The sequence below is a fragment of the Micromys minutus genome, assembly GCF_963924665.1.
Source record: "Micromys minutus genome assembly, chromosome: 31".
NCBI lineage: Eukaryota > Metazoa > Chordata > Mammalia > Rodentia > Muridae > Micromys > Micromys minutus.
In genome coordinates, this window is record NC_137966.1 from 14,677,830 (window position 1) to 14,748,913 (window position 71,084).

The window sequence follows — 71,084 nt, forward strand, 5'->3', positions numbered from 1 at the left end:
ACTTCCCAGGAGCAGCCCCTGGTCTGTGCTGTCATAGCAGTGGGCTCCTGTGCAGATGTCCTGGACCCTGCATAGTGCTCTTGCTGACAGAACTTGTGGGGCTCAGAGTACCCCCAGACAGGAAGGTGAGTCCTCACCAAGGCTTAGGGAAAGCCCAGAGCTGGTTGGAGATGGAGCTGTGGCTCTGCAGCCCATTTGGACAGGACAGTGGCTGAGTCTCCTGGGACAGCTGTCCTGAATAACATCTACAGGGGGCTCCAAACAGCAGATGTTTCTGTTTCCTCGCCCCGAAGACTGGAGGCCTGGAATCGTGAAGCTTGGGGCTATACGCTCACCCGTAGGATCTCTACCTCCCACAACTGCGAGGTGTCCTTGGCTTGTGGTTGTGTCACTCCATCTTCTGCCTCTGTCCTCACTCAAGCCGTGTTCCCCTCTTACAAGCATGCTGACCAGATACAGGGCTACTCACCCCTCCCCCAAGATGCCTTCCTTTCGCACTTATCTCAATAAAAGTGCAAAAGCTGATTTCCAGAGGGCCCATACGTGAGTCCTGGCCAGCGTGTACACAGAGGTTTTTGACATCCTCTATTCTCCTTACCATGTGGCCTCTACCCTCTCGTTCTTTAAAACCCCCCCCGCCCCGGTCCTAGTTGTACCCACAGGCCGACACAGGTAGAAGAAGGTGGTCCGAGCCCTCTTAGTGAGTTCTCCCCCCAGAGGTGGGAAATGGGCATTAGTGTACTCCCCAGCTTGTCCACAGCCTCACTCCCCACGATCAGGCTCCATCTTGCAGGCACATGGGCACCATGCTCTGCCACCTGGGTACCTTTGCTGCCTGCCACCAGGGTATCTTCTCAGCTTGGTAGTGGGTCCCTGTTGTGGCATCAGAGGAAGGACCGGGGCTGCTGTCCTACACTGGTAGCACTGGGCACTGGCTGCAGGTCTTTGGACCCTTCCCACTTGTACATGACAGCTGGGACTCAGGCTGGGTCTCTTGAGCATGCTGCCATCTATGTCTAGGAGGATCATGCAGCCTGTGCCACCAGCAGGTCTGTGTCCCTGGTTCTGGCCAGCAGCCAGGAAAGCACAGATCTACGTTCCAGTCACAGGCGGGGCCTGGTCTTTGGCGTGTCCCACCAGAGTTTGGGCACAGGTTGTTGTTGCACAGCTGTGGTGACAGGGCCAGGCTGATGATGTCCCACCAGGCTCAGAACCACCTCTGTCACCATGAGTTTAACTCTCACCTGATAGTGCCCCTGCTGCAGAGGGGGCAGCCTGGTGTCTCTGGATCCTGATGACTGCACCCGCTTCTCTCATGTTGGACTGCTCTCTCCCACCTGGAGATGAAGCTCTCTCAGACCTTGCTTCCGTGAGTTATTCTGGGGAGTGGCCAGAGCCCTCAGGCCCATGAAGGCAGATTCTGTGTGTGCAGTATCCTCTCTTGGTGAAGGTGGGTTTCATCATCCATGTAGATGGTCCCTCTCTCTGTCTCTCTGTCTCTGTCTCTCTGTCTTGCTCTCTCTCACCATTAGGAGGTATCAAGGCTGTCAAGTGAAGGTTAGAACTCCTCTGCAGCCCTAGAAAGCCGAGGGTCAGGAGTTGCCACCTGGAGGCCCTCCGGGGTTGCCTTCCTATGAAGCCTTTCTTCCTGCCTCAACATCCCAGTGCTCAGAGAAGACAGCTATAAATCCTACCTACCAGCTAGAAGCCCAAGACCTGCATGCCCTGGCCCGGCTGTAACTATCCAGCCCTGGGGTTTTACTTAGGTCTTATGGGAGCAGCAAGTGGGCTGCCTGCTGTGACCTGTGTATAAAATAGGTGTAATAGGGTTGGGGTACTGGAGCCCTGGACAGTGGCCTGGGGCCCTGCTCTTCTGAGGCCTAGTGGATACTGGACATCCTTATGGGTTGGTACAGCATAGCTGAGGGGCTAACTGGACCCCACAAGGGTGGCAAGATGCCCTTGGGAAGTGTTGCATGATCCTTGGAAAAGTCATGTCTGTCCTTACAAGGCCGTGGTCACATGTTTGTTGGATGCTGATGAGGCACCCAGAGAAGAAAGTTCTTTCTCTCACTGAGGCACTTAGCATCTGGCAGCTTTTTGCAGGGATCCTGGGCAAGCCTAGAAAGGCAGGCAGCTACAAAGAAAACAGCCTGAATGGGCCGGAGAGACAGCTCAGAGGTTAGGAGTACTGACTGTTCTTCCAGAGGTCCTGAGTTCAATTCTCAGCAACCACATGGTGGCTCACAACCATCTGTAATGGGATCTGATGCCCTCTTCTGGTGTGTCTGACAGCTACAGTGTACTCATATACATAAAATAAATACATCTTTAAAAAAAGGAAACAGCCTGAAGAGCATGCTTTGTATAGATGCCAGATATGACCACGGCTGTGGCGTGGCTACCTTTGTGGGGTCACAAATAGCCACACGATGGACACCTCAGGCCTGAGAGCCTTTCCTGTATCCAGATGTCTTGGCAGTCAGTAGGAAACATGCACAACTGCAAGCTTACATGTGTCTAGTATGTCTAGCTTGAGTTCATATGTGTTTGTGAGAGCCTGTCTTAGGGTTACTACTGAGAGCAAACACCGTGACCAAAGCAATGCAGGAAGAAAAGGGTTAATTCGGTTTAAGCTTCCCACATCACTCTTCATCATAAAGGGCAGGATGGAAGTCAGGACAGGAGCTAATTCGAAGGCCATGATCAGTGCTGCTTACTGGCTTGCTCTTCATGGCTTCCTCAGCCTGCTTGCTTATAGAACGCAGGACCACCAGCCCAGGGATGGCCCCACCCATTATTGGGCTGGGCCCTTTCCCTTTCCGTTCACCACTTACAGGTTTGTCTATAGCCCAGTCTTGCAGAGGCATTTTTCTCAACTGAGGCTCCCTCTGATGACTGTCAAGCAGACATAAAACCAGCCAGCACAGCGCCTGTGCTCTGGCGTCCCATCCTGTTCCTTGTCCCCTTCATTTATCTCTCCCTGGTTGCCGTCATGTCTCTCTCCTGGGCAGGGCCTATGCCATCTTCCTATCATTTCTGTTTCCTCCTGCATTTTGAAGCAGATGGGGCAGGTGAGGTCTGGGAGAGAGGCTGGCCGGACTTGGGGTTGAGAGCTCCATCCTGGCTGTCTGCTCTCCTGCTGGCTGGGAGGGTACCCCTGAAGCCACTCCGGGCCATAACCAGATTCCCACTCTGCCTGGACGTATTCATCTCCTGGGGCTCTGACAAAGGACCACACATGGGTCTTATTCAAATGGCGGCTTATTCTCCTACAGTCTGGAGGCCAAAGGTCCAAAACAAAGTGTGGGCCATCCTGTCTCCAGGGACTCAGAGGCTCTGGCTCAGTGCCCCCAGCTCCTGGGACTCTGCTGTTTTAAGATCCTGTTTCATCTTCAAGCAGCTGTCTTCCCTGATATGCTGATCTCTCCGTCCCTTCACTCCCCTCCCCTCCCCCTCCTCCCTCACAGCTGGGATGAAATCAAGGGCCCCACATCTGGCAGTGGACACTTACCGCTAAGCTACAGGGCAGCCCCTTTGACATTTTTTTAAAATTTTGACTCAGTCTTGCTAAACTGCTCTCCATTTTCCTGCCTCTGCCTCTGCCTCTGGGCAGCTGGGATCATAGGAATGCCAGTAACCCCAGCACCCAAGAAGCAGAGGCAGGAGGATTTCAACAAGTTTGAAGCCATTCCGGCTGCATAATGAAGCCTGTCTCAACTCTGACAAACACACAGACTTGTGAACAAATTAGGGCCATCCTAATCCTGGGCAGCTATACCATATGATCTTTAATTAGATCTGCAAAGACCCAAATTTCAAAGGTCTCATCCTGACATCCTTGGTGGGGATAAATTTTCAGACCCTATTCAACTCTCTACAGTGTCATCTTCCGCAGTGGAGGGACTTTATGGGGGAGGGGGAGATCTACCTAGATGGTCATAGCTGATGACAAGTGGAAGGAGCGTCGTGAGAGATCTGGTGACAACGGGATGTCCGTCCTCACCCTGACCTCTGACCTGAGCTGTCTACCTCTGCCATCAGGGGAACAAAGGGAACTGCACACAGAGATGGAGCTACCTTGCAGCTGTGCAGCCACGGTGTGGGATGGGGCAGTGGTGAGGATACATCTGGTTTGATCACTGTCCCAAGCCATGAGTGGACGCTGTAGCCACTTGATAGCCCCCTCCCCCTCCTACTGGGGAAGGATTTAGGCTTCCCTTCCCCCAGCTGGACAGCTGGCTCCTTAAAGATGAATCCCCATCATTGAGATGCAAATGTTGCTCACCCACAGAAGGCCCAGCTGCAGGGCTGGCACCAGTGCCCCCAGCAGCCCAGGTGCTGGTGGCAGAGCCAGGAGGGGACTCGCGACCTCCGCTAAGGACAGCCACCTCGCTGAGCCTCTGGCCCTGCTGAGTTGGTGGCAAATTTCCTGGATTTCATATGGGCCCCGTAGACAGTCTGGCCTGGCCCTCCCTGCTCAAAGACATGAATTGGCGACAAGGACTCAGCCTAGACTTCAGCAAAGATCAGCACCAGAGGGACCCAAAGGGCTGCACCATTAGGGAAATGACCTAGGAAAGGTCATTGGGCAGATGGGGCTCCAGTTCAGGGCTGATGTATGGATGATGTACGGTAGGTGCTGCATTACAGCATCTCCTCCCTGCCTCCAGTTCCCCAACGAACCCAGAGAAGGACATTTTCAATGAGCAGAGAGGGAAGGTTGGGGAGGAAGACATAGCCAGCAAGGGCAACAGTAACCACCAACCAGCAACATCAGGAACATCATGTGGCACCCAAACCATCATGGAGACCACAGGGAGATTTTCCTCACAGTTCCTAAATGTCCTCATTGGAAAACACCCACCCACCCCCGATGTTCTTTATTTTATGATAAATGCAGACTTAACACTGAATATCTAAAAACGGAAACTTTTTTCTCTGCCTCCTCCCAAGTGCTGGGATTAAAGGCATGAGCCATCGTGACCAGCTGGTTGACACTCTTACAGTGAACTCAAATACATGGAAAACAGTTGGCAAGACAGAGTGTACTGGCTCCACAAAGTGAACCTCCAAACAGCCCCAGGTAAGTGACAACACGTGACCAGAGACCCAGCGGCCTCTGTCTCCAGGTCAGGGTGTCTCCCCTGGAATCTGCATCATCTTCCTGGGTGTTAGCATCTCTTGTTCTCTTGAAGCGGAGTACCTCCCACCTCCCTGGTACCCACAGGCACTACCGGGTATGACAGTATTACCTTGCCTGGTGCCACTGGTGCCCCTTCACAGCACTGGGCACTCTTCCCGGGCATGCAGGGCTGGATGTCTGCTGCTAATGCTCATAAATGCTGAGAGTCACTGCCTGCAGGAAGCTTTGTGGTCCCATTAGTGGTGGGTTAGGCATCGTGGCATAGAAAGCACAAAACACGGGGCAGGTTTGAGAGGTGTGTGTGGGGTCTCCAGTGTTGATTCACCCTTGTGTGTCTTCTGCAACCGGCATCGAGTACTGGCGACCTGTCTTGCTATGTCTTTCTTGCGGCCTGTCAGGAGGGACCTCATGTCCTGTGAAGCTCTGGCTTCGTACTCTGCCTTACCATTTATCACTATGGGGATGCTGCTCTGGGCAGTGTCTGTATGTGGCTCTAACCCATGCATTCAACAAAGGGACGAGGTGCCAATTATGAAGCTTCTGTTTTTAAGAATTCTTCAGTGTTAGCTCTTTGGTTTAGAAGCTTTATTTCATTTCTGTCACCACTACCACATCATCACCATCGTCACCACCACCACCACCACCACCGTCTCCTCCTCCTCGGATAGAAGCCGAGGCTTCATGCATTTCAGACAAGTACTCTGCCTCAGCTCTAGAGCTCACCTTCTTCACTAAAGCAATTTTATGTGTATGAGTGTTTTGAAAGTATCCATGTAAGTACTACCCATGCATCCACGGTGCCTGAGGCCAGGAGAGGTTACTGGATGGTACTGGATCCCCTGGTTCTTGAGCTTCCATGTGGGTGCTGGGAACTGAATCACAGTTCCCTGCAAGAGCAGCAAGTGCTGCTAACCACTGAGCCATCTCCAGCCCTGGAGTCCATCCATCCATCCATCCTTCCTTCCTTCCTTCCCTCTCTCTCTCCCTCTCTCCTTCTTTTTCCCCTTGATTGAAGATAGTTTTCCATTGTGGATAAGGGAGTGACACATCTGGAAGAGTTCAGAGCAGAGAGAGAAAGAAGCAGCAAACTGGACATAGTCAGGGCTGGAGCCGATGTCAGCTCTTAAAGCTACATTTTAGAATTTAGTGCGCATGCGTGCATACCTGGGTGTGTGTGTGCGTGCGCATGTGTGCGTGTACATGTGTGCCACAGCGTGCATGTGGGGGTCAGAGGGCAACTGTGGGAGTTGGTCCTTTCCTTCCACCATGTGAATCCTGGGGTTGGTGGCATCTTTACCTGCTCAGCTTCTTGCCAGCCCTATGACTTGAGGTCACCACTCACCACTGTCAGGACCTGCCTACCCTGAGTAGGGCTGGGCCATTCACAGTCAGGGCTGCTAAGTCTCTTTCGTGGGTCCCTAAGGCCACCAGCTAGCACAATAACCAGGGTCCATGGGGCGGTGATGAGACTTGCTGTGTTTACCAAGGGAAGGAACTGGCCACCGATATTGTTCCAGCTTGCTCACTGACACTCCTACTGGACCCTGCTGGCCTGAGGGCCAGTGTCATCAGATGGGCACCTCCCTGTACCCTCCACTCAATGTGGCACTACTGCTGCCCTCCTCCTACTTCCAGAGTGGCTCATGACAGCAGCTACCACATGGGGCTGGCTGCCTGACCTTGGGACATTGTTGATCTGTAAGAATCAAGAATCAGCTGGGGATGGTGGCCCCCATCTTTAACAGCTCAGTTCAAGGTCAGCCTGGTCTACATAGAGAGACCCTGTACCAAAAGAACCAGCTCTTACCTGTCCTCTTACAACCTGACTGGCAGATTCTGTCTCTCTTACAAGAGGCATTCTGGTAGATTCTGGTTGTCCCAGGGCCTGGCTTTCTCCCACAGCTCTTGTCCCCTACACAGGCTCCAACACTGTTTTTAGCTCTGCTGAACCAGCAGCCCCCTCCCTAGGATTCTTGTGAAGGAGGGGCACATGGTTGGACCAATGCCCAGAAGTCTGTATCTAGGGGCCTGAGGCTTTTCCTACTGAGCCCTGAGACTGGTCCTGGCAACTTGGCAAGGGCGTGGAGGGCTCACGGTATGGTCTAGTGTGGGCATCTAGGTGCCACTCTCCTGGGTCACCAGAATACTCAGGCAGCTGCTGTCCCTGCTGAGGGCCCCACTCCACCCCCAGGAAGGGCTGCTCAGGCCGCCAGTCACTCCTGTGGTGGTCATGGCAGACTTGCTGGCTCCAGCCTCATTGCTCTGAGGCTCGTCTGTCCCTGACACACACAGGGTGCCCTGTTTCCTTGGGAGCTGGAACACGGGCTCTCTGTTTGCACCTGGGTTGGCCACCCCCCCAGACAGGCTGAGGGGGTGCTCTGCACAGACTACACTTGTGCCCCCCTCGACTAGCCTCCTCAGCTGAACCTTTTTTGTTATCCCTTCTGGGATTCTCTGCAGTGTGGCCCAGGGGCGGGCAACATGGGCTCCAGACACCACGCTTAGAAAGAAGGGGGATGGGGAAGTATTCCTAGAGTCTTTGCTGTCCCTGTGGCTGGTGAGCCGGGGCAGTTCTGTGCGCTCTGTGAAGTAAAGCCTTTAAGCATTGCTGGCCAAGGTTCCCACTGACATGGCTCTGCTTGGCTCTCCATAGGTCACCCATGTGAGGCTGTACACGAGCTGGTGACAGGGCTTCTAGCCACACTTTTCATATATCCTACACTGGAGCATGCAAGGATTCATCTCTCTCTCTCTCTCTCTCTCTCTCTCTCTCTCTCTCTGTGTGTGTGTGTGTGTGTGTGTGTGTGTGCATGTGTCTGCACGCACATGCACACCTGGGTGATGTGTAAGGGGTCCTGGGGAGGGACCATGCTGAGGGACATCAGTGGTAATGATTTGGTGCTGCCACACTGGACTTGTGATGGAGACCTGGCTGCCGGACTGACTGTGCCCCTAGGTTAGGGAATCTGAGGCCCCCTGGGGTTGCTACTGTAGCCTAGACTAAGAAAGGGTCCCCAAGTGACCATCATCCAGATATGGGCAGTGGCCTCTTCTGACTTGGATACAGGTAGCGGTGTGGTACTGGAGACAGGGTGGGTGGGTGCCTGTGATGGAGAGGATGGTGAGAAACTGCTGTCCTGCAGTTAAAGGGGAGGTCTCCATTGAACTCCACTGTCCTGCAGTTAAAGGGGAGGTCTCCATTGAACTCCACTGTCCTGCAGTTAAAGGGGAGGTCTCCATTGAACTCCACTGTGTGGTCATGGGGGTGACTGTGTCTTTTCTCCATGACAGGAAAGGGATAGCAAGGTGACGGGGACAGACAGAGGCAGGAGGCTGACAGCTAGGAAGCACAACCTTTTTCAAATCTCTTCTTGGCAGGACCGGTCACTGTGTGGGTCCCGTGGCCACAGCACAAAGTACGGGTAGAAGTGCAGTTAGTCTCTGGTCTTTATTTCAGGGTGTGTCTCGATGGGGGTTTTGGCAGTGGCCACTCCCGAGTCTTAAAGTAGTCCTTCAAATCCTCAAGGCGGAGTGGGGGGAAGTAAGGACCGATTCGCTTGCGTATCCACCACTTGCCCTGGGCAGCATGCTGGCCACCGGGGAGGCTGAACTTGTATCGGTAGTGTTCTCCTCGAATCCACCTGTAGAGCACAAAGTGTCAGCCTGCTGTCTGGTTCCCCCAGGCTCCTCTACATCCCAGAAGGCAGGCCTAGGCCCCTGTGATCCGTGGGTGGAGCCCCATCAGCTTCAGGATCAAAACATTCCCAGGCCTGTTACAGATCTGGGATGTAAACCACGTACATTTGGGCTCCATACTGTATCTTAGGACTTGAGGGATGCCCTGTGTCCATGAGCTACCCTCTCCAACTTGTCCTACCAGGGTGTGTGCAGGATGCAGCAAGCCTCGTGCCTCTAGGGAGGGACATGCTTTGTCCTTTTGGGGCATGGGAGGGACATGCTCTGTCCTTTCGGGCATGGGAGGGACATGCTCTGTCCTTTTGGAGCATGGGAGGGACATGCTCTGTCCTTTTGGGGCATGGGAGGGACATGCTCTGTCCTTTTGGGGCATGGGAGGAACATGCTCTGTCCTTTTGGGGCATGGGTCTTGAGGCATCACTGGTTGTGGGTGGAGCTGCCATCTTTCCTTCTTTTGGTGTGCAAACCTGAGTGTGTAAGGGCCCCTGAGGGAGGGTGAGGTTGGGGGGTCATGGGCAGAGCCATGCTGGACCTGACAGGTGGGCACTGATAGAGTAAGTAAGGCTGTGCCTTGGGAAATTGCTACAGATTCCTTCCTCTCCTGAATCTGGGGTCCTGACCCTTACATTTCCCAAGGCTGGGGAGGGCAGGGATGCAGGGCCTCTGGGAAGGCCCCTGTAGAGTGATCACTCCATCTTTTCTTGCTTTCATTTTCTTCTCAAAATATGGTTGAAGGCCTAGGGCTGCAGGGCCTGGACACTGCTTTAGCTAAATTGTGTGTGGTGGTGGTGGTGGTGGTGTCCTGGTCAGGTGCCCAGTGTTGGGCCTGGGAGGTTGGGAAAGAGCCAGGGCCTGGTGCTTTCACTGTCAGGTCTGAGACAGTACTTAGGAAGACTGACACCACCCCTGGAAAGTTCTAGAACCTGGCTGTGCTGGTTAGTTTCTATCAGTGTGACACAAAGTAGTGTCACCTGGGAAGATGGAGCATCAACCTGTAAATAGCTTGTATCAGACTGTCTATAGGTGTGTCTGTGGGGCATTTTCTTGACTAATGACAGGTGTGGGAGCTCAGCACACTGTGTGAGGCGCTGCTCCCAAGCACACTGTCCTGGGTCGTAGGAGCAAGCAAGCTGAGAAAGCCACGGGGAGCAAGCCCATGGGTCTCCGTGTTCCTCTGTGGTCTCTGCTTCAGCTTCTGCCTCCACTTCTGAAGCTCCTGCCATGGCCTTCCCTCAGTGATGGCCTGTAAGCTGGGTCATGGGACTCATCAGTGACAGAAAGCAGGAAAGGACACCGAGTGGTGTTTCAGATCAGACTCAATTGCCAACATCTTCCAAAACAATACTGGCTATGCCAACTAGGACCTGACAGACACGCCCAGCAGCTAGGACCTGATAGACACGCCCAGCAGGACATCCGGTCTCATCACCCCTCCCTTACCATCTGTATTCTTGTCACCTCAAGAATGTTAAGAAAATGGAACTGTTGGACATGTGGCCCTCGGGACTGGCTTCTTCCACTCAGCACGGCCTTCGAGATGCTTGCTGCTGACACAGACCTTGTGCTGCTGGGCAGTAAGCAGTACCCAAGGCAAGAACACCTTGAGGCAGACATGTCCTATGGTCTGGGAGCTGAGCCTCCAGGGGAAGGGCAGTTGAGCCGCCGTAGGCTCTTGGCTGTCAGAGCTGCTGTGACTCTGTGCGTTTTATAGTGATGGGTCTCATACTGGGTTAAATGGCTGCCCTGTGGCTGGGCTCAGCTGGGCTTTTGTTTTCGAGGGCCTGCTGAGTAGAGTCCTCCGGGGAGGCTGTGGAGCCCTCCTCAGCAATCCCGACAGTGCTCTGCTGGCTTTAAGGTGTTCACGCAGTCAGTTCTCATCGTTTCAGCCACAAGGAGAGGGGGGGTGGTTCCTCTCCTTCTAGTCGAATGGCATCTGTCTCTCTGATGGAACCTCCTGCTTCTCCCTGTTCAGATCCTTCCTACACACCCTGCTGGTCTCACATGGGTGTCACATCCTAGGTGACCGACTAGTCCTGCTGCTTGGCAGTGCCATGTTCCGTCCGGGTGCCTGATGTTCCACACTGTGTGTGAGGGAAGTGAGTGCTCCCGCTGTGGGCTCACAGCAGCTGCTTCCAACTCTACCATTTTCTCGCCATATTTCAGTGTTGTCATGGTGAACATCCTTTAGTAAGGGTGCTCCAGTCCATGCCTCTGGCGATCTGCATGGAAGTCATTCTTACGGTTAGCGTGGCTTTTTCTGTCGGTTCACTTCTGACTGGTCCGTATCGGTTTGAGGTGAGCCTGCATGTATGCGTGTGTACCACACGTGTGCCTGACGCCAGTGGAGGTCAGGAGGGTGTTGGGTCCTTTGGAACTGGAGTTCCAGATGATGGTGAGGCACAAGTGGGCATTGGGACTCAAACCTGGGTCCTCTGCAAGATTAGCAAGTGCTCTGAACCGCTGAGCCATTTTTCCAGCCCCCCCTTTTCTCTTTTAGCCCCTCTTATTTTTTGAAGGCTGGTGACATAGATCAGTAGGTATAGTGTTTAAGTTTGATCTCCAGAACACACATATGTACGCACGCACACATGTACGTACGTACGTATGTATGTATAGTGGTACACACTTGTAGTGTTGGGGAGGTAGGAAAACGGAGATCCCTAGTGTCCTCTGGTCATTCAGCCTTGCTGAACAGCTGAGATCTGGATCTGACTGGCCTTTGGCCCTCAGTGGTGAGCTGGCGGCTCTGGCTGCTCAGCCCCTTCACTGTCTAAAGTTTCTAGATGTTTCCTGTGCCTTGGTGTGCATTTCTCCACAATTTGCCATCTGGGGGTCCCTTTCTGACCTCTCAGGTCGGGGGGCTTCCACAACCTTTGGGACATTTTCACTAGTGGCCTCAGCTGGGACTCTCCCTTAGGGACTCTGCAGACGCCCAGTCTGGATCCTGTGTCTGTTCTAACTCTACACTCTGCTGTGGAGCTCAGCTGGGTGCTTAGGCAGCCATTGCTGCCTTCTTCACGCCCCAGCTTCCCCACTACCCACCCAACGGTTTACCCCAGGGACTACGCTGCTCGCTTCTGAGAGCCAACTCCTTCGGTTCTCTGTCTTCTGTTCTTTTTTTTTTTCTCATGAGTCGTGTTCATAATCACCCCGTCATTGCTGCGGGGAGAATCAGCCATCGACAGTCTTTTCCCAATCAGCTCAGTGTCTTCCTGGGTCTTGGTGTTTCTCTTAGCAGTTTGGGTGTTCAAGTGGTAGCTGAACCTTCAGTTGTGTGGTTTCTCCTAACCCCATGCTAGAAGCCCAGACTCTCTATCTGGCACCCTGGCACTACCAGGTAAAGATGGCAGTCTAAGGTCCCCACTGATTACATGAAGCCAGGCTGGCACTGCTTGCTGGGGTGTCTGAGCCACCACAGGGCCTTCCAGTGACTGGCTTCTCTCCCTCTCCCTCTCTCTCTCTCTCTCTCTCTCTCTCTCGCTCTCTCTCTCTCTCTCTCTCTCTCTCAGAGTGAAGTCCACGTGCTCCTTGCTCTTCCTGCTGAGTGGGGCCATTTGCTTCGTGGCTTTGACAGGATTACACTTGTTGCTGCTGTCTCTCCAGCGGCTCCTTTCTGGGCATTTGCTGTTTCATCTCCACAGACAGGAAGCAAGGCAGCAAGAAAATTTGGTGCTACTGAAGGTTGAGGCCGGGGGCCCTGGGGGCCCTCGCTAGGCCCCTCTCCCCGCTGTTCAAAGCTCCTGTGTTTATTTTATGGGCAGCACCTCAGGCTCAGGGCAGGGTAGGGAGGCGTCTGACCCATCCTCCCATGTGGAGAGACTCCAGAGTAACCAGTCATTTGACAAAAGTCACAGCTGGCAGTGGGGGCAGGCTGAGGTCATGTTCAGCTCTGCAACCAGGCAGAGTGTGGCGTTGGCCCTGCTGCTGGGCTGTGCTCTGTAGCACTGAGTGTATTTCGACTGCCCTGCATATATACCAATAGGAAGCACCAATTCTGTACTGAGTCACACAAAAGGCAGCTGGGTCTGTATCGTCACACTTGCAGTATCTGCCTGCAGGCTGTTTCCACAAGGTACACCTGACCACACCCACAGAGCCTCTGGCTCAATCAGGTGACCTCATCCTAAGCCCAGGCTTTCCACTTATTCCTGGCAGGTGGGACACAGACCCAAGACAACAGCCAAGCGGCTGGCCAGTGAAAACTCTCCTGAGTCTGGAAGGACACAGAGCTGTGTCAGAGATGTTTGGTTACTAGCAAACCTAGGAATGTGTGTCCATTTCCGCGTGTGGCTAGTGCAGATCTCTGGTGGCTGCAGGGTACTGGACAGAGGGGAGGGAGAAAAGGAGTGAGGCTGGTGGTCCTTGGGGAGGGATGTCCCTACATCCTCAGTGCCACAGTAGGCAGTGTGAGGAGACACTTGGCTGCATCCCTTGCCTGGGCTGCCACACTTGCAGCTGCTCGCTGCCCCTTGGCGCCCCTTCTGTCAGCCCCGACAGCTGTGGGCAGCTCCAGGTGCAGCTGTCCCGAGGCTTCTCCAGGGAGAGACAGGACCGTGTTTTTTGTCAGCATCAATGGTGGGCAGGGCATAGGGGAGGGACGGGGCCAGTTCAGGACTGCTCAGTCTAGTCTCTGGCTACTGAATGCCCACATCATGTATCAGGGTGCCCAGCCCAGACCCTAGTGGATACTGACCACTGATCACAGACTAAAGTGAATAAGGACTCTTACCTGGGGGGAGCCTTGCCCTCAAAGGGGTTAAGGGCGAGCAGGGACAGGGCCTCAGCGTCATCAGCTAGGAGCTTACCGGTCAGGTGAATGATCCACTCGTTTTGTTCATAAGTCTGGAAGGACAGTGCTTGTGAGGTTGGGTTCGGGGACAGCTACTCCCCAGTAAGCTGGTACCCACCATGGTGTGGCCCCTGACTCTACACACCACCTCCTCTCCTGTGATCCACAGCCTGGCTGGAGTATGACATGATCATCGGTGTCAGGGTTGGGGTCCTCTGAGGGCCCTCACCTTCCAGGAGCTGCCTACTTCCAGGTCTTTTTGGGGGTGTCTCACTTGAGGGTCACTCACTCATGAACCGGGCCCAGAAGTGCTTCCTACCTGGCTACTACCTTAGCCTTAGGTGTGACTGTGAGAGGGATAAAGACAGAGGCATTGGATCTCACACGACAACGGCACAGGCCCGGGCCTCAGGAGACCCGAGCCATCTCAGGAACCTTTTCCAGGCAGGTCTAGGTCAAGGCAGGGTCTGTTCAGTGCCTTGGGTGGGATGCAACTCTAAGGAAAGGTTCCCCCCCCCATTCTGTGACCCTCTTGGCGGGAGTCTGAGCACCCTTTGCAAAGAGCATGGATGCAGAGCAGGGCTTGTCTGCCTGAAGAGGCGCGTGGCAGGTACCTGGAAAGCTGCGAACCACATTAGCCAGTCCAGGCGGTAGTGGTACGGAGAGATGAGGCATGGCCGCCTCCAGGGGTCCCCTGGTTTGCACTTGAACTCATAGTCCTTCCACACTGCATCGGGTGCACTGGCGTTGGGGCTCGATGTGCCCTGCAGGATCACCTCAGTCCGTTCTTTGGTGATACTAGGGGAGATGAAGAAGGTCAGTGAGTCCACAGTCCCCACCTTCCCCCAGGCGGAGAGGGTGCTGCCTCTAGCCCATGCTTCCCCAGAAGGGCATCGGGATGGACGGCAGGGTAGAGCCCAGTGCCCAGCCAGGATGCCTGGCCCATACCTTCCGAAGGCCCCGTAGGTGTTGACGATCCTGAGTGGGTTGAAGGAGGTGTTCATGACCTGCCTGGAGCTTAGTAGGTTGATAACCACGGGTACGCTGAGCCAGGCCACCAGGATGCCCAGGGAGATGTTGACCACTTGCCGAACCAGGGAGCCTAGTCCGAGGGTAGGGGTGGGGGGATTGGGTCTCATTAGCCAGGCTCCTGATCCCAGGGCAAAGCTGCACTATCCCTTCAGAAAACCGTGGCTGCTATTCTGCTATTCCAGGCTCAGAAAGACCTACAGACACACCCAGCTGGCCATGTGAGCTGCTGCCTCCCAACCCATGGGCTGGGGAAGGTGCCTTGAGCCACAACCTGTTATGCCAGAGATAAGAGCATCTCCTGAAGCCAGTGTGAAGAATGAAGTGTGACTGTCTAAGCAGAGGACCCAGAGAGTGAGTGTCTAAGGGGACAACTGACCTTATCCCTGGCCTGATAAAGGATCCTAGATAGTAGATGCTCCCTCCCTCAGCCGATGGTACCCACCCTTCTCTTCTGAGTGCTGTGACCTTCTGGCTACCCTACCTTCCTGCACATTCACGAGGCAGGAGGGTCATGGGGCTGGTGGGGGGTAGGGCAATGCGTTGCTGGTTTACCTAAGTATCTTGGCTTGGGATGGACCCTTTGTGTATCTTCCCTCTGCATCTCCAGGACTTGCTTCTTTAGGCCTCGAGGTCCTGAGGGAAACAGGAATCCCAAAGCTGCATCGTCGAAGCAGGCAAGGCTGGGCACGATGGTGAGCCAGTTCAGGAAGCTCAGGTTCCCACTGATGATGAGGATTACCTGTGGGTGCAGGCTCACACTGTGATATGCTTGGGACCCAGGGCTGTCTCCCTCTATGTCTCTGTGCTGGGTGCCCACGCCTTAGTAGCCCAGCAAATGCTCCACAGAGGCTCTCTGCCACTCTCTCGGCTCTGGTCTCCAGTCCTCCCTGAATGTGTAGGTCCCACCGAGACCCCAGGTGCAGAGCCTGCTACAGGCGGATGAAGAACACACACAGGGATTGCCAAGTCCAGGAAAGAGTGGGGAGGCTTTGACTTGATCTAGCCATGTGGTAGCCTGAGCATCCTAGTCTCCCTGGGACATAGCATGGTGGTAGCTCTGGGATAAGGCAGGCCTGTGGGAAGGGCTTAAGGAACAGACCTTGCCTAGAGGTGGGGCATGAGAACCCAGAGGGACCTGGAGTTCACAAAAAGCAAAACAGGAACAGGAGACAACACAGTGACTGAGGGCTGAGCCCTGGAAGGTGGTGGCAGCTAGCCAGGAGTCACAAACGAGAGGGACAGAGGCTGGGAAGCCTGGCTTCAGCCTAGACCTTTAAACAGATGAATGGATACATTGATCACATGGCAAAACACACCTGCACTGTGTGCAGCTGAGTGGCTTCCAGTGAGGCTCACACCACGTGGTTACATTCAGCAGACACCCTCTACTCTGAGACACTCTGTGGAGCCTGAAGGCAGTGAGCACCCCTCACACTCCGATGATACTGGGCTTTCTCGAGCTTCACAGAATGGGAGCTACAGGGTGGCTTCTGGGATACTGTGGAGGGTTATCCTGAAGCGCATGCGCTGAGCCATGAGGAAGGCCTATGGTGGCCCCCTGACTACTATCCAAGATGGCAGCCACGGGGTTTCACACTCCAAGTGGGGCTCAACTCTATTAACATATGGTGCTGCCACCTGGCTTACAGCCTCAAGCTGATCGCCCGCACTGATCAAGACCCTGCTGCTCGGAGGTGTCTCACCCTCTTTTGTCCCCCTGGACACTTGGGTGGTTCATTGAGGGAGTATGAAGGTTTCCTAGCAACCCTTGTTGGCTAGGTACACCATGGTCACATGCTTCCCACCTCGTCACTGGGTGGTTGGAAGGTTTGAGATAATGCAGTTTACAACCGAGCTTTCTATACTATCTGAGAAGGCTCTACCCACTCCACAGTGAGACTTCTATGGGTGCAGGGCCAGCTACTTCTCCCCTCCCTTTTTGGTATTCACTGTGGATGAACATGTCATGATAGCTGGGCAGACAGGTTCTGTTTAGGTCTACTATGACCTGGGGAGCAAAGAGTAGGGTGGGGCGAGGGCAGAGGAGGCAGCTCTGACTTCCCAGAATCTAAGGGAGATGTAAGAAGTTGGTTGAACTGTGCCTGGGAATCCGGGGGACAGAGAAAGACTTAGGAGAGCTCCTGACCATGGTCTCAGTAAGACTGCTCCCTCATACCAAGCAATGCAGGCCCTGGTTCCATGGGGTGCTGTGGAGGATATCTGGGCATCCCCCTCTGTTCCTAGAAGCTCTACCAGCCTGCCTGTTACCTTCTGTGACTGTCCCGGTCTGCAGTATAAAACCTCACCGGACAGCTGGGCATTATTTTCATATGGGTCCACCTTTTCTTGAGGGCCAGTGAACGAACCCAAGGGGTTCCAACCTTTCTTTCTTTTTCGGCTCTGGACTGACTGGACCGTGAAGTGCACCACTTTCAGGCCAGGTGCAAAACACAGCCAAGGAAGGCAGAGGCCAGGGTCAGTGAGGAAGGAATGTCCTAGCTTTCATCAAAACATGTCTCAATGGCACCAGGGTCCAACACTCTTGGCAAAAAGGGCCTTGCTTTCTCACTTGCTTCTACCTATAAGGAGGCAGTCACAGTGTCAGTGCGGGCTCCCCATACTTCCTCATACCTATAAGGAGGTGCCCACAGTCAGTGTGGACTCCCATACTCCCTAAACCTGCAGGGGCTGCAGCAATTGAAACTTGCGTACAGCATTCGTACTGTGTCCTCCACAGCAGCCCGGGCCAGCCCATGGTTTCCCAGAAAGATGACTGGCTTCTGGTTTCATCTGCACCTGTGGCTTTTTGTGCGTCTGTGACCTGTGCATTTATTGTTGTCCCCAACTAGGGGGACTTGAGGGAGTGGCTTGTTTATGTTCCTCACTCTAGGACCGGACGCGCCTCGTAGCTGCATCTCAATGCTCCGCCTTCTCCTGCTCAGCCTCAGCTCTGTTCCTGAGTGGGGTGGGGGTGGGGCTGTGCCCACCCTCACACATCCATTAAAATGTGTCGCGTTTAAAATGTTACTCATCCACATGACACGGAGTCCTGGAGCAGGGAACACGAAGTCAGTTCCTAGAGTTCAATTAGGGATAACAGTAAGTGTCAGACCACAGAAGCTCGGGAAATCAAGACCAGAACCGGCTGGAAGAAGCCACACAGGCACGGATCCAATTTCCACAACCACTGAGAATGACGCGTCATGTGGAAGAGCAGGGAGAAGAGGGACAGTCAGCCACACGGCTGGAGCGATGTGTGACACAGAACACGGAAAGGACACCCTTCCAAGGGGCCAGAAGAAGCTGTCAAGTAGCTATGTGTGGTGGCGCATGTCCCAGAACTCGGGGAGAGGAGCAGGAGGGCTGGAAGTTCAAAGCTAGCCTCAGCCACACGAGGAAGTTTATCTTAAAAAACAAAAACGAAAACAACAAAGAAGCAAAGCAAAGCAAGACAACAACAAACCCCATAGAAACTGGTGAGCTGGGTGTGGTGGCGCAAGCCTTTAATCCTAGCTCTCAGGAGGCAGAGCTCTGTGAGTTTGAGGTCAGCCTGCTCTACACAGTGAGACCCTGATGTAGCAGAGGATACGCCTTATCGGGCATCAAGAAGAGGACAGGTCCTTGGCCCTGTGAAGGCTCAATATCCCAGTGTAGGGGAATGTCAGGGTGGGGAGATGGGAGGGAGTGGGTAGGTGGGGGAACCCTCTCATAGAGGCAGGGGGAGGGGAAAGGGGGATTCCAGAGGGGAAACCACGAAAGGGGATAACATTTGAAATGTAAGTAAAGAAAATATCCAATTAAAAAAAAAAAGTGAGAGACAAAAAGTGAGAGATGCCCATCTAGTAACCGTAAAGAACAAAATAAAACACTCTTCAGACAGAACCTGATTTCTCTGTAAGCTTGGAGCTGGCCAGTGCACAGGGCTTAAAAGGTGAAACATATTAAAATGTAGGTCTTTGGGGCTCTTGTAAAGGACCCAACTTCTCCAAACGCCCACCTCATGTGCTTTAACCTGCCTGTCATTCCAGCTCCGGGGGATCTGACACCCTGTTCTGGACTCCACAGCATCTGCACTCACACGTGCACAGTCTCCCACCTTGTACACATATTTTAAAAATCTTTGAAGATTTTAAGTCTTTAAAATTCTTTACAGTAATAAAGAATGTACCATGACTGTGATCGCTGAAAACAATGGGTGTAGGAATTAGCCTGTCACACAGACCTCTGTTTTTGAGACAGGGTTTCTAGGCCCAGGTTGTCCTTGAACTCCCAGATCTTCGGTGTCAACTTCCCGAGGGTGAGGCTACAGGTGTGTGCTGCACGCTTGGCTTACTTTGATATGACAGAATTCGCATCATATGTGGAACCTGACTTGGCCGGGCTGTCTATGTCTAACTAGCTGACTGAATGCTTTGGGGGTGTCTATGCAGGTTCAGAAAAGAAGCATTTGAAAACCAGCCAGAATGATGAGACCCTGGGTATCACCTACCCACCAAGGGTCTGGAAAGAACTACCTTTCCTGGAGCTGGATGCCCACCTCTTCCTGCTCAGGCTTGTGGGTGTCCCTGGTCTGTGGATAAAGCCAGCACGAAGCCGACTGGCTTCCATGGTCCTTGGTCCTTCCTTGAGTTTGGACTGGGACCTGACTACCAGCCCACATGTGGCAGATCCTAAGATTTCCCATGGTGCAACAGGCTGGGTTGCTGCTCCCTTCTAATCTGTGCACCCTGTTGGCTTCTCCTCTGTGGACCAAATGCATGAACTGTATTTACACCTGTGGCGCACATTCCTGTGCCAGGATCCTCTCCACTTAGTTTCCAGGGCCACGTGGCAGCCCTTCATTCCTTCTTCCCCCAATCTTGGCTATTTTCATGGTTAGCAAGGCGTAGAAAAGTGTTGTTCAGGCTCTGTGTGTCTGCAGACACTGCTCACTGCTGCCAGAAGTAAGGCCTGAGGTGGCACCCAGTCACTGCACAGTTACCAGAAATCCTATTGGGCTGCAGTCTTAGAACCTGCTGCCTTGAAAGGCATAGTCAGCACCTTCTTGAGGGACAGATGGCTCACAGGACAGTTGGTGATCTGAGCAGGGAGGTTGTAACACCTTGAGGTGAGGCTCTGGCTGACTGCTCTGCTGAGATACCAGGTCTATCTGCTGTAGACTTTTGTCTGTCCCTGCTCTGGTGAGGTTGGGGTAATGTCCTACAGCCATGAGCTGGGGTGGGGGGGGGTCAATATTCCCCATGGGCAGGCTCAGTGAACTGAACTGCTGATGGCCTAGAATCCTGCATTGCACGAGGCCTCCTCAGATGCCTAGGCGACAGCCATGGTTTCATTCCTGGGGAGCAATGAATAACAGACCCCCCCTCAAAGAGCTCATGGCTTTGTTGGTGCGGGCCTCTGGTATGAACCCATTTTCAGAATTCCCCTGCACATAGGTGGGAAATCTCAGAAAACCAAGACCCACAGAGCCCACTTGTATGCACTTATGAAAAAGCCAACAAAAGCAACTTAAGAAGGGAAGGGTTTGGCTCACAGTTTGAGGGCACACGTGCCACCACGGAGGGGAAAGCGTGGCAGAGGGAAACAGGAAGCAGAGAGAGAGAGAGAGAGAGAGAGAGGGAAAGAGGATGCTGGTCCTTAGCTCTCTTTCCATTTCATTCGGTCTGGGACTCTAGCCTGTGGGATGGTGTGACCCATGTTCAGGGTGGTGGGTCTTCCTCAATTAATTCTCTCTGAAACACCCTCACAGACAAGCTCAGACGCATATGTCTCCTGGAGCGAATCTGTCACCTAGAGCCAAGGTGGCGATGCAGGTTAACCGTCACCAGGTGAAATCCTGATTCTAATAAAGCACCGAGGACAGCCTGTGACGCTTTGCCCAGGTGGGCGGATGGTGGCTGCGCTCAGGGCTCAGAGCCCCTCCCCACACAGCCTGTTTGCTTCGTAAGGCTGGAGTTCATCTTGCAGCACAAGGTCCAAAGGGATCTTATCTTTCTTGTTTTCCTCCTAGCGTCACTGCAGCCATCTCCTCGGAGGGAAATGAATCTCGTCACAGCCCATCTGTGTTTACCCCTGGCCGGCAGAGTCCTCAGTGTGCTCTGCAGATGACCGGCTTGGAGCAGGGCCCTCCCTGTGCTGGGGAGCGGGCGAGGCTCGGGGACGGCAGAGGAAGACGAACGTGTGGTGGTGGAATTTAGCCCCAGAGAGGCTACAGCAGATGTTCCAGGCAGATGCAACATGACCCCAAAAGGAAGAGGGGGGGATTCCTGGATGTCCCTGCTGGGCTTGCAGTTACCACAGAGGACACGTTCTTGCAGGCAGGCTTCCATAGGAGAGGCAGGGGCTTGAGAGGACCTTCCGGAGGATATGCATGTGGTCATAAGAACCATCCACAGAGGACATGCATGTAGTCACGGGGACCTTTCACAGAGTTCACGTATGTAGTCACGGGGACCTTTCACAGAGTTCACGTATGTAGTCACAGGGACCTTCCACAAAGTTCACGTATGTAGTCACAGGGACCTTCAACAGAGGACATGCATGTAGTCACAGGGACCTTCCACAGAGGATATGCATGTAGTCACAGGGACCTTTCACAGAGTTCACGTATGTAGTCACAGGGACCTTCCGCAGAGGACATGCATATAGTCACAGGGACCTTTCACAGAGGTCACGTATGTAGTCACAGGGACCTTTCACAGAGGTCACGTATGTAGTCACAGGGACCTTCCACAGAGGACATGCATGTAGTCACAGGGACCTTTCACAGAGGACATGCATGTAGACACAGGGATCTTCTGCAGAGGGAATGTGTGTGCTCTCAAGGAATCCAGGTAGCCTCATGAGGCCTTTTATAGTGGACTCAACCTGAAAGCTGCCTCTCCCAAGATCCTCCCCTGCCTTCCTTCTGCTGAGTCTCAGGCCCGACCCCACCTCCTTCTTGTTCCTTGGTGAGCGCTGATACCGTGGTGGGCCTCGGATGTCCTGACCTAGCTCAGCAGCGGAGGCTGACCATCCCGCCCCTTCCGGGGTCATCCCCTCCTGCCGCCTTGCAGGGATCCTAGGAGCAGCTGTGTAAACTGAGTGTGGGAGGAAGTGAGTGAACTCAAGCTCCGGCCCACAGGAAGGAACACAGGAACCGGTGAGTCAGGACACAGTGCGGCTCCACACCAGGCTGCACTCAGGTGCCAGGACGTGGTGGGCGCTGGCCACAGTGCCGCACGAAGTCACTCCCAACACCTTCCACATCGGCTCTTGGGATGGCAGAGGCCAAGCCCTTCTCAGCCCAATCCTAGACTCAACTCTGTTTGATGGACAGGAAGTCTTAGCTGGATCTGGGGACACGGGACCAGGCCTGGGGAGAAGCCACAGCCCTGCATATCTCTATTTTCTTCTAGACTTGATGTGGCCAGTTCCATGGTCTCCACCGTGAGAATCAGGTGGCGACTGCTAGCCAGGGATCCCCTCCTTGACAGAATAAATGCTGGGGACGCGTTGCTGCCTCTACAAGGACTACAGGAGTTAAGGATGGCTCAAGGTGGCTGGTAGGTCCTGGAGGGTATGGTGTAGGTCTTTTCATTTTCTAGGGTAGCTGGGAGAAGCTTGCTGCACAGCCCCTTATACACAGGAGGAGGAGACCCCGGCACTCGAGGCATGCCCAGATGCAGACTCTTGATGCCTGCCTCTGGCACCTGTGCAGCCGGCTCTGCAGGAAACCATCCCCAGCATCATGGCAGCCCTGGTCTCTGCAAACATGGGTGCTTAGTGTGGAACACATGTGCCTGTCTTGGTCCCCACTCCCTGAGACTCTGGGTGATATTCTGGAAGGTCCAGTCTAGGCACCAACTTCCTTTCTAGGTCAAACAGGTCCCCACTACCCTATCCAACCTAATACACGAGTCAGAACAAGATGGAGACACACTTGAGGCTCTGGCTCTTCCCCCATGTCTGGCTCATCCAGCTGGATGGTCCTGCTTCCCAGGCAGGGTGGGGTCTGGGTGTGGGGGGCCAGTAGGGCACATCTTTTTGTCATCTCCAGATTAGCACTGCCTGTGGCCTTCAGAAAATGCGTGGGAAACAGGCACTCCATGGGGATGTTGGCTCTGAGGGGAGATGAGTAGTTAAGCCACAGGGAGGGAGATGTGAGGAGCCTCAAACACGGACCTAGAGAAGCTGACCAGAAAGATGGCTGGAGAGTTGTGGTCCCAACTCCAGGATGCTTCGGCAAGACTGAAGGTCAGGGGTCAGTGCGGGGGAAGATGAACCCGTCAGTGTTCACCGAGGACTCTCAGGGGAGGAAGGCCTAACAGCAATGGGGCATACACAGTCACCACTGTCCAAACCCAGAGAACGCTCCGCGGACTTAGTCACGAACATTGTCACCCTGCCACTGTGCACCCCATCAGTGTGAACTGGATCTTAGCGGGGACCCGGGGCCCAAGGAATTTTCTGTGATCTCTGCATCGCTTCTAGAAGTATCCTGATTAAAATACAGAACAAAATGGAGCTGACCTATTAGCGCACTGGGTCCTGGTGAACAGGGAGGGACCGGAGATGGCTTAGTAGCCAAAGGTCACTGTGGCAAAGGTGCCAGGGAGGCTCAAAATCTGCTCACAGCCAGTCCTGATTTAAACCCAGCTCTGCGTAGAGAGGAGGGACATGGGGAGGAGAGACAGGCTCATGAATCTAGACTTTGCACCGAGGAGAACATGGTGTCCCCTCTCCCCCCTTCACCAGTAAATTTGAAAACAGCTGAAACAGACATATTTATTCCCAGCCAAAGCTGCTCTGAGGACGTCCCACAGTCAGGGGTCAGGCCACTGCAAGGTTCTCAAAGCTTTGCTCGGAAGCACACCCAGCATTGCCCAGGCTCTGCTGGGGTCTCCATGGACTGTTCAGAGACAGGGGCTTGTCTTTTGAGCATGGGGCAATGAGCCCAGACAGGGAATCCACACTAGGCTTACCCTGGGCTGGAAAACTACAGACAGGTCTCTTTCACTGACAACCATGCAAAATCTAAAACAAAACACTGGCAAATTAGCTCCAGCAATATATTAAAATATCCGCAGCATGACCAAGCCGAGTTTATTCTAGAATATGAAACTTGCCCAACCCAGGCAGCAATAATGGAATTCATGTCATTAACATATCGAAGGGGGAAAAAATTACCCAGCGACCCTCTCCTGACTGACAGGAAAACATGTCAGCCTCGGTCAACATCCATTCATGACTGAGAATGGAAAAGCAAAACCACAAGGTGACCCTGGCCTGGAGGGGGTGAAGTTCATCTCTGCTGCTGGGGAGGCTGAGGAAGGAAGACCATAAGTTTAAGAGGAGCCTGGGTAACTCACTGAGACCCTGACCAGAAAAGCAGGATGAGGGCGAAGCAGAGTGGAACGTGCCTGTGCTATCAACCCTCGGGAAGCAAAGACAGGCAGATCACGAGTTTCAGGCCAGTCAGGGTTACGAGGCAAGAGTAAGAACGTGGGCTCATGAAAGCTGATGAGGGGACCCTGGAATCCAGACCGGACTGGACACGGTGGGGGTCCCTGCAGGGAGGTGAGATGGAGCTGGGAAGGTCTCTAGCCCAGAAATGATGAGGCAGGCTGTTGTCTTCTGTAGACACATGGGGGACCCTGAGTGGTGGCACCTTGGCAAGGCCTACCTGAAAAAGAATCTGCAGCACCCCATGAAGAATGCACATCCGCCGTCCGAGGAACAGGAAGAAAGGCACGAGGAGCTCCAGGAAGTGGTTGCTGAGCGTCTCAAAGCGGTGGAACCACCACGGTGACCTGTGCAGGTAGTAGGCCACCGGGTTGGGCACTGGCTGAGTCTGTGGGGACAAAAGCGGGCCTTTGAATCACCAGCCTTGGCTGACTGGGGTGGGGGTGGGGTGCCCTGGCCAGGATGAAACAATCTGCTCTCCAGCCCTGTGTATGTGCAACTGGCCCAGGCTGGGGGACTTCTGTGAACAGGTTATTTTTTTTTTGAAGCAAAAGCAAGTTTTTAGTTCCCTTTTTAAACCCTCTATAGGCAAGAGTATAAACTATCGTTGAAGGAGACATCTTTAGGCAAGAGTATAAACTATCGTTGAAGGAGACATCTTTAAACACTTGTGAACAGATGAAGAATCTAAAGATACAGGAACCAGTGAAACTGTGGGTGGTTGCTGAAACTGTGGGCTCATGGCTCCCTGAGTTGCCAGTGGCCTGCCATCCAGCACGCATGATCCGCCTCGGGTCCTCCTACCCACTGCTGGGATCCTCAGCCTTGGGGTGCTTTGGGCCTCTTGAGGGTCTCCAGCAGAGCCACGCAGGGTTGTGGCATAGGACATAGAGAAACTGGAATCAGGGGACAGGGGTCACAGCAGCAGTGGCTCTGAACAAACAGGAGCAGAAAGTAAAGGAGGCAGAGATAGGGCTGGAAGGATGCTGGGACATTGGAGCTTCAATCCTTTGCTGCTTCTTAGGCACAATCCCCTTGCAATTTCACCTTGGCTATGGGACACTTAAGGAGCCCATTTGTCAACTCACCCCATTTTCATAGGTGTGGAGCCCCTGCTGGAACACCTCCCCCCAAGCCCTGGGCTCCTCCATGTGTCCTGCTCCACCCCACACAGGGATCCTGCTACTTGAACCATCCATGTGATCTCAAGAAAAATAAACAGCTTAGAATAGGACAGAAGCCAAGCTTTTCACTTAAGGATGCTTCAGGCCACCCTCCACCTCGCTCTGTGGGGGGCGCTCCTCCCCCTTTAATTGTTTGCCAACAGAATAAGCAACTAGTCAAAGAAAAGTGTCCCAGTAGCCCTGTGCCAAGAGACAGAGGTCATTGCAAGATTTCTGTCTGCCAGTCCCAACCTTCTCTTTGAAACCTACTTGGCTTGCTACCACCACCCTGAGCTCCATTTGTAGCCCTTGTCACTGTCCCCTGTTGGGCAGATTCTGGGAATCGGTGTTGAACTCCACATCTTGAAGACCCTGTCCCAACCAGAGATGCCATCCACAGAGGAGTGGTCCAGAACTTCACTGAGCACAGGACAGTGACAGGCCCTTGGCACTCCCAGATGTCCCAGCAGGTTGGAAAAGCAGAGGACTGAGGGAGGGTGGACATGGCCACATGAGTCCTGGCAAAGGATTACAGAACTGGGGAAGACATCGCCTCAGCTCGGTTTGGAACAGCACCTGCGCAGTCATGGTGTTTCGGATCCATACAAGGTCCATCAGCGTGCGCGCAGTACAACGTACTACAGAGGGAAACGCTGAGACTCGGGAATTGACCTCAGCCCAGTGAGGCAGTTTCTGGGGGAGGGGACTAGAAACTGGGTTCTATAGGGAGAAGTCCCCCACCCCAGTCCCGTGGGCTTTCCTATGCCAGATAAAAATGAGAGTATATAACACAGAAGGCAGTGTTTGTGAGCAGTGACTACCGGCCTTCCTGATCTGAGGGGCCAGGCCTGACTGTCCAGCGGGGTCTGTTCTGTGAACTGCAGCCTCGCGGTGAGGCGCCCCAGGGTCACAAGGGAGGGCTGCTGTGTTTAAGTGTGGCTAAGGTGGGGGTGGCAACATCTTATCCCATAAAGCACAAGAGAGCACTAAGAGTTCCTGCCATGGCAGCCTGCTGAGGTCCAGCATGGTGGCTCGTCACACAGCAGTGACAAAGTGTCTCGACAGGCCCTGTGTAGGCCAGACCTAGGGTCACGGTTTGCAAATATGCTCTGCAAAGAGACTGTCTTACCTGAGAAAAACCACAAGGAAAAGCAGAGGGCAAAGATACCTAGTTGGGGACCTGAAGGGTGGCACATCTTGGGGAGACACAGGTCTGGGCTATTCTCAAACTGGTCCCTGATGAGAATGTCCAAAGAACAGAGAAGTCTGATCACCCCCAGCCTCCCCCTCCCGAAACAGAATGACCACATGCTTGGGGTTGGCCATAAAGGAAGCACCTTGTTGCCATCCTGAAGGATAATTTTTTTCTTCTTTCTTTCTTTTTAATTTTTTTTTTAAATACAAAGTCTCTCTGTGTAGCCCTGGCTGACCTGGAACTCACTGTGTAGACCAGGGTAGCCTCAAACTTAGAGATCTACCAGCCTCTGTCTCCTGAGTTGCTGGGATTCAAGTCGTGCACCATCATGGCCCAGCTGAGAATTACATTCTTAATTATCAAGTGCCACATGTTGACGCGACCACTGAAGACTCTGCCCTGCCACGGTCCTTGCCACTGGCCAGGCGCTGGCTGTCTGTAGACCGGCCCCACCTGGAGCTCAAAGAAAGGTGGTGCATGTACGTCCAAGGCAGGTCCAAACCTCAGGCTCCAGAGTGTGTGGGGTGGAGTCACCGTTCTTATGCCAGAATACTGCTTACCATTGGGGCATGACAGCGCCAAGCTCCTCCCTGGAATGACACACATTGACAGTGGGGCCTCAGCACAAACAAGGCCCCCATGTTCCAGGAGCAGAGCAGACCTAGGGATCGTGGTAATTAGCTCTTGGAGACTAAGAGTTGACACTCTGGGCTGGAGTGTAAGGTCTGGAAGCTGTACCACGGGGGCTCTTTCAGTGCCGAGCACAGGCTGCTGCCTGCTCCCCATATCCCAGGGTGACTGGAGGTGAAGAGAAAATGTCTCAAATAAAGATGGCCACTCGGATGACCCAAGCACTGTAATCCAGAAGCTTTCTGTACCACAGAGGACAGCTACCAGAGGTCCCCACCAGATCTGCACCTGATAGATCATCCGAGGAGTCTGTGTCCCCTCTCCTGAATCCTTTACTGGCCACAGGACTGGTCTTTACCAAAAGAACGCAGGCCAGGGATTTCTCATGGCCGTATGAAGACAGATTCACAAGAATCCATGAGGAATGACCTTCCACTGTGAGAAAAGTTATGTGAGGAAGGCCACAACACGGTGAAGAAGGGCATCTTACAGTGAGGAAGGCTGCCCCATTCTGAGGAATGTCATTTCCATGTCGCGGGTCTCCCTGCTGTAAGGAAGGCCACTTCGTATGAGGAAGGTCACTCTGCTGTGAAGTAGATCATGCTGCTGTGTGAAGAGCCACATGCTGTAGCACTGATGTTCTGAGGGGAAGTGGAGACCCGGGCACACTGCACTGGCCTCCCCTGGTGTGTGGGAGGCCCTGCCTTACAGAGTGTGAAACAGAACTTCGCAGGTTCTGGAACATCACATCCCAGGACCCTTGAAGCCTGACATAGGAAAAAGAAAGATCCCTTTAAATTCCAATTCAAAAGTTTATGTGACTGTAGCTGATTTACAATCCTTCTGTTTGTCTGTTTGTCTTATACAAGAAACACATGCATTTTAAAAGCCATTAGTCTAAAAGCTAGCAATACTGGGGATTTGGCTTGCGCTCCTATGTTTTATTTTCTTGTGAATTGAGACTATCACATTTAAAATATTGTCAGCTCAAACTTTGGATTCAGACGTATAAAGGTGTAATTTTGAGGCATCAGCAACTGCAGGGAGCAGGCAGGGCACAGGGGAGCAGAATGTTCACTTGGATGCTTTTGCTTGAGGCAAGGCTGGTATAAACTACTTCAGGATGTTCTGTATCATTCCCATGGAAACTGCAAAGCGATACAGAAATCACGCAAAAGGTAACCGGGAAGGAATTTACATTTACACCATTAGAAAAGCACTTGGCAGGTTTATCAGCAGAAGCTGCTGAAGAGGAAACGGGTATGTGTATGAAGTCAGCAGTGGGAGCGGAGATGAAGGCGAACTCGGAAAACAACTAAAGGGAACAAAGCACCAGTGACCCAAGGGACAACTTCAGCCAGTGTAACACACATGTCACACACGTGTAACCTAAGCACCAGAAGATAGTGCATATGAAACATATTTCAAATGTTGATAAAGCCCACACACCCGTGGATACAAGAAACTCAGCAGATCTCAAGCATAAGAAATGGGAAGAAAATGACGCCACCCTAATTAGACGGGTCAAGAGTCGTGATGAATGGAAAAGAAACGGAATGAAGATGTGTTAGAGAAGCAGAGGAGGACTAGCCCTGGGGAATGAGGCAAATGGGGAGACAGAACATCTTTAGGGCCCTAGCCTGTCAGCCCCATGCTCTCAACTAAAGGGGAAATAGACATTAGCAGGCAACACGCTGAGAGATTCCACCCCCTACAAGCTGCTCCTAGAGAAGGTGAAGGAAGCGTTGAGGAGGAAGGAAAGCTGAGCACGGGAGTCTGCAAGTCTACTGAGCAGCAAAGGGCTGCTTTCTGCTTTAACTATCTTTAAAAATCAGTTTAGTGCGTGCATGTGTGTGTGTGTGTGTGTGTGTGTGTGTGCCACAGTGCATATGTGAAGGTTGATGACAACTCTGCAAGTCTACTGAGCAGCAAAGGGCTGCTTTCTGCTTTAACTATCTTTAAAAATCAGTTTAGTGCGTGCATGTGTGTGTGTGTGTGTGTGTGTGTGTGTGCCACAGTGCATATGTGAAGGTTGATGACAACTCTGTGGAGTCAGTTCTCTCCCACCCCTGTGCTTGGGGGATTAAACTCAGGTCATTAGGCTGGCCTGGCAGGTGTTTTTGACTCACCGAGACATCTCACTGGCCCTTAGGTCTCTTAAAAGGAAGTGAACTTCAAATCATATAGTTTCCGATGTATGAAGGCAATCAGTATGACAATAGCAGTGGGTGTTGGTGGTAGAATCCTGTTGGAAAGCTCTCTCTGAAGGTTAAATTAGTATCACCGGAAGGTGAACAGAGGCGGTCACTCAAGTCTTATACATGCACACAAACACACACACACACACACACACACACACACAGAGTATAAATCCTAAAATGACCACAAAAACAAAATAACAAAGAATGACTCAAAGCCTTAGCTAACGAGACAAGCAATGACTAAGTAATCCAATGAGCAGAGCGTAGACAGTTACAGCTAGTAAAAGGGGAGAGAATAAAAGCCACAAAAATAATCAACAAATCCGCAAAAAGTCGGAAAATAGGAACAAAGGGATGAAAGATAGAGAGTGGGAAGGGAAAGCAGACGGGGAGATGACAGACTGTGACATGTTTGAACCAGGGCCTGCAGCCGGAACAAGTGGCCGCCTCCGTCAGACCGAGCGACACGCTGCCCACGAGAAGTGACTTTGGACGTGAGGACATATGCAGGCTAAGAGGTAAGGATGAAGAACCTTAACAAAGGCACCTGTCACAAGCAAGCTGGAGCTCGGTGCGGGACAGCAGGGAGGGCAGGGATGGAGAGGCGCCTTACAGCAGCACAGACATTCATGCCCTGAACACAGCTCCAAATGCAGAAGCCAAGGGGACGGAGCTACACATGAGTGTAGCCATCCGGTCTAAACCGGAGATTTCCATCTCAATCTCTCTGCACTTGTGCACACGTATCTGATAAAACCAGCAGACGGAGAATAAGGAAGAGCCACCAACCAACGTCAACCTCGCTGACCTCTGCCTTGCTCGCAGCACAGACTCTTCAGTGTTCAGTAGGGACGACGCCCCCTTAGGATGAACCAAGTCCTGGGCCACAGAACGGATTCTTTTGGAAAACAAGTTTTAAGAGACTCGAGGCATGCAAAGCATTCTCTCTGACAGTAAAGGAATTCCATGAAACACCCGTGAGAGGAAGGTGTTTCTTCTGGAAAAAAAAACAAAACAAAACAAAAAAAAAAAAAAAAAAAAAAAAAAAACTCACATAGTTTGAAATGAAATCACACACTCTTGAGCTTGGCTTTGCGTTCCATTGTGCACCATGTCACTTAACTCCCAGAGTCACCTGGGTTAGTGTGTCACCAGACTAAGTCCAGGGTCACAGAGTCAGGGGTAGTCTGGGCGTTTCTGTCCTCACCTTTGCTACGACAGCAGTGGCCTCAAGACCTTATACCTGCTTGTCTTTCCTCTGATGAGAAGGCTGGGAATCACCATTGAAGGTGACCTGAAGATACGAGACCACCAGCCCTGGGCCTGGGTCTGGTGCTTACCCTTCCAGGTGACATGAGGCACAGGCCTGACTCTGCAGCCAGGGTGTGCCTGGGGGTCTGACACGTACAGGTCCAGAACACATATAAAACGATTTCTTCCTACAAATCAAGGAAACTGACAGTGGACAAGTACATTAAGGCACGGCGACCAGGCTGCTGGGTACAACAGTCACGGCTTCTATAAAGTTAACATTTACAGCTTCCATGGGGGGGGGAACATTCAACCTTGCTACAAATTATTCCCAGATCAGTGGGCCCCTAAATTGCAGGGCACTCAGTGACCCTTGTCCAATTACAGCCCAAGACCGCTGGCGGCATGTGTCTCCCAGTTGCAATTAGAAGCAGGGTGTGCTGGCTGGAGGCCCACACTGGGTGCAGGAGGGGGAAAGGTGGTATTGCCCTTCGTGGTGTTGAGTTTGTGCCAGCAGCTCCAGCCATGGGCCCACACGTGTGTGTGTCTGTATGAGCTCCAAGGGATGGATGAAGGATAGTGGTCTTTATCGGATCATGAGACCCTGCTGGGCCAGGCCAGTCATGTATTAAAGAACTAGTGAGTTCTTGCCAGGCATGGCAGTATATACTTCTAATCCCAGTTTGGGGAAGGCAGAAGCAGGTATATCTCTGAGTTTGGGGCCAGCCTGGTCTACATAGGGACAGCCAAGACTACGCAGAGAGACCTTGTCTAAAAAACCAAAACAAAAAAGAATGAGTTCTTGAAGTGTTGGGATACAAGCTGCCTCAGTGCCCAGAAAGGAGCCAGACATGTGGTGTGGGATGCCAAAAACCAGAAGGCTCTATCCCAGAAGAATAACCAGTTCGATGTCCTTGGGGCTGCATATAGAATATGGGAGGCATCCAGGCCAGATTGCAATCACCAACCCCAACTGGGAGGCCTTCCTGGGCCTTGAGTGAGGACAAAGAAGCAGGAGCAGCAGCTTGTGAGGCTGAGAAGCAAGAATGTCCGCCATGCTCAGTACCTGAGGCTAGGCCAGGATGGTTGGACAGGGAGTCGTGCATTTGTATTTAGTTTTCTCACACATGATAGCTTCAGCAACAGCCATGGGCTTTGCACTTGCAAGAGTTACAGGCATGGGGGTCTTGCACCAAGAATGTCAGGTGCATGGATCTAATGTGAAGAGATGTTCCATGTCAGAGGATGGCTCCCTGGGAGTCTGTGGGGTGCATACAGCCTGGCCCATGAGGTGAGTGGCCTCTCTTGCTCAGGTGTCTATCCAGTCACGAACACCACTCCTTGCAGTTTGGCAAGGGAAAGATCCCAGTGCTGACCAGCAGGAGAAAGTGCGCTGAACTGGTACCCGGACGACGTGCCAAGTAGAAGAACTGAGAGTTCAGAGCCAACCTCCCAGCAGAACAGAAACCTCTGTCCAGTGGACACACTCTACAGACAGACAGACTCGACAAGCTCATGGGGGCCTAGGCCTGTGACCAAGAGGCTGTGAGCTCCTTGGATGGGAGTCTGGTGGGTGTTTCTGCGGGTCTTGGGGACTGGGGCATCCAGGCTCCCCAGGCCTGAGTTCTATGAGGGCTGCTTTCCATTGTCCTGAGGTGAAAGCGTGGGACAGAGATGCCATGAACCACCCCCACCCCGCACACCGAATCTCCAGCAAGAGACTTAAATGTAAGCTCTCAAACGTGCGTGACCTGACATGTCTTCAGATGATAGCCCCTCCCAATGTCTGTCATGGCTGAGGCAGTGGTTCTGATGCTATCGTTTAAAACACTTTACATGTATTAATTTATTGTACGTGCGTGGGCAAATACCATAGTGCCTATGGAGATTGGAGGACAAGCTGAGGAGATCTGTTCTCTCTAACATGTGGGGGTCTGGGCATTGAACTCTGCCATTCTTGGTGGCGAGCACCTTTACCCACTGGGCTATAACTCCTATAACTCAGACATTTGAAATGCTCTGTGGCATAAGCATGCTGCTTTCTGCACTCTTGGAAACAGCAGTTTTGCTTAACAGAATGGTAGAAAAGACTTGGGCTTTCACGTGCCCACATGGCTTTGCCAGGTACAGGCGGCTCTACGGGGCTAGGGCCCTGAAAATCGTATTGGCAACCGACTTCTCAGAGCCTTTGAGAACACCTACCTTGCACCGAAAGACCAAGAGAGATGACGAGATGACAGAGGTCCCTGCAGGAAGGGGTCCAGAGATCTCCTGCCCCACCCCCACTATTCAGGTTAAAAGGAAACAGATTCAACACGGGAAGAAACAGCCCTGTTAACCATGTTTTTCTAGAGCATACGGGCCAGCTTCCTATGACAGTGCCCTCATTTCCCAGTTACTCCTGACCAGCACGCTGGCTGGAAGCCAGGGCTCTGGAAGCAGGTGTATGGACCGTGAAGAGTATTCTGTGCTGAGAGGTCCCTCCCAATGCCTGCTGAGGGACTGGCAGATGGCATTCTCGGGCTGGGCTGCCCCAGCTCCCAGTGTGTGTGGGGAGCATCTGAGACACATGCCCACCCCCCAAGTGCTTGGCACCCTCGGGAGTAAGTGCTATCCTTGCTGCAGCCTGGGGACAGCGTTCCCGTCTTTAGAGATAGGAAACCTACACAGGAAATGAAACCTCCTACACTGAAGAGACAGAGGAGAGACTATAGCGATGCTAAACAAAGCTGCCTGTGGGCACAGACCACATTCCTAGTTAGAGAGAGGCGGGGCAGGAAGAAAGCCACAGAGCCCAGGTCCTCAGGCCCCTGCAGCGGGCTGTCTGCCACCACCTGCACCAGGCACACTACCCTAATGTACATATTCATAGGTGTACAAATACAGGCATGCCACAGATGTAGACACACAGGGATGTGCATCCCACACACACCCATGGGATATGTATGCTGAGCCTGCTGCTTCCCAGGCATAATCATGGCACCGGTGTTGTGCTGACCACGGTGGAGGTGACATCAGCTGCTCCTACCATGGGCTTGACGCTGTAACTTAAAAACAAGTACTACCACACAAAGGCTTCTTTTGTGCATGCTGAGGCTGCGGGGCTTCACCAATAATAGGAGCTGAAAGTGATTTATTTCCCTGGATTAAAGGTCAGCTCGGCAAAGCAACAGTGCAAACTTCTATTACCTCATTCATGTTGCCCTGAGCAAGGCGAGGGAGTGCGGGGCAGGGGGGCAGGGAGGTTAGAGAAGGGAGGGAGCCAGAGAGAAAGAGAGAGGGAGGGAAAGACAGATAAAGGGGAAGAGGGAGAACTAGAAGAAAGGAGAGAAAGGGGAAGAGAGGAGAGAGAAAAAGGGAGAGAGGGTAAAAGGGACGGAGAGAGGGAGAGAGGCGGGTACAGTCCTCTGTGGGTGATTGGGTTCGACAGGCTACGGAACATCTAACAGCTCAGTGAACCAAAAGGCACCCTTCCTTGCTAAGACTTAGCTATCCGATGATGCTTTCTCTACAAGTGTGACACATTTGACACCAGCAGGTGTCAAGGCCTGAATGTGAGGAACGAAGCGCTGGGTGTTGAGTGTTTGGATCCATTCACTGGTCACAGGTCACAGATCACACAAAGGCGAGGTACTCCCTGCTGCTCTGTGGGCGCCGCGCATTTCAGACACCTGAGGGTGGCACACGGTTGCTATGGGTGATCTATATTTGTCTCCATCAGCGAGTGCTGGGGGCCACGGCACCTCACAGCATTGTCTGGGTGCTGCACACAGTGGACTGTGACTGGCACGCTGTGGGCAAAGCCCCGGGGCCTCTTGGCAGTGCTTCCAGATGGTGCTCCAGCAGAGGACACATGCTGGGGGAGGCTACTCATGTGGCTATATGACATCAACAGAGCTGGACACCAGGCCTGCACAATGGTGATCGGTGAGCCACAGTTGAGGAGAGCACTGAGTAAGCAGGAGGGCCCAGGAACCCGCCCGCCTCTTCCAGGCCATAGAACACAGGGCCTGGGAGGTCACCTGGTATGCACTCCTGCCTCCAGGGCCGGGTGTCTGATATCGAGCAGAAGACTATGTGGAGAATCTCATGGGTGGTGTAGCTGCTAGTGGGCTGGGCTTGGAGCTAGGGCATCACGATACGGGAAGAACAGGAAGGGCGCCAGCTTCAGGGCCTTTCAACCTTACGATGGAGTCTGAGTGACAGATGCTCAGAAGAAACCATTCCCTGGGAGTTTCCTGGGCTGGTCACGCATGATCCTGTCTTATGTTGTGAACTACATACAGCACATGGTCAGCTGTCGCACTGAGGCCCCACTGGCTCTCTTCAATATGTTGTGGTACATAGATGTTTGCTGCAATGCTAGGCTTCCCACAGCCACAGCCAAGGAGCATCGGCCGTTGTCCAGACGTACACAGCTCCTGGTAGGGTGGCACCGGGAGGCGTAGTTTGTTTTCCACAATAAGTCCATGCTTAGGATGGCACTCCTGGGGTGAGGTTGGTCAGAGACGCCTGGCATGTTCTGCTTACCAGACCCCAGAGCGAATGCTGGAGCTAACCATGTTCACCAATCCCAACTACGTTCTTCAGCCACGCCCGTGTGGTAAATCGCTACGGCTCAGACCAGGACGCTCAAGCTTCAGGACGGATGCTGGAGAACCAGAGAGACCACATATCTTCCTCGGGCCTACTGTGAAATGTATACTTAATGATAGACAGAATCTCAACAGAAGGTCCCCTGAGTTCCGGTCTGTGTCATTTGACTGAACGTGGCTGTGGGAACCCCAGCTCATAGCCAAACTGGACAGAGGGTGTGTGTCTCGGGATGCTGTTAGGTTGAGGCTATGGTCTCTCAGAGATAAGAGCCACAGTTTAACCCATCCATAGCATGAATTCCACAAAACCTGGCCCAGCACTGGTGTCGGTCTGTGTCACAGGCATAGCTGCACACTCTCTGGGACATGTTTTTCCTGAAGCCAACCAAGGCTTCCCTCTCCAGCCTGCACTGTTGCCTGTGACCTGTGTCACCAAAAACACAGGTACAGATACCCGTACAGACAGTCAGCACAAATGATGTAAGATCTAACCAGAGAGCTGGCCTCCTGTTTGGCTGGATGCCAACTGTGGAACCTGAGGAAACATCTCTGAGACAAGGCACTGTGTGGTGGCTCGTTGAGGGCCTTCTCCCCACGACCCCTTTCCATCCCAGCCCAGGTCAGTTAGGTCAGACTTTGTCCCAAGGCCAGTCATGTCCAGCTCTGGCCTGGGTGTCAGTTGTCCCTTCCTTGATGCTGGGTCCTGGACCTTCTTCAAGCACACTGTGACATGCCTAGGCCAATCCTTAACCAGGAAGAGCTGAATTTTGGGTAATTTCCACCATCTCTAGGCTGGTTAGTGGCATATCCTGTCCACTGACCACGCTTGAACAGAACACACCAGCATAGCATCAACCTGACCCAGAAGATGAAGAGACTGCCTTTGGCCAATAGGCTCAGGAACCTTCACAATTGGCCTTCCCTGCTGGGTCAGAGTGCGGTAGTGGCCATGGGCTTCTACAGATGGGATACGACCCCTGCCTCACATATGCTTGGCTAGGCCCTTGGGGAAGGGGACAGGGATTCTGTGATGCTTCAGAGCCCTAGAGTGGGCCTGAGCTTTCAGTGAGACATGGGGTATGGAATGTGTGACTGTCCTGCGGAACAGGTCTCACATGGTTTTGTGTCAAGGAGACAATGGTCCATCAGTTCCCTGAACTCTGCATCCAGGCAGTTCCTAGACTTGCCAGTGCTAATCTGCAGGCGACCTGCATCCAAAGCACTGAAACCAACCATTCTGCATGGGTGTGGGGCCATCTTAGGAAGGTCCTACTGCCTGAGCGACAGGGGCAGTTGAGGCTTCACTGACTAGGTCTCTGAGTCCTGTCCTCTGTGCCGTGACCTAGATGTGTAAATAGTTTGTTGCATTCAGCCAGCTACTCATTCTAAATGGCTGCTTTCCTGTCGGTGAGAGTTGGAAACCCCACCATAGGAAAGAGGAGACTTGTGGGGTCTCTAGCTAAGTCGAGACAGGACATCTGGGATAAATGAGGAAGATGGGACTCTCAAGACTTTAAAAAGTAAAGTCTAGGCATCCTGGCTAAGCACAGCAGACAGTGCATCCCTCCAGTTGTTTGACAGCGATGAATACACCAGAGGTGCAGCTGCATGGCTTAGTGTCCTCAGTGGCTAGAGGATCAAAGTGTCTAATAGGCAGCATGAAAAGTGACAAAGGTTGAGCCTGGTACCCATAGCTCTCAATGGACAGAGGCAGTGACTAACTCCTCCAGCAGTGGGCAGTGTGAGCTGGGCAGGGAGCGGGAGGTACATGCGGGTCTTGTAGCTCCACTGGCTTGGGATGTTGGGCAGATGGACAGCACCACAGTGTCACATGCCCTTGGATTAATGCGCAGGATAAAGCTGTCCCTGCCCTCATCCACAGTACAAGCTCATGAGCATCTGGGAAGGCAAGGCTTGCTTTGAGGAATGGAGACTTGGGCCAAGGGTCTGTGCTGCCCTGGCGCCTGTGACGAATGTCTTTGGGATACAGGCACAGCAGGAAGCCTCATTGAGCACCTGCAAGAAAGACACAGCCAGAGCTGCAGCTTCCAGGAAGGGGTCTATCCTGGCCTAGAGGGAAGCCTGGACAGAAAAAGGGAACCAGGTAACAAGAGGAACAGTCCCAACAGTAGGGAGATGTTCTGTAAGTCACCTGGTGACCTGCCTCTGCCCTGGAGAAAGGAGAGAAAAAGGACCACTGAGAGCAGCCAGATCTGTGCTCACCTCATAGTGGAAGTCCATGCAGGTCAGATCCAGCCAGCACTTGTCCCCACGGACCTTGATGAGACCCTGCAGAGGCAAGAGAGAGGACAGCGTCAGTCATGGGCTGGCAGTTGAGATGCAAGGCCCTCAAATGGGGTTTACTTCTAGAAATGAGAAGCAACCCGTCCCTAAAGGCCAGGTTGTTGTGTTTCAAAGAATAAGGGAGGGGCCTATTTCTTGTGGGAAGTACTCCAGGAGGTAAAATCCAAACAGCTTGTGATAAGTGTGCATAGGCTTCTTTTGAGGACTGAAAGCTGATATGCGCACAGCAGGAATGGCACCCTCTATACAGTCAGTGCCTCTGTGTTCTTTGGGAGGTATGCTGCGGATGGCACCCTGGGCCTTGCTCATTTTCGTCAGTCACTAAGCTGCACGGGGCTCACTCGTGCATGCCGGACATGCCTGATGACTAGAGTTCAGTGCTCAGAATCCACATAAGGCGTTGGTCAATGGTGGTTCACATTTCTGATCCCAGTGCTGGGGGTGGAGACAGACACATGCTGGTCAGCTGCTCTAGCCTGCGTGGAGAGCTTTAAGCCAAATGGGGGATCCTGTCTCAAAGGAGGTAGGTGACATTCCCAAGGATGACGCTCGTTGTTGTCCTATGACCTCCACACGCATGAATGTTTGTGCGATCCCACACACATATGTACCTACACACACACACACACACACACACACACACACACACACAGAGAGAGAGAGAGAGAGAGAGAGAGAGACAGGGGGGGCTTGCAGTATAAACATCAGGGTGTGAAATGGGTAATTATTGCCAACCCTGAGTGGCAGAGACAGGAGGATCCTGAAAGCTCACACACAGGCTAGCTAGGCTAATGGATAAGCTCCAGGACCAGCAATAGATAGTGTCTCAAAAAAAAAAAAGGTGTAGTGTGATAGAAAACACCCCATATCATCAGCATGTGTGAGCACCCCACCTTCCACACACCTGCACACATACTGCACACAAACGGCAGACCTATTACAATAATTCAGTTGTATCTTTAATGAAAGAACCAAATCCAAAGGTAGAGATCTCACACCGCAGATACCCAGGACACCTGCCAGGACCCAGGATATGTCAGCTGTACCTCAAAAGGTTCAAAAGTCTCAGTGGGGGATGGAAATGTACCTCTACACGTGTGGCTGCTCTTGTCAATGAGCTGTGTTGATGGGAAGCCCAGGCTCAGGCTGCCAGGGTCCCTGTGAGCAGGAGGTACCCAGTGCTGAGGATGTTGGGCACTGGAGAAAGAAGTCTCCAGAGGAGCTTTTGTGAGTCAGATGAGGCCTCAGGCAGAGCAGCTGAGAAGTGGGAGGAGTACCCAGCAGTTGGTTTTCATGGTTCCACCTCACCACCTCCATATACTGCCGACCGGAAGCACTGGGCCTGTCCACTTTCTCTCAGGGAAGCCATGATCAGGCGGTTCGACTGTAAATCAGAAGCAACTATCCTTGAAGGAACTAGAGTCTTAACTTGAGGTGCAGAGATTCAACTCTAAGGTCTATTGTTTCCACACTAGTGATAGAGAAGGTAAGAAAACAGCCTGAGAGGAAATTACCCAGCTTTCTGAGGTGGTGGTTCCTGTAGCAACAACCATCCCAGGAAAGCTCCTCTGACTCCATCCACTGCCCATCATACATTTATAGACAGCCACTATGTACCAGTACCAACCGCCATCTGTCCGTCCATCCCCCATTACCTATTTACACACCACTCATTCTCAACAACATCCATCAGCCATCTATCTATCCATCCCTCTAACCCATCCCCCATCTACCCACATACCATCTACTATTCATCTCTCACAATTCACTTATCTGTCACCCAACCCCCTACATTACCCACCAATCCATCATCCACCTATCTACCCACCCACCCATTAATCCATCCATCCATCCATCCATCCATCCATCCATCCATCCACCCAACCATCCATCCATTCACCCATCTATCCATAAAATCCATCTATCCATTCATCCATCCACCTATCCATCCATAAAATACATCCATTACATCCATCCATCCATCACACACACCCACACATCATTCACCCAATCAATCAATCACCTACCCAACATCCATCCACTCATTGGTTCATCCATCATCAATCTACCATAAACTTGCAGACCTGGACTGAGTGCCCACGATATCTGGGTGGGCATAAAAGAAACCACATCATAGTGCAGGAGGGAGAAGAGGCAGGTCCACTAGAGATGCTGACAAGAAAAACCAAAGGGTGTCTTAAGCTATGACAAAGTGGGCACAGGTAAGTGACAAACAACAGAACTGTATTTCTCAGTCTGGGGGGCTGGAAATCCAAAGTGAAGGGGCTGGAGAGGTTGGTTCTATCAAGGATCTGCTTCTGAGCTGTAGACAGCTACCTTCCATTGCTAGCTTCCCAGAGTGGACAGACAGGTCTCTGGGGACCTTTGCATAAGGGTACTCAGCATTCACATTGGTGCCCTCCACAGATAGATCCTAGCTATGAGGCCCCAGCTCATATCAGTTCACTAGCAGTCAGGATTTGGGCTTGCAAGGGATTGGGGTGACAGATGCAGCCTGGGGGAGAGGGTGTGCTGGCTGGTTTCATGTCAATTTGACACAAGCTAGCATCATTTTGAAAGAGACAACTTCAACTGAGAACAATTCTTCACCAGAATGACTTGTGGGCAAGCCCATGGCATGTTTTCTTGGCTGATGATTGATGTGGAAAGGTCCAGATCACTGTGGGTGGGGCCACCCCTCGGCCGGTGGTCTTACGGAGCGAGCCTGGGAGCAGCACTCCTCTGTAGTCACTGTGCCAACTTCTACCCCCAGGTTCCTGTTCAGCCTGAGTTTGTGCTCGGATTTCCCTTTGCGATGGACTGTGATCCTCAAGCGTAAGCTGAAATAAACTTTCCTCACCAGATTGCTTTTGCTCATGGTGCTTTACCCAAGAATTGAAACCCTTAGGAAGACAGAGTGGTATCCTGGGGGAGGTCAGGGACTGCCATGGAAGGAACAGGCCTGCAGATGCTTGGGTGTGGGTGGGAGGTTTGCTAAGGAACCAAATGTCTGGAACAGAGAAGTGGGGGGGGGTTAACATGGGGAGACAGAAAGTCCCACTGAGCCCAGACCTGGTCAGCGGTGGAGAGTGGGGTGCACTAGAACAGCAGGCCATATTGATTATGGCACAGTAGGCTGCTCAGGAAGTCCAAGATCCACGGGGAGGCCACAAGAATGGGTCAGCAGACCTCCTCGTAGGTTGGGACAGCTGTCTTCTAGCTGAATGGGTTCGTCTAGGCCTCCTGGCCATCACTCTAACAAAAGCCAGCCCACTGAAATCAGGCGAAACAGCACCTCCCCCAGACCCGCTGAGAGCAACATGACCTTCTCCCCTGAAGAGGACGTGAGGCACTGAGGATCTCAACAGGGCCGAGTGACACAGAAGCTGCCTGTTCGGTCCTCTGGCTGCTGTGAGGTCAATAATGGCTTCTGCCTCCATCCAAGCAAGGTCACCTGGGCCGTGTGGGTCTGTGTGGGAAGCAGGACATGCCTAGTTCCAGACATACTCACAGAGGGAGCCCAGGAGACAGGCTAAGCGGCAGATCTGTTATGAAAGCCAAAAGGGGCTCTGGGCAGATACAGATGCTGTCCTGAGCCCCCATAAGAATAGTGTTCAAATGTAGCCATTGACACCCAGGGGACAGGGCCAAGTGATCACAAGGGCATTGGGGCTACATGAACTTAGCCAGCGCCTATGGGAACATGTGAGTACTTACACATGTGACTCTGCCTAATGGGTACCTGCTTGTGAAGGCTGGTTGTAGAGGGAGCACTCTCTCTCAGAAGCAATGTCTCCAGGGTTGTCACAGCCCCCACAGGGCTCCCAGAAATCCTGACACCACAGGGGAGTCGTGAGCCCCGCAGGGAGTTGAACTGTGCTCTGCCTCCTGGGAGCACTCTATTTAAAGACGGGCAGGATGAGTTACTCAGACAACCAAGTTACCTCTTGGGAAACGAAAACACTCAAGACTGTAAGCCCTGCGGGTGGCGTCCTGCCCTGTACAGCCGTGGTCACATGAACACGGTGGTGCTGGGTAGGTCTGCGGGTCCAGTGCCTGAACGCTCCTAGCGTGGCAAAGCTCTGCTCTGCGTGTACGTCAAGCAGAACGACTGGCTGCCGGAACACGCCCACTGGGTAGGAATGTTAGCAGCAGCATCAGGACCATGATGACCAAGAGCCGCTCAGTGCTCCGTCCCCCTTGGAACCTGAGAGAGAGAGAGGGACTCTTTGGAGATTCACACCAGGAGAGGAGGAAAAAAAAACAAAATAATTAAAATGTCACTCAGACTCAGAGCTGAGATGAGACACTTAGGAACCTGAAGCCTTCTTCGGGAGCGGAGGGCGTTGGAGCTCCTCCCAGCCGCTCGCTCCTGCTGCAGATGTCAGACTTCCCACGGGTCTTTCTTTCAGAGTGTGAGAGGAACAAAGCCTTCTTTGAGCTTTTTTTCAGCCCAAAATTAATTTAGGGGGAAAAAAAATGGCACAGACGGGCCTTAGCATGCCAGACCTAAAGGGAGTCGAGTGACCTTCAGTCTCCTACGACCCTTTTGCTTTACAGGCTGGGAAGGAGAACATCATGAGGCTGGAATGTTCTAGGCTGATGGAAGGTACCTTGGGCTCACAGTGAGTAGGGACAAATGTGTTCCTGTCCAGCAGCTTCTGATTGCAGCTCTGTTTCTTAAAAACTCCCGCTAGGCGAGGGAAGCCATCATCCTGGAAAAGCTGTGTCACGAATCCGCTTTGGATGTGTAAGAAGCCTGTGGCCTGAAGAGGGCTAAGTTCCCTTTGTTGTCCAGAGCTATGTTGGCCTATGTAGAAACGGGGGTTGGGGGGAGGCTCTGGCTATCTTCCCTCTTGCCAGAGCTGAATTCCTGACGGGAATGCCCACAAGCTCTGCAAGCTGTCAGGGGTACATGTCATCTATTAGCGCTGGACTGACTGCTGCCCATCCAACCGTAAGCCCATCTTACGTGACGTAAGTCCAGGCTCCACAGTTTCCCAAGGCCCACTTGTTTTCAGGCAGAGGGCGCAACCCACAGTCCCTAATCCTTGTGGAGTGGCACCCACCTTTCCAAACTTGGCCCAGTGGTGCTCGCAGACACAGGGTGTGACTGAATGAGCTCCAGGCTGCAGACCTCTCCTGGCTCAGCTCTACCAACACATGAAGTTCTGCCACACAGAGATGGCATTTCCCTGAAGGACAAAGCTCAGTGTGGGAAACCCTTTGTGGCACTGAGAGTAGGCCAGTATGGGGCACTCTAACGAAGGTGCCCTGGGCCCTGCACTTTGATGACAAAGCTTTTCATTTACAAACATTGCTCAGTGTGCCCTGGGATGATTTGGAGTCAGAGGGACCTGGGGCATGATGACCACCCAGCACTTCCAGGCTGGAAAGAAACTCCCACAAGCATTAGGGAAGGTCCATCTGTTCGCCCAAGAACTGAGAAAATGCAGCCTCCAAGCAAACAGCCACGTGCTACCAGGTTGCCTGTGCGTGTGTGTGTCTGTCTGTGTGTGTGTGTGTGTCTGTGTGTGTGTGTGTCTGTGTGTGTGTGGGGGGGAATGGGTATGGCAGATGGGCCCAGCACACAGTCCCTAGATGGTGGAGACAGGTGTGCTAAGAGCTTCGATTTAGCAAAGCTCGGAGAAGAACGGGGCTAGGCAGAGTCTGCAGTTTTACATTTTGAGAACCTTTAGCTAAGATATAGTTCAAAGTGGCAGAGACACCTCCTGTCCATATAACTAGAGCTTGGCTAGAACCCGAGTCCGCCAAGCCCTGGACACTCAAGGTCTTACAGTATGGTTTCACCAACACACCACTGCGACATGCCTCAAACGGATGTGTGGGAGAACAGCAACCATTTCTACTACGGCTTATTTACCTTCAAAGTGTAGATGCCGCACAAACACTTGGAACAACCTGCCTCTTTGTAAAAACACCGGTTTCCCTTCTAGAAGCTCCGGGCCTCTCTTAGCTACCAATCCCTGCAGATTCACCAGTTTTCCTGATGGCTCTGGACAGGTCTGATTCGCTGTCTCCTTGTTGTCAAGCAACGAGATTCAGTGGTATCCTGCTGACTGCACCCACATGGCCCACACACGTGCACAGGAGGATACGGCCGGATGCAACCAAAGCACTTGAGAAAAGAGATACGCAGAGCACCTATGCATTAAAGCCTTCGATGGGCTGCCGAGAACGGAGGAGAAGGCTCTGAAAAGCCCTTGGCTGTGCTGGGCCCTGACGCTTTCTTTAAGCCTCTGAGGGTCACGGGCTGGGTGAGACAAACAGCTGTTGAATGGGGACCCGAAGAGGCTGCCAGGGGGCCAGCCTGGGACAGCTATATGAGAGGCCTGCAATTGGGGATCAAAGGTCATGGCAGAGCAGACACGGGGTCCAAAGATTCCCGTGATGTCTTTGAGCAGAGTCAGAGGTCAGCCCTTCTGAGTGTCCTGGGGGCTGATGGGCAGGCAGGAAGAAAGCCCCCTTTCTCTAGCGCTGCCCACGCTAATGCAATAAAGCCAATTAGAATGATTGCTCTCATTTCTGAGTTAGGATGCCCAGGACGAGGGAAATGGCAGGGACATCCGTTCCGTTCTGTCTTCACAGGGACACTCTGCATTCCAGCATTTATTTCATTATGTTTAATACGATTTTACCAGCGGCACTCCAACTCTGAGAAAAGAGCCCGGCAACTTCAAAGCCTGTTTTTGTCTTGGTTCCTTAGCACCCACTCTTCCCTGCTACCGTCGTCTCCACCCTGTTCACTAACTGTTCAGAGCCGCCCACGAGCCCACACTTCCGTGGCCTGAGCATCATCTCCTGAAGCATCCTGGGGGGCGGTGCACGCTAACATGGAAACTGTTTTTAAAATTATCCTGGTTCATCCCGTTCAGAACAGTCACTAGGCCCCGTCGACGTAAGCACAGTCAGCCTCGTGGCCAATGGAGACTTGGCTTTGCAGCAGTCTTGAAGTCCCCACCTCCTAACAACCTGGGGCTGCGGGCCGAGTGGCCCTGCTCTAAAGTGGACACGAACAGAAACAGATTTTCTTCCACATGAAAAATGTCCCACAGGAAAACATCTCAGGGTTTCTCTGTATGCGCGCATCTGGCCCCGCCTCAGCCCATGGGCACGATCTGCAGGCATTCCACCCACCCCAGCTAGAGGCCCCACGCTACACTCTGTCTAGGAGAGGATGCAGGTCACCCAGAGCTGACCAGGTGCTTTTGTTTGTCTCTATGACTGCTGTTCACTCCTGGGACCTGTTGGCTTTGGTGGCAGCTGCTGAGTATGTTCTTTGACCAGGCTGGGAAGGGCTTAGAACATTCTGGATACATTGCAGGCAGACCCGGAGGCCATCTCTTGCCTCTTCAGCAGGAGCTGCTCTGTGGCCAAACTTATCAAGCTGGCTCTTTCCTCCCAGAATGTTTCTCCCACTCAGTTCTCAGACGCGCTTGATTACTTCCTCTCCCTCTCACTGCCCAGGTCTTCTCTGGTCACCTCTGCTCTTTGCTGAGTTGTTTTGGCTCTGAGAGGTCCCCTATGGCTCTAAGTCCTAAGTGGGTTGAGGCTTCTTAGACGCTGTTAGTGGGCACCTCTCAAGGTAATACCTGCCTGGCTCTTCATTTAGACATGGCTGCCCTCTGGAGTCCTGCCCAGGTCCTCCACCCACTGGCTGCCACAAGCTCCCTTTCTGCTCTCTGGACACACAATGTGACAGGCTCACTCACCAGTGCAAGGCATGCAGGTGCTGTGGCCTGCATCTTGACGCATCCAGGGTATGAGCAGGCTTTTTATCTGCTCTGACAGAAGGCTTGCTGTGCTTTTATATGGAACATGTGTACACACCATACGTGTCTGACTTCTGACACGGGTCCTGTCAGGAATCTGGAAGTCTGACAGGAGGATGTGGGCATTTCCATCCCCACAATCATTTCTCTGCTTCCTTTCTGGTCAGTTCTATGTTCTACCGATGACAAGGCCATCACAGCCCAGCTCAAGGGTCCTGCCTGACCAGGGAAGTCCCCTGAAGAAACATGTGCTCCAGGAGCTCCCTGTCTGCCTGGCTGTGAACTGCAGATTTGGGTGGTAACCACACAGCTACCTTCCCTTGTGTGCTACTTTGCTCTGCTGTAATACATCCATTGGCTCCTAAAAGATTGGCACATGGAGGTCTCCAGCATCTGGCCATTCTGGGCCTAGAGGATACGTTCCTAGTGGTAGCATGGCTGTCCAAGGGCAGGTACACATATCCCCTGAAACAGGACATTCTGTCACAGCACCCCCCCCCATGCTGTTCCTATTCTTTCTAAGAAGTATGGTCTCTCTTGGCTTCCATACATATCCACCTTTGCAAAGGAAACACATTCTTTTAACCTTGTTTCTATGGTTACAACGTGTGCTCTACATGTTGTATGTCAAAACAGTGTGCCACAAATGTTCTCCCAGTCTGTGGTTTGCCCACTCATGTTTCCAGGGGTCTTTAAAATTAATGAAGTATAACCTCTCAACGTCCTTCTTCAATGGCTCCATGTGACCCCTCCAGCACTGTCCAAGCGATGGCTTTGGACATTTTGGCTTTCCCTGCATGGCATCAGTGGTCTGGGATGTGTGCCCATGAAGAGCAGAGGATGCAGCCTGCTCCTGGTCTCTTCTCTTCCTCGGATGTAGGTTTTCCACCTTAGATTGCAACCACACTTCAGCCTTGAGATGAGCTCTAAAATTAGCAGAACCCTCTAACTCTGTTCATTTTTAAAAAGATCCTCTGTATTTTCATACCCAATTCAGAAGCTAGTTTCTCTAGCACAGGCCATCGGGAGTTTGATACTAATTGCCTTGAATCTGTCGATAAAGTTGGGCAAACCAGATTCAATATTGAATCTTTCTGATCCACGAACACGGTCTGTTTCTCCATTTATTATTATTATTATTATTATTATTATTATTATTATTTATTCTCTTTGAAATTCCTTTCAGTTGCATTGTATGACTTTTAGGACACACATTTCAGATATCCTTAAAGCAACTTACTATAAGGCTTTGAGGGGCTTTGATGCAATAGATAATACTCTCAATTTTTGTTAACAGTTTGTGAAACACTGGGCTGGAGAGATGGCTTGGTGGTTAAGAGCACTGGCTTCTTTTCCAGGAGACCGGTTTAATTCTCGGCACCCACATGACAGCTAACATCTATCTGTTAACTACCGGTTAACTAACTCTGGGATATGGCCTCCTCCAACACTGCAACATACAGCACACAGACATACACACAGGCAAAACACCCATACATATAAAATAAAAATAAATCTTAAAAAAATATACGATGTAAAAAAATGTAAGGATGCAACCTTGCATCCTAAAACTTCACATTCATTTTTAAAAGTTGCATTTTATATTCCTTTTAGTCCTTCTCTTCCCTTTTCTTCCCTCATTTCTTCCTTCTTCCCAGGTGGTTCAGGAGAGATGGGGACAGGTGTCATGTAGCCTATATTGGTTTTGAACTGCTCACTGAAGATGCTCTTGGACTCTTGATGCACGTACCTCTACCTTCCAAGTGCCCAGCTCTCACTGGGTTTTCTAAATGCACAGTCATGTCTATGGATTACAACATAATTTCTTGTTTTCCAAACTTGATCTCATGACATTCTTATGCTTGTTTGTTTGTTTTTGAGAACGGTTTCCCTGTATAGCCCTGGCTTTCATGGAACTCACTCTGTAGACCAGCCTGGCCTCAAACTCAGAGACTAGATTTCTGAGTGCTGGCATTAAAGGCATGTGCCACAGGTTTCTTTTCTTCTCGCTTTCTTTCTTTTCTTTTTTCTTTTTTGGCAGGGTCCCTGTACATAGCCTAGGCTTCAGTTTCCTAGGTGTTTGGGTTACAGGCAAGCTGCAACTGTGTATTGAAAAATAATTTTTCTGATCTGCTGTGATGATAAAATGGCTCTTTGTCTCTACTTTGTTACTGTAGCCAATGGCATGAGCTGATTTTCAAAGGTTAAGCAGCCTTGTATCCCCAAGATGAACCTACACCTCTTTATTCAAGAGTTGACTGACCAGTCCTTTAAGGATTCCTGTGTCTTTGTGGGGGTCCTGGGCTCTGACCTTCATCTCTGCATGTCTTCATGAGCTTTAAGGTCGCTGCTGTGCTGGTTGCCACAGGCACTTGGGGACCATTCCTCCTCCAGTGTCTTCTAAAACATCAGTGTTATTTCCTCCTGAAATGTCTGACAAAGTTCACGGGTGAAGCCAGCTGGGGTACGGATTCTTTCCGGAATGGTTTTTCTTCTGTCGGTTTCTAATTCAATTTCTTTAACAGACACAAAACTATCCAGGTTTCCTGCTTTCTTTGTCTTGGTTTTGGTGGGGGAGTTTGTCAGTGAATCTGTCTGTCTCGTTGGAGCTGTCAAATCTGCAGGCCTAAAGTTTTTGTGACATCCCAGGTGCTCACCCTGGGGGATGCTGTCTCAGGAAGTCTTTGGTCACGTGATGGCTGCTGCTCAGTTCTGACCTGGAAGCTATTGACCCTGCAGTTTTCTGACTTCACTTCAGATGCTGCAGTTTCCTGTGTGAGAGTAGGAAGCATCGGAGGGCAGGACCTGTGGGTGGGGAGCTAGGGACAAACACAGAGCTGGAGGGAGAGGCGTGCACTCGAATACACACAGATATGCATGCACATACATGCACACACAAACGTGTATGCACACATACACTCACGTATGTACTCAAACACACACAGATATGCATGCATGCACACACATCTGTGCACACACGGGCAGTGGTCAAGGCTGTGTCTACTAACAAGCAGGAAGTTGAATCTGAACAGGTCCTGTAGGGCCTCACCACTGTTTTTTAAAGCCTGTGGGTTGGGATCCCCTTAGCACGACACACAAAATTCCTGTCATTACATCATTGTGGATTCTGAGCCTTGATCTCTTATCCCTCCTTCCAGGAAAAATGATATAAAACCCTGTAACCAGGAACAGCGGTCATTCTCACTGCATAGAGAACCTACTCTTTGGCTTGTATTTTGTTCCATGGAAATCTAGAGTCCTAAATTCTTTGTGGTTGTTTTGAGACAGGGCTTCACTGTGTGTAGACCAGGCTGGTCTCAAACTTAGAGATCTGCCAGCTTCTGCCTCTGAAGTGCCGAGGTTAACAGCATATACCATTGAGTCTGGCCAAGTAGTAAATTCTTAACTCCTAAAATATGAAGCAAACATAAAGAAAACAGTATCAGAGCTCGCATGTTATGTGTCTATATGGAAATGTCACAGTGAGACCTGTTCTATCATACAGTAAATATATGCTAATTTTAAAATTAAATATATATATATATATATATATATATATAAAACCCTGGCAGCACACGATGTTTAAGAACAGCAGAGAGACAGGGACTGTGTTGAGACGGTGCCAACGCGCGACACATTGCAGAGGTGCAGTCTAGAAGCAAGGTCAGGGGTAAGGACAGCCTCTCCGCCCTGACCTGACAGCTCCTTTTACTTGCTATTTACCAGAGTTAAGTGTTCTCTGTCTCATCTCTGCCCTCTCGGTCCACAGCACCTCTGCTGGTGAAGCTCACAGCAGGGCAGGCTCTCCAGGAAGAGAGGCGTGTGTAGTTCATGGAGGAGGGACTGCCACCCACACATGCTCCTCCGAACGGAGGCTGGAGGAGGGGGGAGGTGCACAGAGAGGCAGGTGCTCAGCCTTTCCACATTCTAGGGGTCAATATGAAAAGCAAGAGGTCTCTCTCCCCTTGGGTAATGTGCAGGCCTGAGAATTCCCAGCAACAAGGATGCTGGCTCCATTCCCAGAATCTCAGCAATAGAGACTGCTAGCCTGTCACTCGGCACAGTTCATCGGGGTGGGATAATCAAGGGCAGAGTGGGGAAAACCCATCTCTGATGCCGGGGCTCTGTCCTGTGGCCCTAGAAGAGGAGCTGGGGTTGGACTGACAGGCAATCAAAGTACTGCTAGATGAGGAGCATATAAACTTCACTGCACACACACACACACACACACACACACACACACACACACACACACACACACACAACCCAACAGAACAAGAACAAGAAGCACAAAAGAATTAAAAAGGAAAAGCATCACTAAAGGTGATCTACCGCCTGAAAGGCTGGCTTGACACCCACGTCACTACTGTCTCCTGAAGCAGGAGGGCCTCCGCCTCGGCATGGCTGAAACGGACGCCTAAGAAACATCACAGTCTGGTGGAATGGAGGCGGGAGACCTTCCTGGAATGGGGGAGCCACGTGAGACTTCACTACTCTTGCAGTTGAGAAAAAGGAGGGCAGGGACACTGTAGAGCCACCAATGCTCCCCCAATGGCCACGGCCCCACCCTGCAAGGCTGGGAAGCATGTGAGCACCAGGGAACCCAGGGCTCAGAGTAGGCCGCCTGGTGTGTGGCAGAGAGGGGCACACAGCACTGCTGTAACTTCTGATCCTCAGAGTCCCTCTTACAAGGAGCCTATCTATCCTCAGGGCTGCCCCTGTCCTGTGTGCCGAAGCTGTCAAGAGTTAGTGCTGCCACCGCTCCCGCGCTGGGACAAGCATCTGTGACCTGGGTACGTGGGTGGGGTGAAGAAAAGATTGGCCAGAGTGCAAGGCACTGCTGTGGCCCTCTGGCAAGTGCTCTCCCTGCAGTAGGTCACCCTGATTGGCCCATTAGCAGTAAGGACACTGTCCCCTATTACCACCTTGATTTCAATTTCACCAAGAACCAGAAGGAGAAACAGATTCCTCCCCCGTTGTGCTGTGGGGAACCAGGCAATGGTGGGAGGCCATGGCAGTACCACAGGTGGCCTGCTTGGCTGAGCTCAATCTCCCCAGTCCTGGAGGGACATGTTTCTGAGGGAATGAATGGACAAATAGACTTGAGGGGGATTGCTGCTCCCCTAATCCAGCCTTCCTCAGCCACAGGCTGACCTCATTAGGTCTAGAAATAACTCTTGAGGTGCCACACAGTTACTGGCTCCGGGAGAGAAGACACATTCTCACAGCGCCTCCTCCCACCAAGACACTGGATGTCTCCATCATCTAAGAAGGATCCTCTCTGGCCGACTCACAGAGGCCAGCTGGATCACCTGTTCTGGAGCCTTTTCTGAAAGGAGTGTGTATGTATGTGTGTGTCTATGTGTGTGTGTGCATCTCTGTGTGTGTCTGTGTGTATGTGGTATGTGTGCATACCTATATGTCTGTGTGTGTGGTCTGTATCTGTGTGTGTATGTGTGTGTGTGTGTGTCTGTGTGTATGTGGCATGTGTGCATACCTGTATGTCTGTGTGTTTATGTGTGTATGTGTCTGTGTGTATGTAGTATGTGTCTGTGTGTGTATGTCTGTGTGTATGTGTATCTATGTGTATATGTCTGTGTGTACGTGTCTGTGTCTGTCTGTGTGTGTGTGTGTGTGTGTGTGTCTGTATGTGGTGTCCCTCATGTCAGGCTTCCTTCACTCAGCATGACCTGATTCACAGACCCTCACATTTGGGTTTGTAACATCACTGTTGTTTGACTGGCATGGAAGCAAGCAGCCTGTCTCCTAGAGTTTGTTTTCCATACAACACCATTGTAGCTGTTCAGTGCCTTAGCCATTTTGGGCCTGGAGTGGTGACTCACATATTTAATCTCAGCACTCAGAAGTAGAGGCAGGAGGATCTCTATGAGTTTGAGGCCAGCTTAATACACAACAAGTTTCAGGCCAAACCATGCTACATAAGTGAGATTTTGTTTCAAAAACCTCAAAACCCAAGCAGAATTTTACTATCTCCATACTAAGTTAAGAATCAGTTTATCAATTCCTGATTTAAAAATCTTTCTATGTTTATGTCTGAGATCTTGGGCAATCTCCAGGACAATTAGAAACCATTTGAAACGCAGACCCACAAATGTGGTATAGCTCCCCATGAACTCAAGTCTGCTTTGACTCTTCCCAGAAACATTTTGCAGCAGAGAGAATTTAAGTGTGGCTGCTGTTTTTGTAAACATTTTCTACTTCTTGGTTTTATGTTATAATATTTTTACTTTTAAATAATTTTACTTTTGTTGTGTGGCTGTGGTGGATTGAATAAGAATGGCCCCCATAGGCTTATACATTTGAATGTCAGCGGCACTATTTGAAAGGATTAGAAGGTGTGCCTTGTTGGAGGAACTATATCACTGTACCACTGGGGTGGGCTTTGAGGTTTCAAAAGCTGATGCCAGGCCAGTCTCTGTCTTTCTGTCTGTCTTTCTTTCTGTATGTCTGTCTGTCTGTCTGTCTGTCTGTCTGTTTATGGAGCAGGATGTATAGGATTCTAAGCTACTTCTCCAACACCATGTTGGTCCCTATACCATCATCAGACTTCCCACCATGATGACAACGGATCAGCATCTGGAACTGAAAGCAAGCCCCTAATTAAAAGCTAGGGTTGCCATGGTTGTGGAAGTCTCTTCACAGCACTAGAACACGGACAGAAAGCGTGGTGCTGAGCACTGACCCAGCACTGTCCACACATTCAATGAGAACTCCACCACTAACGGTTGACTTTATACGGAGGCTCAGCTTACTTCATACCTCCTCTGTAGCCCAGGCTGGCCTGTGTTTATCCTCCTGTCTCAGCCTCCCACAGAGTTGGGACTATATGCCTGTATTGCCGGGCTAGCTTGGATTTTATGAAAGATACTACACTTGAAGGTTCCATTTTCTGGCAGCTTCTGCAGCACACGGATCACAGTGACTTGTAGGACTGTTGAGATAGATGGATCAGTGGGTGAAGGCACTTGCCACCAAGCCTGATGACTGGAGTTGGCTTGTCTCTACCATGTCTCATGACTTTGACATTTGAGCAGAAGCTGGCGGGTAATTCTGAAGATGGCCCCCACAGAGGGCTTGCTGATGTTCCACATCCTTAGATCAGATCTCTGTAGAGTGAGGTCAAGCCTCCAAGGGCTACCCCAGAACAGATCCCTCCAATAGGGTGCAGAGGGCGGGCCCAGCTACATCCTTCATCAACTTCCTTTGCTCCTGCTTGTTGTCCTCTCATCTTTGCTTGGCTTTCCCTGTGCATCGCCAGGCAGGCCACACACAGAAGACACAGCCATGAAGCTGGCAGTGGCTCTGCAAACCGTGGATCCATACTATCCTTTGGCACATGACAGCAGTTGCATCTTACAGGGAGGATGATGGCCTGTGTCAGCCACACACTCCCGAGGATGTGACAGTCCTAGTGCCCAGCTCAGCCTTCCACAGGTCACAGATGCTGCAGCTTTTCCTTTCCTGCTAGGCACTACCACATCATGACGGTGGGACTCTGAGACCCAGTTCCAAGGATCAACCAATTTTCGAGCATATGAAAATGCCACCAGACGATGCAGTCTGGAGGGCTGATTTTTGAGCCAGGCTCTCTCTGATCCTGTGGTCTCAGGTCTGAGCCAGCCCACAATGGCCCTATTACCATAGCATCTGCTCTCTCTCTCTCTCTCTCTCTCTCTCTCTCTCTCTCTCTCTCTCTCTCTCTCTCTCTCTCTCTCTCTCTCTCTCTGCTTCCCACTGGAGCAAGATTAATAATATCCAACCTAAGACTGTATCAAGTAATTACACCTTTTAGTGCACCTGGTAATTTTTATCCAGCTGGTGTTAGCAGTCAATCAAAATGCCATAAAAGGGCTTCAGAATGTGCTAATGACTTGCTCACTCTGTCAGGCATCAGGGAGGGTGTATTCAACTCTTAGCACAAGAATGGTGCATGAAACGGTCTTACAGCTTATCCCAACAACTCAGCTTCTCTAAGGGCTGTGCTTCTCCACACAAGCCAGCTTCTCTACACAGCTCAACGGTGCTCCAGAGCTTAGCTTATCATCCAGTTCATCTTTCCCACAGGGCTGGGTTTCTTTACAAAGCTGAGCTTTTACACAGAGCTGAGCTTTCTACTCCATACAGCTTTTTTTTTTTTTTTTTTTTTTTTTTTTTTTTTTTTTTTTTTGCAGAGCTAGGCTACTCCACAGAGCTAGGCTTCCCTGAAAATCCAGGCTTCACACAGCTTGTCTTCGCTCCACCTCCTGTAATGCAGAGCCTTCTACAAAGAGCCTTTTGAAAGCTTGAAAGTTTTCAGGCTCCCTAATACTAGCCAGGAGAGGAGAGTAAGCTCTGGCACTGTCAGGTTGCTAGGAATAAGCACACTATCACTGAAGACAACAACGGACTTCAGTGCCCTTTTCCAAACGCACACTGACCTCTGAGATAGCAGCATACAGCACTGTATGGGTAGAAACCAGCCCAGGGCCATCCCCGTGGCTCAGCAAGCACTGGATTCCATCTGTGTCATTGCTGGCAACACGGCTCCACACAACACAGCTTTCCTGGGGTCTCACGCACCTACCCATCCTCCTGTTGGACTGCTGTGGCCCTTCATACGGGGGAGCTCACAGCCACTGGAGACAGTTGGGGGACATGGGTAGATGTGGTGGCTCATAGCCGAGGCCTTCCCAGGAGCCTCTGGCCACAGCAGCAGAGGAAGAACATAGGTACAGCCACAGAGGATCACGTCCCGGGTGACACGCATGTGAAGAATACCTGGAAACCAGGGGGCCTCCAGTGCTCACACACAAAACCACGAAGCTACTGGATCATTTTAGTCCCAGAAACAACTTGCCATGTCCCCTATTTACACCACCACAAGCATACCGTTGGAGCTTCTCCACGGGATAGGAATTTCTGTGGCAAAAGCACCTGGCCCAAGGCCCATGCTGCAGAGAGAGGGGAGGAAGGGGCTTAGCCTGTCACAGCTACATGTGTCCATGGAGGCAAATGGGACCCTCCTGTGGTCCTCCCTCCACCAAGGCCTACACCCTATGCAGTGAACTCAGCCGAAGATGGTGAAGGTTAGGGTATTCGTACTCCGGGAGTGTACCTCATCTGAGAATAGGCTGCCTTCAACCACAGTGTAGACAGTGCCCTTGTTAACTCTAACTATGAACTTGACACAGCCTCGAGACGCTTCAGAAGAGAGTCTCAATGGAGGGACTTCCCAAGTCAGATTGCAGCCGCCCCTGTGAGCACAGGAAATGCCTCTTGTTGATAGGCCATGCCTAGAGAGTCACAAGGTCACCAGAGCAGCTGGAAAGTCAAGAGCCGGGCCGTCTGCGAGAGATGCAGAATGTTCTAGACTGAAGGAGGCCCTGGTTTGAAGAATCTTGCTCTCATGTGAGCACCCTGCTCACATGATTCGCTTTGTGATGCGCCTCAGCTTCTCTGCGTGTTTGGGTTGATCCCCTCAGAAAATGTCCAAGTAAGCAAAGAGGCCCATGTAGAGAGATTATGTCTGAAAAGACTGCAGTACGGAAAATCTAGTGTGGCAACATCCTGGAAGAACCAAGGCCTCACCGGAGAGCAAGAAGAGGAGAACAAGGAAGTGAGCACAGTCAAATCTGTAAAAGCCACCGAAGCCAAAGGCAGATGCCTCGCTCTCACGCCAAAGGTTCAAATAATGTGTCTGGAAATATCAGTTGTGCACATCGGTGGGAGCAAGCGCAGTGGAGACACAGCGGGTACTGGGGGGCAGCAGGGTGGGAGGGCGGCACAGACTTGGGTAGGGAAGCCCTGGAGCAGGCCAGGGTCATCGACCACACAGGCTGTTAAATATTCACATTGGACTACAAAAGGTGTGAGGGACACTCCTAGAAGCCAGCAGGCCAGGGACCCAAAGAAAAGACAGACATGGAAGGAGGCGTCTGGAAGCTGCCCCTGTGTGAGAACTGAGGCTCCCACGGCAGTGCAGTCACCAACACACCTCCATGACACATGACCTTCATTCATCAAATTGAAACAACCTCGGAGACATACAAGACACTGTGGGAGACGACTGGCTCTCCCCCAAAATCTCCTCCAGGAAAGAATGCGAAGCTGTGGCTGCTTCTCACAGAAAATGACCGTGAACATGGCTGGTGTCATGGGTGAGCACTGTTCACGGCGGGCCACTCTGTGAGGTGGAGATGCAGGGGGCAGGGCCAGGCCAACAGGTACAGGTCATCAAGGAGGTACCCCAGATCCAGATCAGCCAGCCAGGCCCGGCCCAGTCCAGCAGCCCAACCAGGTGTGTCCTGAGGATATCGTTCCCACATACATTTACAGTAAAGTTCCACCTACCGCTCCAAGCATGATTCTGAAGATCAGCCAGCGGAAGCCCCACAGGACAATGTGGGACGTGGGGGTGTGCTTGGGGAGGCGGGACAGCGTCCAGAGAGGGCACAGAAAGATTCCCAGGAATCCTGTTTCCAGCAGCTGTGACTCCCATCCTGCAGGGGTCGGGGGGGGGGGGGGGTTGGGGTGGGGTGCAAGAGGAGACACACAGAGGAAATTTCATCAGTGGGATCAAATGTTTATAAAGGAATCACCCCCAACCTCACCCTGACCAAGAAGTCCTTAAAATGAGACAGAGACACGCAAACATCACCACGTGTCTTCATAGGAAACAGACACAGAGCCCTGAGTGGGGTGACCCAAAGAATGTTGCAGCTTCAGGTGCCCTTCTTTCTTTACAGACGGGGGGGGGGGGGTGGACCTGTACTGTCCAGTTTGGATGACACTTGCTCTCTCGTGTGGGACGAAGCATGATATGAGCCCACTCTTGGGTGTGCACAGATGGGAAGCCTTTTGCTTTTAGGTTTACACGAAAACTCACCGCTTTGAATGTCCTGCCCCAGGGATATTTGCCAGTACAGCTGCAGTCACAACACAAGACAAACTCTAGGAGGGCAGATCCCAGGCAGGCCCGGGTTGGATGATCAGGCAAAGCTGGCAGCCAGGGATCAGTAAACCCAAGTCAGTGATTTGTGAGCCCTCGAGAGGGTAGGTAGCTATGTGTTTGTGTGTGGACACCTGCTACTCTTTCAGGGGGAGCTCAGCACAGGAAATGCCCAAAGGTAAGCAAGTCCTGCGACCCCCAAAGACTGAAAGAGGGGGAGAGCCCTGTGACAGAGAAAACCCTGCTGGTCCTGTCCTTGCCATCTGAGGAATGGTGACTCCAAGGGGCCAGGGATGCCCTCCGCCCACAAGGTCTCAGGATGCTAGGGAGGGCTGTGCTATCCCTTCGTGCTGACGATTAGCCATTCACAGTGACAGCCATAACTGTGCACGTATGTACCTCACAGAGTAAGGGACGGTTGGGGGGGGCAGCAGCAGGAGGAGGACAGAGACACAGGGAGAGTTACACCTGCTGCTTTTCTAGAATTAAAATTTAATTCAGTTTAGAATTAAAAGCTTATACAATAGCTAATTAGCATGGAGCCATAATGCAGTATACAATGGGGCACACAAGTCCATGCGGACAGAACCAACAACTGACTTAACAGACACAGGATCAGGAACAGATTTCCCAGAACAACCCCTTCACAGGGCATCAGCTCTGTGCATCGTCCTGTCCTCATCCTCAGCAGGCAGAGGGCATGGGGCGGGGCCATCTATGGTGGCCTCCCCAAGTGATCAAAGTCAACCCAGCAAGTGTGTGTCAAAGCAGGTGAGGGAGGCGCTACCCCCTCCCAAACCCGCATCAGCCAACCATGGGGAAGACAAGGAGATGGGCCTCATGGAGGGGTCTCCACAGACTCCGAGCAGTTCACCAAACTACCAAGGGTTCAAAGTCAAGGGGAGACAAAAAGCGTCGTTAGGCTGGAACGGCTGAAGTGTGGTGACCAAATGTTACCCGGGGGTCCTGGGTCAGCGAAAATCAACAAAGAAAAACTTAGGAGGAACTGAGGAAGTACGCAGTGTGGTGAAGGTCCTTAGTGGGTCTGAGGGATCTGTTGTTGAGATGTGGCAGCCAGGTTTATTGTCACAGTAGTTCTGTAGCCCTCAATAGCTCTGAAATAGAAAACCCATTCCTGACGACCAGGATCCTGTTGCTGTCCTCCACCCCTCCTTGATTCTCACACAGCACCCTCAGAGCTCTGCCCCGTAAGCCATAGGTTCTTCTTGGCTTCAGATCTCCTGCTAGCCCCGTGGCAAGTCTGCTGTCCCCTGTCCATCTGTGCTAGGGTCTTCATTGGTCCATTTCAATGGCTGTCCCCATTGGAAGCCATCCATCCACTTGAGCAGGGTGCAGCTAGGGAAGTGACAAGCCATGGGCTGGTTCTGACAGGCACTGCCTGCTCTGGGAGCTACAGTGGATGGACAGCGGGTGCTGAAGCTGAGCTGTGGCCACAGCAGCTGGAATTTGCTGAGCTGCAGAGCCACACGAGTCAGGTGGAGCTGGGCCTCTTGTGACAAGCTTTCCTGCTCTTGGCGCTACTTCAAGGCTGAGCATTTGTAAAGTGCCACCAAAGGGTTGAGGGAGAGCAGCAGACCCAGAAAGAGAAGCAAGGACCCATTTTAATGGCATCATTGCCATTTTCGAAATCTGGGATGGGATGGCTTCTGGGAACACCTCGGCCTGGCTGCGTCTGCTGCTGCCTGTGCCCAGGGAAGGAGCTTGTGTCCCTCTGTACATTGCATGACCAAATCCTGTCCTGCTGGCAATAAAAGAAATGTGCTAAGCAATACCCCTGACAGCCCTCCTTTTCACACTGGTGGTCCCCTTGCACAACAGTCCCTCTGGTTTTTTTCCTTGGGATAATTTGCATTAGTTTGGGGTACGTTTCACAAGACTGTGCCCGATACTCTGTGGTATTCCATGGCTGGTATGTCTGTGGATCATGTAGCTGGTAGCATCCATGTAGGGGAGCATCCAGTAAACAGTGCTAGAGCCACTAGCAGTGACTAGTTTGGAGGAGGGACCTTAAAGATTACATGCCCCAATCCCCCCCTTACTGGGCAAGTAAAAGAACTCAGAAGCCCAGAGAGCAAATCGGGGGCCACAGAGTCCACCACCAAGCAGAACACCAGTTTGAACCACACCCACCAAGCTACCCACCCCCTTGCTGGAAGCCCTTTGCTAGCCCTGGGGCAGGGTAGAGCTGGCACCGTGACAGATGCCACACACAGTCTCAGAGCTTTTAGGGGACACATTCCCCAGAGCTTAGAGCCTGCCTAATTGCCACCTCGATCCGCAGACATAGGAATGGAATTTTAACACGCACTGCATTGAGTGACACCGTTCAAAGTGATTGATACACAATGGCAGAACCCAGAGATGCGTGCCAGTGCAGGGAGGCAGAATGACAGGGCTGGGGGTGGGGTGGATGGCAGGGAAGGGCAGGGTGACAAAAGACAAGCTGTCTTCGACATGGAGGAGGGTGTGCATGAGGGTCTCCTCCACACACCCCATGGCCTTCAGAGGGTGTGGGACATTCCTGTCCTACTCGGATAAACATCGCTGAGCCAAGGCCCGAGGAGCTGTTTCCAACTTAAGTCCCTGCCTTGCCCTAGTTCACGAAATGGTTGTGACTCACTTGGGGTCTTTCTGACAGAAGCCAGGGCTGCCCTGGTGGCAGTCGCCTGGGACAGACACCCAGGAGGGAAGGGCTACTGCACTCCCACCTGCTCGTCTTCTTTGCCTGGATTTGTGGTGTCTCAGCAGCTGCACTAGGTGCACAAGGAGGGTCATTGTTCTCCTCTTTAGCATGGCAGGAGACAAGTCCCCAGAAAAAAATAAATAACCAGCACATTGCCAGGGGCCAAGTGACCCAGTGAGGGTGGGTGGGTGGTTAACCATTCTTGCCCCGGGGTACCAAATTCTTATGCAGCGGACAGAGTCGGGATGGCACCTTCTACTGGGGAAAGACAGTTATAATGAAACAAATGCAACCCAGTGCAATTGCATTCTGAACAGCCCCCTCCCAGTGCCTGTGCCTGTGAGCTAAGTCTGCTCTACTGGGAAGCTAGAAAGGGTCTTGCCCGCTGTCCAGGTCTCTGGTGCCAGGGCTGTTCTTGCCTAACTCGTGCTTCGGGCAATAGGGACACAGTCCCACCAGTGGCATGCCAGGCAGCTGTCAGAAGAGGCCCATGGGGGTTCCTGAGTGACAGCACTGTGGGGACTGCCTTCATGTGGTGACAGACAGCTAGCTGGTTCTAGAACCTTCTCTTCCCCTTTCAATTCCAGCCACACAGCTGAACACTGAGCCATTTGTACCGGGGAGGTGTACATAGAAAGTGGACGGCTCCATGCTACCTCTCAACACAGCTTTGAGAAGCTCTCCGTTCGGAGCTGTTTCGTGGGGTGTGGGTGTCAGGCTTGGGTAGCTCATCAGTCATGCTCACTGGATACCACAAATGAGATCAGATGCGCCAGGGTATATGTGTGACACTATTCCCAGGGTGGAGCAAAGCCTCATGTTTAAGAGAGACTGCTAGAGAGTGCTTACTGGAAGCGCCACACCCACAGACGGAGTGTCGTGGCATACACTTGTAATTGCAGCCCTCTGGAGGTGGAGGCAGGAGGATAAGGAATTCAAATCATCCCCAGCTTTGGAGTGAGTTTAGGCTCGTTCGGACAACTTGGGGAGACCATGTTTCAAGAGTATGAGACTCGTAAAAGAGAGGGAGAATAAAGAATGGGGTAGGGGAAGTCCAACATGGTGGCGCATCCCTTAAACCCCAGTACTCGGGAGGCAGAGGCAGAAGGATCTCTATGAGTTCAAGGCCAGACTGGTCTACAGAGCGAGTTCCAGGACAGCCAGGGCAGTTAAACAGAGAAATCCTGTCACAACAACAACAAAAACTGGGAGGGGGGAAGGGAGAACCATAGTTATTACAACATGAATCTTCCCCATTGCATTTGGAGATGGCCTAGATGCTGGACAGTGGGGGCTGTGCCAGGCCAGGCCATCTGGCCACATCTCCATGCTGTGTCTGAGGAAAGACTGAGTGTGCCGGCCTCGCCGGTCTCACTTTCCCACCTGCTCTTCACAGTGATTCCTGCGGCTTCCCACCCTCAAGGCCAGCTATGCAGCCGTCCTACCTTCCTTCCAGCCTGGGTGAGGAAGAGAACGCACGCTGTGGACTCACAGGGAAGATGTGGTTCCCCAGAACTAAATTTCTAAGTGCAGTCACTAATGGCATGAGAAAATGGAAGCAGAGACCATTTCGTTCGGCACCCAAGGTCACCAGACCCAGGAGCTCCACCTGGACAGCTCCCTTACACCGTTCAAGAGGCTCAGGTGTCCACAGAGACTGGACACAACCAGGAGAAAACAGATGTAAGGCAAAGACAATAAGACAGAAGATTCTAGACCCCAGAGATGACAAGTGGGTGGAGAAGCAGAGGCAGAGAGAACTATCTGGGTCCTACCCCTTGCTTGGCTACACATTGCTTATTCTCAAATAGAACCAATGAATGATTCTGGCTCCTTTGTTCACTGACATCAAAGAAGAAAGATCCACCAGGCATCCACCCAGAGGCTTGGTCTATGCTTCAGCCGGACAAATGTTGGAACGAAAGGACACAAGGAGCCAGCAAGAGGAGGCCAGGCAGTTTTATATGGGAGAGCTGCCCTGGACAGGGGGGGCTCAGGAATGAGGTGTCCTCAGCCCCAACAGAGGCTTAAAAGCTAAGCTAGAGAGTTTGATGCTAAAAGCAGCCAGGAAGAATGACAACTTGAGGTGAGGGATAAGGGGAGGTGAGCTCTCAGAACCACCAACTTGATGCACAAGTTGGGTAGGTGAGAGGTAGGTATCGTCAGTCCGGATGTAAGGCCAGGGACCAATCAAGGGCAGAGTATAGCCAAGTTAACTGAGGACCCAACCGTATGGGAAGGGGCGGGAGATTTAGGGAACAGGGACCAGGCAGAAACTTCGAGAAGGCCCTATTGGTGGGTTGCTATCTCATCAGGTGGGAAAGTTCATCCCAAATGTCTGTTTCTTGCTCCAGATCACCATGAACAGGACAGGAGTCATGCCATGGTGAGGTACCAGCTGTCACCCCTGTCAGGGTCCGCCAGGATGCAGATGAACTCAGCCCTGTGAGGGGTGACCTGGTACTGGGCTGGGGGTCTAGACAGGGGCAGCAGGCATCATACCGTGTGAGGCATGGTGAAGTATGACCTGGAGCTTTGTGTCAAAGGCCGAGCTACCTCCATAAACAGGACGCGAGCTCTGAAGCATTTGAGGCTACTTCCTTGAGATGGCCACTCTAGAAAGAAGACAGCAGCCAGGCTGCTTGAGCTAGTCAGAGTGACTTCAGATAGTCAGAGAGAGTAATTAAATATAGCTCAGATGGATCCTTCAAAAGTGACAGCACCATCCACGTGAGGAATAGGAAATCCATTAGCTCCTTCGTTAAAAACAGGGAGAAGGGGGCAAAGCACTCCCTCCTGACTGGCTGTCACTCCAGCAATGAGCCGCCCGCCCTCTGCCACCCCAGGGGCTTCTAATGATGGCCCTGGAGGGCGCCCGCAGCTTTTAAAAGTTTCCTTCATTTTCATAGGTTATATTTTAGGAGAAGTTATGAGCTAGCATCGCAAAATTTTGCTGTGCTCGACTGCTGGCAAGCGATGGGAAAGGCTTGCAGGCAGCAGAAACTCCATGCCACATGGTGCCCGGCAGTGCTTAACAAAGTAGGGGACACACTAACCCTGACAGTGACGTCATAAGGAAGCCACCCCTAATCTCCAAAGAGCCGCAAGCCTCTGTGTCTCTGACCTCAAAGTCTGTGTCCTCCATGGTCTGCAGCTGTGACGGGGGAGTCTGTTGAGACTCAGCTCAGGACTGCAGTGTTCCTACCTTCCTACCCCACCAGGCAGCCACAGGTCACAGGGAGGAAGCAGTGTTCTGTTAGCTAGATTACCGGACCCACGTTGTCACATGTTTTTCAAGTTCATCTAAGTTTGGACTTGTGGTTTTTACTACATACACTGTCCTGAAAAAAGTCACTTTTGAGAACTTGGGTTTGCCTTGTAGCAGCCATGACAGAGATTCAACCCAAGATTTGGATGTTATTTGACTTTTGTTTTTAGGTGGGGCTTCTTGTTCTGTAGCCCGGGCTGACCTGGAACTTCCTGTGCATTCCATACTGAAGGCTCTCACTGCCTTGGCCGAGCGCTGCTGGGATTGCAGACACACACCAGCAGACCCAAAACACCAAAGTGTGGGGTGCTGGGAAACAACCGCACTTCGAAAGCAGAGCTAGGGTTACTGCAGCCAGCAGGCTTGGGGTGCGTGCACAATGGTTTCCGTCTCAGTTAGCCAGAGACCCAGCAGTAGTTACCCTGCGCATGTGTGGATCCACACCCTCTTGCAGAAACCCCCAAATGATGGTTGATGCTCACCCTTGAGGCAACCTAGTGAGCATGTCGCTTCCTAATACACTCCACTTACCTTAGTGCACTCAAAGCTGCCCTTGTGGGTGCTGAAAGGGATTTATTGCAGAGTTGTCCCCGTGGGAAAGGAGCACTGTAGTGTGCAGTCTTCACCCTCCCATCTCCAGCCTCCCCCCCCAACACCCCGTGGAACCAGCTGAGCATCTGCAGCTCTACACGAGAATCCGCACACAGGCACAAACGCAGGGCTATCAGCCTGGCTAGCCATGATGCTCTGTGTTGAGCACCCCACAAGCAATGAGGCACACTCTAATTCACTAAAGGAGGGGCAAGCACCAAGAGTGTGAATGCAGCGGGCAAGCCCCCCCCCCCCCCGGGGAGAGAGAGAGAGAGAGAGAGAGAGAGAACAGACCATAAGAGGCAGAGTACTTTTTAGTGAGCAAATATTTCTCAACTCGTTTGCTGCAGGCTCGTGAGTATAATCAAGAAAGCCAGGTGTGGTTCCTCATGCCAGCACTTACACGAGGTTGAGGCAGGGGGATTGCTCTAAGTTTGATGTCAAAGAATTACAGAGTGGGACCCTGTCTTAAAATGCAAGAAACTGTAAAAAAAGAAAAAGAAGAAAAAAAAAGAAAAAGAAGAAAAGAAAAGAAATGGACTTAGTAGCAACCATGGGCTGAAGCTGAGAAGTTTAGAAAATTGTTAATTCACATTTCAAGGATGTCCTTGGGCACTCAGAGAAACGGGAAGTGACCTCCATAACCCACATGCCCTTGTGGTGACCCTTACTGCAACCCAGGTCCCAGGTGCTTGTTAATGTTCGGTTGCTAGGACAACCAGACTTCCGAGCCACCGGGTGTCCCCCACTGCTTAGATCTCTGCAGGTGTCGCCAGCCAGCCTGGAAACGGGATCCACAGAGGTGACCTCTGCAGCTTTATTGCCTCTGGATAAATACGAATATGCTTCCCCTCAACGGAAATTAGACTTAGCAAGATTTTTTTCAGATTAATATATTCCAAATATTTAACGTACAGATAGCGTGCTGAAGGGCACACGTTTTCTTGGGCTTTCTCCTGTTTCCTGTGTGTGGAAATGAGCCACAGACTGCCCAGCCTCTAAGTCACAGGCCAGGATCCTAAGGAAGTGTCAGACCCCATGGCCCTGTGGCACTGTCTGCAATACTTGGGTTGGTGTGACCGGGTAAAGGAGCCGTATGGGCCTCTGAGACCTAAAAATGTGGCTCATGTGGCTGAGAAAGAAAAATAAAATTTAGCTAAATTGGGTTTAGGTTTAAGGGGCTCTGTGGGGCAGGGGTGCCCATAGTCCACAGGTTGGACCCCAGCTTCCACCCAGGTCTCAAGGCAGAAACAAGGCTGGACAAACTTACAACTGCTCCCTGCCTTGGGTGCCCTGGGTGCATAGGTAGAAGCCCACCAATTGCCCTAATCCTACCCCTGTCTATGGGCTTTCAAGACTGCAGCCCAGTGACATTTATGTCCCCGCACATGGCATCACCAGCCCAGTGCTGAAGTGGGACAGCCCCTCACACTTTTTAAGGAGGGGTTAGCTTGCCTGAAAAGTAGGTCAGGAAACACACAGTACTGTCAGATTTTCATGTCTGAGGCTAGAGCCGTAGTGACTCTGCTTGGAACCCAGGGGGGACGCTGCTCCTCTCCTCCCCCAGCCCTCCCGCTGGTCTACAGTGATACTGGTATTCACTGACACTAGGGCGGGAGGTCTGAAGAGTCCTAGGACAGCCCGACCACAGACCCAATCTGCACACGGGACAGTAACCAGTCCAGTGCATTTGTTCCCAGAAGCCACAACTGGACAGAGACGGTGGAAACTGAAAACCATACAGTAGGGCTCTCCAGCACTGTCTCACTCAGAGTTTGATAGCCTAAGGTGGCTCGTTCTTAATGCAATCAGGAGAAATTTCCAGGACTGCTTTCTTTTTCAGAACTGGTGAAAGCATCCCCTTTTTTCCTTGGGGGTCCTCATGCTTGGAAGGTAAAACATTCTACCAATGGAGTTATCACCCCAGCCCCTGGCCACTGGGTTATTATGGTAGCTTTTGTATTGGTGCTTCGAAATGCCCCGACAGAAGAGAGCAGCCGTCTGTGTCAAGCTCTTTCACGTGTATGTCAGCTTAGGGTGACACACCACCTGCCTTCCCTTTGCGTTATCAGCTCCTGCTGGTTTGCAGCCAGTTTCTCTGTTGCATTTCATGCTCAGCGTCTCCACAAACATACAAAGAGAAACATACCTGATATGACAGCACTGACTACGAACATCCAACTCCCCTATATCCTCACCCCCAATTTCAGTGTTGAAAGACCATCCCCATCACAGGCACAGGACAGCTTCCTCCCGGCCCTTGCCTGATGACACAGCCTGTCCCCTCTCACCACAGCTGCCCTAAGGACACAGCCAGGGGCAAACAGCAGGAGCGTTCCCTCAGCTGCCAGTCGTATTTCATGCCTCCCCCTTGTGTGGGGTTGTTAACCTTGTATTCCCTAGTTCTGTCCAGCAAGAAGCTAGACAGCAGGCACATCCAGCACCACGTTCTGGAGGTGATTCCACAGGAGGAATCCATGGCTGGAGCAGCAGCACTAAGTGGGAGCACTCTGGGAGACTCCTCATGGATGGACCATTTTGTGGCTCAGGGACCAGCGGGAAGGCCATAGATGTGAGCCTACTGTGCTATACAGGCTGGGGGCAGCTCTTCCTTGCAGAGGGGCTCCACAGAATGATTATCTGTGGGGGGAAAGGGAAGCAGGACTCGCCCTCAGGATGTCTCAGCAGCAACCTCGGCAGGTAAGACCCCAAATCAGTGTGACCTGGAGGAGCCACCCTTAAATTTCTACAACGTGTAGTTTCAACTCATACAAACCATGTGACACCCCTCCAAGTTGCATGGGGGGGGGGCTTCCCTAGCACTAAGGAACCAACTCAGGTACCTGCCTCCTTTGGGAAGTTGTAACTGGACATAGGGATCGTAGGCAGACATATCTTAACAAGGTAACATCAGGTAGGTATGTCCAGGAAGCCTGTAAGGGGCATCCTCCCCAAGCCCAACATCCATCCATTAGGAAGCATGGGGTGGACCCAATCTGAGTCACCCTCTGCAGAACATGTGACCAGCAATGGTCTACATGGTTGCTAACATGAGAAGTCAACAGGAGTCTGGGGGACAAAGATGAAGGGTGGAGGACAAAGAGGCTGACGTCCTGGGAACCCCAGTAGTGGTCTGTAGCTGGCTGTCTAGACGTGAGGCTGGTTTTTGCTGTCACTCACCGATGTCTCTAGCACCATGGGGTCTCTCCTCTCTCTGCAGTTCCTCTGTAACAGTGTGGCATGGTTGCAAGTTTGTCTTCTAAGGTGTTGTTGGGACTGTCTTTCAAAGCACAAAGCTAGTGTCACGGTACCGGTGTTGGCCTTGCTGGCGGCTTAGCTGGGGCACACCTGACCACGATGAGGCACGGAGAAGGCAGAAGCTTGTACCTCTAGTCTTGGGGGCAACTTGGAAGGATGGCGGGCCTCGGCATAGAAGCCTGCTGGTCCTTTGCTGCCAGAGGGGACCTGCCATGTGACAAGCAGAGCCACACTTCCCATAGTGGGTGCTACTCCATAAGTAAGGTGTTAAGTAGACCTAGGCCATCTAACAGCTGCATTGCTGTAAGAACCTGGAAGAGACTAGAAATCTCTGATGGTGAATGTGCACTGTTTAAAGTGACCAGAGATGGCAGCCCCTAGAAAGATGAGCACAGGAAAGGGAGACTGTGCCTGCACACACAATGTTCTGGATCTGCCTGTTTGGCCCTGTAGATAACACCTTTATCAGGTTAAGTGTCCACCAGGCTGGACCTTGGATATCCCTGTGGCGAAGACACTGATGAGATCTCAGCGTGTCACCGGCTCAATCTTGAGGTCCTTATGTACTATAGAGATACGGGCATGGGGACCTCTGTGGGATGTCAAAAGGGATTCACCTCAGAGACGCACAGGACCCCTGTGGTCCTGTGGGTGCTCCTGCTGCAGTCACCTATTGTCTCACAGCCTGCCTGAGTCCCTGTGGTTGCCTTCAGCACATGGCCCACTTTAACCCATAGTCACCCATGGTCACCCATGGTCACTTGTCACAGCCAGTGAGCAGATTCACACCACCAGAAAGCAGCTGCACCTCACAGTGGCTTCTAGTTGTCACCTTGCATTTGGCCATTAGTGACTTGAACCACTTACTGTGGGTCTCTACCTAATTGGCTGACAGAGCTGAGACAGAGCCATATCATACCCAGGCTGAGGCCAGCGAGCCTCACAGTGGCACACACTTTTTTTTTGCACACCTCTTGGGAGCCCAGGTCCACTCTTCTAGTGGTCAGTACTAGCTTGAGAACATTTTGTTGTAAATCTGGAGATAACAGATGACCTGGTGCCTCAGTGAGCCATACCGACCCTGCCACGTGAACTCCTGGGCTGCAGTGACTCAGGGGAAGTGCACACTTCTTTCTAGGTGAAGACACAAGCAGGTGCCTCCTTCTTTTGCACAAGGCCAGGGCTCTTGCTATAGACATGGTAAGGCAATGCCCAGCCTCAAGGGGCAGACAGTAGTAGGAAGACAGGCAGGCACAGAGACATAGAAACCCACAGGTAGGGTTCACAGCACAGGAAATACGTGGAAGAATAAAGCCAGGTCATGGGGTGGGGAATATTTGCTTGGCAGTCCTCGACACAGAGCGGAGTGGGCAGCCAATACAGAAACCGTATAGCGTTCATAGAGAGCACATAAATGTTTACCTCTAGGGGCTGGCAAGATGGCTCAGGGGTAAAAGCACTTGCTATGCAAGGCTGTCAATCTCAATTCAATCCCCAGAACCCACATAGAAGAGTGACCTGACTCTAGAGAACTGTCCTCAAACCTCCACACGCACACAAAGGCCCGTGTGCACCTGCAATACATGCACACATCACGCATGCATTAGGAACACGCAACAGCAATAAGAACAAAGCCCAGCTCGCCTCTGGCTCCTCAGAGTCAGCCTATGAATGCCCTAGAGATGTCTGTCATGCAAGGGCCAAACAGAAAACATGCTATGGCTTACAACCCATAAAGATACATGCCTAAGAGGCAGCAGACACCTGTATCACATGTAGAAATCATACCTGGAAAGAAACACAGTATGGTGGGCCGGGGGACAGGAACTGTCCAGAGGGGGCCTATTACTCACACTTAAGAACCAGTAGCAGTAGCCAAACCACATCAGTGACCATCTCCTCCCACAAAATGCACGCACAAGAGCTGCCATTGTGGCAGCACGGAGCACGGCTTCCTCTTTAAGAGTTTCTGTTTCAAGAACATCAAAGCCTTTGCAGCAGACACTGGCATGCGGACACTAGCTGGGGCAGCCAGCAGAGCCTCTTCCTGTTCCTCACACTGGCAAAAGTCAGGCTTGCTGGCAGTGTTCGTCCACAGCTACCAAGGAGCCTGGGAGCCAGGAAGCACGGGGAGCACACACCAGGTGCTGGAGGTGCCGGGCCAGCTGGCAATCTTGATGGTGTCTGAAGAGACCAAAGCATCTAGCCTCTCGGCTGCCTGATGCAACCAGGACACCATGCTTGCATGGGGGGCAAACTTAATGGGCAACGAGCATGCAGAAGGGCCTGCCTTGCCTCAGACAATAGTTGCAAGCTGGGTAAGCAGCCATGAGGACCCTCCCCCCTTGGCCAGCTGCTTTCAGGTGTCTCCTGTGAATGTGGGTATGCAGAGGGCTGACAAATGGCTCTTCAAAAAGGATGCTGCACTAGGTCTGGAGAGGGGAGAAGGTCTTGGTAGTGGAAAAGGTGCTTGCTGGTACTGAGGTTTGTTTTCAGTGCCACACCAATTGCTGAGGATCACAAGGACCCCCAGGATGCAGGGAGGGGCAAATCAACTAGTGGAAAGCGAACAATATCTGGCAAAGATAGCTAACCTGCCCCACGATCTCCAAACCCAAAATGCACCTACTCCAGTGGCACCAGAGAAGCCGTGAAGAGAAACCTCCACAGTATGGGGAGAAAGAAGGATAGATTGTGCTTTCTGTAAAATATCAAGAGGGTTAGACAGTTCCACTGGGGAAAAAAAAAGTTTAGAGTAAGTTGGTGAGATAAGATCAGAGATGAAAAACTAAACCACAAAAGAAGGACCAATTCTCAATGCCCGGAGAAGCCAAAAGTGAACAGACAAAATAGTTGCAGCCCCCTCTCTGGCCCAGAAGGCAACAGTATTTGCCTGGACACAATAATGCACAGATTGTGTGCTTTGCAAATCAGTAACAATTATATCTGAATCACTTCTTGGTCCCTGGGCTAAAATCAAGGGTAAAAATGATACCTGTGCCATAGTTAGTTATGGTTAAAATGTTGGAACTGGCATGAACTTCATGTGAGAGGTCCTTGTTACTCATGACGGGCGGTACACATGCAGTGTCTAAAAGGGACACAACAAGAGCGATCCATGTTCACACCTTATTAGAAATATGGATTCAGGGACTGGCAAGATGGTTCAGTAGGTAGAGGTGTTTGATGGGCAAGGCTGACAATACAAATTCAATCCCCAGAGCCCATGTGGGAGAGTGAGCTGACTCTAGAGAACTGTTTAGCTGGATTAAATCCCCAGCACGCACAGGTAGTGGGCGGTTTTAAATATCAACTTGCCACAGCCTAGAATTTACCTGTGGGAAGAGCCTCAGTTGAGGAATTCTTCAGACTGAGTCAGCCTGTGAGCATATCTGTGGGGATTATCTTTGCTTCACTGATGAAAGAAAACCAGTCCATTGTTGGTGGCGCCATTCCCTAGGCTGGGGCCCCTGAGCTTTCTCCACCAAGAGTGAAGAAACAAGTAAATCTAACTTCTGGGGATGGGGGGCAGAGAACGTTCAAGAAAAGCACGGATACATTTATTCTCTCTGTTCTTGATGGTTAATATAATGTGACAACTGCTTGAGCTCCTGCCTTGACCTCCTGAAATGATGAATCACAACTTGGAGTTGTAAGCTGAATTTCCTCCACTGCATTGCTTTGGTCAGTATAGCTGATCACAGTAACAGAAATGAAAACAAGATACCAAGTAAAGGCAGACAAAAAAAAAAAAAAAAAAAGGAAGAAAGAAAGAAATTTAAAGAAGATGCAAAGAAACAAAGAAGTGACCCCTCAAAGTTGTCCTCTGACCTCTACATGTGTGCTGCACACACATACACCACACACACACACACACACACATATAAATAATACTTTGTTTTTCTTAAATGAGGAACCTGGATGCAGACGCAGAGTAAGTGCTAGCAGAGATAAGGAGACTGATCTGGAGAGCAGGATCTGGGGTGAGCAGAGGTCTTGCTTTTGTTTCGCAAAGCATGGCAGTTTTGTTTAGAATATGCCATGAGGTCCATGAGCAAGCTTAGCTTTTTTGTTTTTTTAACAATTGAAAGAATACTTTTTAGGTCATGGTCTAGCCAGAGTATAAGGAATCCAGAAGCTGATAAGCAGGAGATAAGGTGTAACTCCCTACACGAACCGCACCGTGGACCGCATTGTGGTCCGTCTCTTTAGATGGCACCTGTCCAAAGTGGCATCGGTGCTGAAGGTTACAGAATGACAATGACTGTCACCAGGACGAAACGGGGACACAGCTAGAGGGCAGTGGTCATCTGTGTGTGCGCTGTTACTATCAGAGGAGAGACCAACAGTACATCAATTAAGCTGTCAGCTCCAGACACTGGATAATAAACCCTTTTCCTTCCTGGTGACACCTATCAGAGCTGGTACATGGCAAAGGGTGGGATACTTGCCTGGCATCCCACAAACCCCTCAGGTTCCCAGCATCATAAAGCAAAAATCTTTTTAAAGTCTTAAAAATATGATAAGTAAAGCCAGTTCTTCCAGGACCACAAGAGAGGAGTTTCTGATTGTTCTGCCCATGGGAGCAGAAGAGAAACAAGCAAAGATGGCATGATGCTGGAGGGTGAGAGACCAGTGGTGTGCCAGAGAGCAAGATGGACAGACAGACGGCTTGGTGGATGGGGCCACTCAGCAACCACAGGCAGCTTCAGAAGAAACAAACTTGAAAATAGACAGATCCTCACTGTAGGAGACTGAGACCAAGTCCACTGGGCTCAGCTGTCCTCGGGAGAGACCAGGGATGGAGACAACTTTCTACCCCAATGGGAAAGCCAGGACCAGACACATACCCAATTTCCAAACAATCTGGAGAAAATAAAACTAAGAGGCAAGTCGGAAGAATTCCAGATAAAACCCACCCAGCAGCCTCAGGACCCAACGTCTCAGAACTCTGCTCATTAAACAAGCCATATTTTGGGAGTGGAGGTGGAACCCAGGCAAGACCCTGTCCAGTGAGCAACAAGGAAAGAAGGAAAACACAGTAGCCCAGGCTGGCCTCAGCGTGACTGTGAACTC

The 71,084-nt window shown here is 51.8% G+C and overlaps 2 protein-coding genes across 2 annotated transcripts in view; both read right to left on the reverse strand.

Moving 5' to 3' along the window:
* Nucleotides 1-5,798: 5,798 nt before the first annotated feature.
* Nucleotides 5,799-55,723, reverse strand: LMF1 (lipase maturation factor 1). Its single transcript, XM_080942486.1, has 8 exons — nucleotides 55,590-55,723; nucleotides 37,366-37,431; nucleotides 24,328-24,495; nucleotides 15,216-15,402; nucleotides 14,580-14,733; nucleotides 14,246-14,429; nucleotides 13,572-13,684; nucleotides 5,799-8,787 (listed from the first exon to the last, which is right to left on the reverse strand). Exons 1-8 carry the CDS (start codon nucleotides 55,599-55,601, stop codon nucleotides 8,595-8,597), a joined length of 1,077 nt encoding a protein of 358 aa, XP_080798612.1. The 5' UTR covers nucleotides 55,602-55,723; the 3' UTR covers nucleotides 5,799-8,594.
* A 14,452-nt stretch (nucleotides 55,724-70,175) lies between these two features.
* Nucleotides 70,176-71,084, reverse strand: part of LOC308440270 (lipase maturation factor 1-like) — a gene marked incomplete at both ends in the record, with an annotated part of 19,976 nt that continues 19,067 nt past the window's right edge. The window contains one exon of the mRNA XM_080942290.1: nucleotides 70,176-70,248. Within this exon, the coding sequence (XP_080798416.1) occupies nucleotides 70,176-70,248 (73 nt within the window). The remainder of the gene's footprint in view (nucleotides 70,249-71,084) is intronic.

Excerpts from the sequence above, each read along its gene's own strand:
- LMF1 (XM_080942486.1), bottom strand. Across the intron at positions 14,734-15,215 it reads TCCCAAGCCAAGATACTTAG|GCTCCCTGGTTCGGCAAGTG; the intron begins GTAAACCAGCAA and ends CCCTCGGACTAG. Across the intron at positions 13,685-14,245 it reads TGTGGTTCGCAGCTTTCCAG|ACTTATGAACAAAACGAGTG; the intron begins GTACCTGCCACG and ends CTGTCCTTCCAG.